The sequence below is a fragment of the Pocillopora damicornis genome, chromosome 9 (assembly GCF_964200805.1).
Source record: "Pocillopora damicornis chromosome 9, jaPocDami1.2, whole genome shotgun sequence".
Classification (NCBI taxonomy): Eukaryota; Metazoa; Cnidaria; class Anthozoa; order Scleractinia; family Pocilloporidae; genus Pocillopora; species Pocillopora damicornis.
In genome coordinates this window covers 16,524,349-16,596,437 of record NC_142678.1, presented here as the reverse complement: position 1 = coordinate 16,596,437, position 72,089 = coordinate 16,524,349, and the positions used below count along the sequence as shown (strand labels likewise).

The 72,089-nt window shown below is 35.8% G+C and overlaps 6 protein-coding genes across 6 annotated transcripts in view; 3 read left to right on the top strand and 3 right to left on the bottom strand.

Annotated features, from left to right (window-relative positions):
* LOC113672419 (uncharacterized) overlaps nt 1-684 on the bottom strand; it is a 3,066-nt gene extending 2,382 nt beyond the window's left edge. Inside the window, exons 1-2 of the mRNA XM_027188701.2 lie at nt 628-684; nt 272-485 (exon numbers count right to left, since the gene is read on the bottom strand). Coding sequence (XP_027044502.2) covers nt 272-485; nt 628-657 — 244 coding nt within the window. The 5' untranslated portion in view covers nt 658-684. The remainder of the gene's footprint in view (nt 1-271; nt 486-627) is intronic.
* A 9,274-nt stretch (nt 685-9,958) lies between these two features.
* On the top strand, nt 9,959-14,277 carry LOC149040400 (uncharacterized). Its single transcript, XM_089182400.1, has 4 exons — nt 9,959-10,098; nt 12,248-12,452; nt 13,452-13,555; nt 14,011-14,277. Exons 1-4 carry the CDS (start codon nt 10,075-10,077, stop codon nt 14,227-14,229), a joined length of 552 nt encoding a protein of 183 aa, XP_089038526.1. The 5' UTR covers nt 9,959-10,074; the 3' UTR covers nt 14,230-14,277.
* A 6,880-nt stretch (nt 14,278-21,157) lies between these two features.
* Nucleotides 21,158-25,438, top strand: LOC149040399 (uncharacterized). The gene is made up of 4 exons (XM_089181781.1): nt 21,158-21,253; nt 23,403-23,607; nt 24,613-24,716; nt 25,172-25,438. Exons 1-4 carry the CDS (start codon nt 21,230-21,232, stop codon nt 25,388-25,390), a joined length of 552 nt encoding a protein of 183 aa, XP_089037907.1. The 5' UTR covers nt 21,158-21,229; the 3' UTR covers nt 25,391-25,438.
* Nucleotides 25,439-37,122: 11,684 nt separating this feature from the next.
* On the top strand, nt 37,123-39,065 carry LOC149040398 (uncharacterized). The gene is made up of 3 exons (XM_089181562.1): nt 37,123-37,147; nt 37,876-37,988; nt 38,771-39,065. Exons 1-3 carry the CDS (start codon nt 37,123-37,125, stop codon nt 38,963-38,965), a joined length of 333 nt encoding a protein of 110 aa, XP_089037688.1. The 3' UTR covers nt 38,966-39,065.
* Nucleotides 39,066-42,494: 3,429 nt separating this feature from the next.
* Nucleotides 42,495-47,255, bottom strand: LOC113672416 (uncharacterized). The gene is made up of 4 exons (XM_027188697.2): nt 44,434-47,255; nt 43,686-43,884; nt 43,106-43,215; nt 42,495-42,741 (listed from the first exon to the last, which is right to left on the bottom strand). The coding sequence occupies exons 1-4, from the start codon at nt 44,476-44,478 to the stop codon at nt 42,544-42,546; spliced, it is 552 nt and encodes a 183-aa protein (XP_027044498.2). The 5' UTR covers nt 44,479-47,255; the 3' UTR covers nt 42,495-42,543.
* Nucleotides 47,256-66,661: 19,406 nt separating this feature from the next.
* LOC149040397 (uncharacterized) lies at nt 66,662-67,965 on the bottom strand. The gene is made up of 3 exons (XM_089181764.1): nt 67,817-67,965; nt 67,237-67,346; nt 66,662-66,878 (listed from the first exon to the last, which is right to left on the bottom strand). Exons 1-3 carry the CDS (start codon nt 67,905-67,907, stop codon nt 66,681-66,683), a joined length of 399 nt encoding a protein of 132 aa, XP_089037890.1. The 5' UTR covers nt 67,908-67,965; the 3' UTR covers nt 66,662-66,680.
* Nucleotides 67,966-72,089: the final 4,124 nt, after the last annotated feature.

Below are 72,089 nucleotides of genomic sequence, written 5' to 3'. Positions count from 1 at the left end.
ATGAGCACTTAAGATATTGTAAACTTATCTATGACTTTTGTTTGTACGAAACTTAAATTCAATCTGGCAAAATGCTTCTATCTAGTACTTTAATACATAACTAATACCTTTTTTTGTACAGATACAGTTACATCTACAGTTACATGTATATCTGAAGTTGTACTGATCAATACTATCGAAAATAGCTTCATTTTAAAATACGGACCAGATTTAACCAATTAGAAAATAATAATCATCTTTAAATGAATTAAGCTAAGTTACAGTTACTTACTCGTTGTGGGATGTTTGGTATACCAGCCATTACATTTTGCCTCGCACTTCTGCTTCCCGCTAGAAACCGTGCATTGGTTTGTATCAATTTTCATAAGGTTGCCTCCGTTGCATGGCTTTTTCAGTCTAAAATGAGAACGAAGCCACCAATGGGTTGGTCTCTGTTGATTTCTCCACGACATAGCATCCCTCATGAGAAAGAAGACAAGAATGACCTGTAAAGGAAGGGAAAAAATGGAAATAAAAGAATGCAAAATAAACATCCCCCCAATTTTTTTTTGGAAATAATAAGAAAAACTTCAAGGGCAGATCATACAAGATAACCTAACGAACATGTGGAAAAATGACCTCACGTACACTAACACGCAAAGTTCTTCTCAGGTCCATCTGTTGCAACACCTATGCAGAATTACCTACCTAACTGGTTAATGTAACCAAGCACGTACAGATCAATTCTTTTAAATCTGCAGAATTGCGATGACGATATCTCTATAAAAAGCAATATCGTTGTGTGGTGAGCAGATTCAGGAAAATTCACTACCCTCAAGCACTTTTGCCAAGTCATGACGTTTTGCCTGCCGTAGTTCCTAAACATTCACAAGACATGACAAATTTTTATATTTTTATAGATTAATTCACAAAAATGAATTCAACTTTCCTTACCAACTTGCCTCATGGCACATCTTATTGCCAAATCTATCTTTGCAGAATTGATATCATTTCGAGGAGATGATATTTCCCAATTGCTTTTGATCACTCTCGCTCTATTGTTAGAAAAGGAGTTTCAGAGAAAATGTGAGCGACCTCTGTACACTTAAAAAAATGCTACCCCTTGTAATATAAATAATTGTCGCACTTCGTAACTCAGCGACAACATCTGTCGCACTTTTTAGGAAAATTTGTATAGTTGGTCAGAGAGCAAACAGACCCAATAACAACCGTCATCCTCATTAACTATAGTAATAATATTATTATTATTGAGAATACAACTTTTTACTCTTCAGAGATTATGCGTTATTCACTGGCAATCAATTTGTTGGAATGCCTAACTGAGCTGCGCAAAATTAAGTCAGTTTGATTCTTTCCGTGAATTTACTCATGGGAAGGATAGACACCTTTCATAGTAAAAACGGAGTTCACATTTATATACCGGAGTTACGGTAACTAGTTTGTTTAATAGGAAAGTATAAAAGTGTACAAAGTGCCTTTATGCTTCCACGGATAATATCAAATATTAGCACTGTTTGCTTCTGGCTAATTTAAGGGGGGGGGGGGAGAACTGAGGGAAGGTTTAAGACAGTAAAAGTGTCGGTATGGAAGAGAACTGTTTGAGTGTGTATCTTTCACTTTCAAGATGACGTTTTCAGTGTGACTCGCAAAACAAGAAGGACAAAGATTTAACTACTTTTTACGCCCACAAATGCAATAATAGCTTTGCGGTTAATGAAAATTACTTTCCGTAACAATCTTGATTGATGATATTTTTGGAAAGCCAAATGTTTAAATGCTACTAGTCATGAAAATGATTTGAGCCGACTCCTTAATTCAAACATTGAAATCCTCCGAAGAAGTACATCGCTTTTTAAATCTAACTTTTTTCTTTAATCTCGTTCTCAAGGATGTACTTCAGTGCGCACGTGCTTTAAAGGTAGTAAATGGATAATCCATCAAACCTGTCACGACAAATTGTATGCTTGTTGGCCACATTTCATACTTATGTTTTCCTTAGTGGAACACATCACGAGACACCAAGTTGTTTAAAAATTGATGTATAAACGTTTATTAAGGAGTATTACGTGATTATGTGAAAGAATTCAGGATTTATTTATGGCCCTAACTCATCCGGTCACGAAAGTTAAGAAATTTCGCTCGATAGCCTGTATTCCCAAAAAATGTCTTAAAAAGAAATTTTGCCCATAAAATGATATTTGCTCATAGAAAAAAATATAAAAAAACTCAACGTAGAACATAACAGAGCATAATAAAATCTGATCGAGGGTGGCTTCCATTTCAACTGGATTTTTCATATCCACCGCACACTATGCGCACAAGAGGCCTTCTTTAGAGTTTGCAGATTTGGGTAATGAAAGTGTAAACACTCAAAACAAATCAAACTAATCCCAAATTAAGCAACACTCAAACTTCATCATTCAAAGTGTCCACTTAAATAATACCAAAGAATCTCTTATCACGTCTACTTGAATGACTAACCAAAAATACGATGACGCCTAATCTAATAACCCATTAACACCAAATCAAAAACATGCTTTAAAGATGTTTTGGTAAACACGGTTTTTCACTGTTTTCTTCAAAGAGCTCACTGAAACTTATATTTGTCGAATTTAAGTTAAGCACTTCGAGGATGCAAGCCAGTAATTGCTTGAACTCCATGTGAAGTTAAGTAGTTTTATGTTTCTGTTGTTACGGGAAAATTTAAATCGGTTAACTACAAAGAGACATTTTCCTCTTATTTTGTTATGCTATTCAAATATTGTGAATTAAGAGAAAAATAGAACCACGCATTCGATTGTACCTAAGGAAGTACTTTGCAAAGCTTTTTGTATTACATAGACGACCGTGTGGCGATTACATCACGATTGTGTGGCGATTACGAAGTTGAGAACGCTAGAGGTCATGTCAGTTCTCGAAATGAACTGAAATAAAGTTACTGTGGAACCAAACACTGTCTAATCCTTGACGTCCATAGCAAGTTCGCTTGAAGCAGGTCTCCGTGTACCAAGAAACCGTAACGAATTTCCGTCCCCACTGCAATTAATTGCAAGTGGTCGCTACTGAGCTATTTTTCCCTTTTATTGTTGCGTTCCCCGCAAAAGTCCGGTTAGTGCGAAAAACCTATCGTCACACTAACTTTTTTTCTATTTAATTAAACGTGGTTTAACTAAACATGTTTAGTCGATCTGAGTTGGGTATAAGTTACCTTCACTTTATTCTAAACTAGCAAAGACTGACTATGTCTAATGTTTGTGGTGAGGGAGGGCAGGTGCACGTCATAGCCTTAAGCTATACCTGAGGGTATTGCTGTCGACAAACGTTTCATCAACGTAAAATTTTTGTCTTCACTCGTTCAACTGACAATTATTGGATCTAAAGATTTACTTGACTTGATCTAGCGAAGATTCACTATAATGATTCAGATTACATTTAAGTTCAGTTTAAATTCTTTTTTCTCCATGATAATTTTCACATAGTTCTCTGCAACAAGGATGCACTTCACACTTACTTTTTTAAAACTTTTGGTGTATATATTGCACAAAGGTTTTGCTTTTATTTAACAAATAGAGAAGCCTTGATTGTGCTCTGTTCTGTTATAAAGCACGCAGGAGGCGGCTAGAGCACTAAAGAATTCTTGGGTGCTCTAGCTGCTTCCTAAGTGCTTTATAACAGAACAGAGCACAGTCAAGGCTTCTCTATTTGTTTTATAATAAAGAATCCATTCAATTCTCCAAGCATTACTTTCAATTTTCAAAACAAACTTTATTTCCAAAGCGAACAACAGTGTCGTCAGCACGCTCTATACTCTCATAAAGCACGCTACAATAAGCCAATCAGAATCCCTGTTAAAATGGTTCAAATAATCTGATTGGCTGTACAAGACTAAAGCTGTCAAAAGTGTCAAACCATCAAAGTTAAAAAACCATCAAAGTTCACATTCTGCGATGGTTTACAAACTGAAATAGTCCGGCAGGTCGAATTTAACACTTTTGCCTGAAGTTTTTATGTCTCTAATACAGAATCTTGAAGTGAAATATGCAGTGAAATTCAGCTGAATTATGGCTCATAAAAACACGCGAGTTTCTTCACATGACAAGGTAGAAAACAAACTGTTCCTTTGTGTTTTTGAATGAACGACAGACAAATTCACCGGAACATGAAGATCGCTCGGGATGACAAAACTCGGCTGCAGTGACTGATGTGACTTTCCACTCAATGCATCGGAAAGGATGTCAGAGCAAGCTCTTATTTTTTCACCCGAAGGGCGGCCGATGTAGTTTCTGAGGCTTGCTTTACTTTGATGACCGGAGATCGCCATGATGAGCGAGCCGCGATGGACTTCAGCATGATCATATTCGCTCAGACACCGTCATGATTGATCCTTTGAGGATTTTCGTATCTGCTCACGTTTTGATAACGTAAATCATGGCGCCTGGTATGTTTACAAACGTTTGTTTGGTTCTTCTGTTGCTACTTGCTGGCTCGCTTGTTCCGAAATTTCACTTTCCATTATCGGAAAAAAGCTAAAAAGAGGTCCCGGAAAAGGTCGAACATAGTAAAATTTGGCAGATGGCGTGACAGCTTTAGTTCAGCTCTATGCTCTAAGTGCACGCTCTCAGCCAATTTGGTTTGGGTCGATCCATAGATTACCTTATTTTCTTTAGGCGTCTTGTTCAGTCATGTTCATATTTTCATGTACTTTAATAATGACAACCTATTTCAAACAAATCATACTCTTACTCATTATATTTTATATTATATTTACCCTAATACTGGACCAATTAATAAATATGTAGTCTCTAAATCTTTTTTATTATTATTTATTTTATTTTTTCTTAGCTTTTATTATATATAGTCCTGAATTTTTAAGCTTGTCAAATTCTTATATCACGAGCATAGGGCCCAGAAGATTGGGAGACCACTTGATTAAATGATCTTATCTTATCTAAGGGCCTGCTTACATGGAGGCAGGGAACCCCATAAAATAAGAAATTATATGAACAGGTGGGTTACCCCACCGAGACGGGTCTCCCACCTCAATGTTAACAGGCCATTAGGGCTTGTTTACATGGAGATGGGGGACCTAAGGTAGGTGAGGTAACCTGCCTAGGTGGGGTAACCCGCCTGTCCATATAATTTCTTATTTTATCTTGATCACGTTTACATGATAGGTGGGGTGACCCGCTTAGGCGGGTTGCCCGGTCTGCCAGGCAGGGTAACCCTGTCAGCCGGAGTTACAATTTGCCACGTAAACGTCTCAAGGTGGGGTAACCTGCCTAGGCGGAGTTGCGTTCATGGCAAAAAGCTCAAAAGCGAAACACGTTTGTTTTAAAACTTTGTATATTTCTTAGCCGTCTCATGGCAGAAATCACCAGAAACCGCAACGGACACACAGGGAGTATAAAATGTTCACATTTCGGAATAGTTAGCGTTGTAAATCGACCATATTTCGTTTGCCAAACTATTCCTCGCATTACGAGAATTTGTATTACGTCAACGGTTCCTCGCGTAACCTAACACCGCGTGACACGATGCGTAACACAACGCATGACGCTTTCATGAATAAATACATGTGTCCGATAATTAATCTTTCGTCTTTCTCGAGACATGAGCTTGGGCTGCCCATATTAAAACTCCCTTCTTGCAAGCGCAACAAAAACCTTAAGAAATCTCACCTCAGCACCCCGGGGTTGTAAGATTTTATGTAAAAGCGTTTTATTTTTCGACCATGGTAAGGCGGGTTACCTCACCTACGTACACCTGTGGTCCCCCAGCTCCACGTCATCAGGCCCTAATACGTCCTTCATGTGCGAAAGTTTTGGCTTTTTTGTGATGTTTAAGAACTCACTCATAGATTTAGTCATGATATAGAATTAGAATAAAAGTGGGCTTAAGCTTAATCTTTTGATTTGTAAGTCGTGAGTAAGATATATTTTCTGCACCGATACAACCGTTGGGTTGCAGGGAGCATTGGGCTCTCTTGCGTGACATTTTGTGGAATGCTGGTCAAGTTACTCGTTCGAGTAAAAAGCGAATGCTTGATTCCACTTCCTCTACGGTGGCCGCAAGAACGCAAAATCTTTAGATGTTTTAAGTCATCTATAATATACTGGATATCATGGTTTGGTTATTTAAACAAAGTTTAGCCGTTGCTCGCCTTTGCTAGCCGTTGGTCATATTTGCGATAAGAAAGGATCATTTAAACTTTAAAGCTAGTCACTCTTTCTAGAAATTGTAAAACTTGACTTATGCTATGGCTCAAGAACAAGTATTTTAAGCAGACGTATTCAAAATTTCAGGAAGGGGTAAAAAATGATCTACCATACTGCTTAGTCTACTTTGAGTGTAGTTTACGCACTGAAATCAGTCGTCCGTGCACAAGTGGTTTCTATTTATAACGCGTTTGCTGCAACTTTAATGTGTCATTGTTATAACTCTCTTTAAAAGGCATGAAACAGCCGTGCCAGATTAGGTAAACCTACAACACTCGGTAAGACCGATACTGTGGTTAAGATTTGCTGACTGTCTTTCGTTTGCTTTCAGGAAAAAAGCTTAACACATATTATGTCATTTGTTTACAAAGCAATGAAGGAATAGGAAGCCAATATCCTTCCAACTTAAGTTCCATCAATCACCCACTGTGCGGCGTCCATTTGTCGCATTGTAGGTCAGGGGTTACATCCTGTTATCGTTAATGATACGCAGTTTTAACGTGAATTTTATAGGTATTCGTAATTATCATAGCTATATTAAATTAACCAACTTTGTGCCGCTCGCAACCGTACACCGGCGTTTGTCACTTTTGTGGTACAATTACAATCTTGAGCCATACACGAATGAAGAAGGAAAAATACTAGGATTTAAAATTGAACATTGTCTCTATTTCCACATGCAGGTCAAATCGTTATCGCTTGCTGTTTATTCCTTTATCTAATTACTTATTCAATATTTTTTTGCTTTCATGATTTGAATCAAGTATCCTTTATTGTACTTTATATCTTGTGGTGAAGAAAAGCGTAAAACCTTGTAGAAAAAACCTTTGCGCAAGAAACCGAGAACTAACAACAATTCGATCCTCGTGTGACTTAAATTCAGACAAAGTTCCCAGCTTTAACATCACTAATTATGATAAAATCGTAGGTGAGTAGAATTCAAGAGTGGATCTTCCATCAGGTGGCTTTTGGAGGGAAGAAATTAAAGAGCAAAGCCAAACGATGGGGACGCACTCCGACGCTAGCAGTTGGACCTCGTAATGAATCAAAGAGGGACGAAACTTCCCACCAGCTCAAACGAGACTGAAGAGTTTGCAACATCACACAAACAACATATTGGAAATCTAACGTAGCCTGTGTACAGCCGCCCCCTACCCTCCAAATGAAAATATGGAAGAGGTGCCCTTCCTACGGTTTACGATACAGGTTATCAAGTTAAGGATCAGTTGAACCGCTCTTCAAGGAAATTAAGGCAAAATCAAAACATTGAATATCATAGGATCGTGTAAAAAACAATCACTGACAAAACAGGGTTAGTTGTGGAAGATATATTGAACAATATAAACAATTCAAAGCACAAACAAAAACAAACAAAAGAAAAAACAAACACACTCCAAAACTATTAGCATTGCATCGTATTTGTCCTTTTTGCTCGAGTGCAGAATAGCGTGACGACTTATAAGAACGTGTAGGAGGTTTCACACTTCCTAGAAGTTTGTTTCACTCCCAGTTTGAGAACTCTTATCTTTACCGACTTAAGACTGGACATAATTTTCCAAAATTGTCAAATTACATAGCTACGTATTCGAGTACAATAATTGTGATAGTCAGATAAACTACAGTGATTAACTTTGGACACTCTTCTGAAACTGAAAATGTCCTTCATTGTTCTTCTCCTTACCCAGATATACATGTCGAGGCACGACGATGTTTAAATAACTCCAGTTTTGAGGTATGCGGTAAGCAAAATTAATTATTCCGCTTCTTGAGGTGAAAAATTGTTTACCTATTTTATAACTACCATCATCTTCAGCAATTTTTTCTCACAGCACTCCCAACTTGGATTAAACTCCTACGCATACGCCCTCAGCCGGGCTCACGACAAGTCATTTCGGCATAGATGCCTCCCATATGGGATGCTTTCTGTACGCAGGTTAAATATTCTGGTTTTTTTAGCTGTCTCTTTAGATAGAGGCTTGTAAAATTCATGATTTCATCCTTTAAGTATAGACTAGTGCATTTCCATACAGTCAAACGGATGTGAACTGTAATTAATTGCTCACGAATAATCTGAAAAGCTTTTATTAACTCAATTTCGATGCAGAATCGAACGAAATATTTTTGGATTCACTCGTCAAAGTTTATAATAACTTTATTTGCTTCAAGCTGACGAAGTAAGGGCACAAACTTAGTGACTATAGAATCCTAAAATTGAAGGCTATAGTAATTAAAAGTACAAGAAGTGACAACATTGATGTGGCGAAGTCCCCCTCCCCGTCCTCCTACACAATACAGAGGGGTATTTTGTTGTGGTTTTGCTTATTGGGCGACATACTTGATATTTCAGACTTTATGGAGGAGGTGAAGACTTAAAAAATGAGAAATATTTAATGTATACCATAGTTTTGATCATTTTTCTCACATTAGATTACATCACACCTCAATGATTAAACTCCTACGCACGCGCCTTTAGGTTCATTGGAATGATGGACAACAAGTCATTTCGGCATAAATTTCTATTCTGAAATGCTTCTCATACACAGGTTGGATTTTCCGGTTTTTCGGTTGTCATTAAAGAGGCTGGAAAATTCATGATTATATTCTCAAGGAATAAGATCAAACGGATGTGACCTGTTCTTGAATTATGACGGACATTTCTGCTGAACCATACAATCAATACAATTTCATTTTGTTGCGGTCTTACTTTAAGGCTTCATGATATGAATATTTCAGAGTTTTTGGAGGAGGGTAAGACTTGGAAATATAATTAAAAGGAAAGGCAAAAACATGAATTTCAGGGAACAATATTTGGTTTTGATGTACTTTTTCGCCTGTGCAAGCCTGCATGAATTAAAGCTCGTTTCACTAGTTTCACTGACTTCTTAGAGACATTTACGAGTTCGCCTATAGACTGATCTCTAACGCGTGGATGGAAATAATTTTCTGCACGCATAAACCAGTTTATTTTGAACTATCTTGTACATGAATACAATTTGTTTAAATTCCATAGCCACCTTGTCAGTAACATTCTGAAATTTCATTTTCTTTCTAATTTAGGTCAACCGGAAGGCAAAGCCATGCCTTTTTTAAAAAAATACAAACAGATTGTGCAAGACGTTACATCAGTTGTCTAACCTGTAAATAAATGAATGTGAAAATTCAATTGTGTTTGGTTTGTTTAAATATTTTTTTTTTGCCGAAACTCTTGATAAGAAAGTAAGAAAAGGCAGTGCAAGTAAAATTATTGAGAATATATGGGAAGTACTAAGCTCCTTATCGCCCACTTTCAGTTTGATTGATTTCAGGAAATCTCTCTTTGCTTGTTTATGTAATGTCTTGCAACGTTCTGTATTTTAAAGTTATCAACCAGAGCGACAAATTGGTTCAGATGGTTTGGATGTTTTAGACAATTTCATAAAGAATGTGCAAGAATTTGATATCTTTAAACCAAACCACTGTTAAGTTTTGCCAAGAGGCATGAAGAAAGAAGACAAGAGAAATTAATTTTTTCTGCGAACGCTGTTGGTTTTGTTTTACCTGTTTCCTGATAAAAACTGAGTATGTCAAGAAAAATTCAATTAATGTAATTGGGCATCAATTGTAAATATTGACTGTGTTAGCAAATCGTATAGTTATTTTCCGCTATTTTTGACTCAATTTTAAACGATAGGGTGCGTAGATTAGTGCAGGGGAATATAATTGAGTGAGATAAAATTTTTTTCATTTTTTCAACATGAGGGAGTGAAAAAATTACGATTGGAAAGTTATTATAAATAGAAGAAATAATGTTCAAACGTCCGCAGTCAGGCTTTGGTTTATACACTAATGATCTTTATCGAAATCGTCGAAGAGTACTACCATGGATGTCAAGCATATATTTCTGGTAAGCAAATGTAGTACTTATTTCTTATTACCATCAATTTGTTATTGGGAGTTATCTCCTTTTCCTTAACATGATTTCAAGGGAACAACTTAGATTTGAATTGATCACTTATATTATATACAGCTACCAGATCTTTTTAGTTATTTCTTTTCACTACATCAGATGCTACCGATAACTTAACAATTTTCGTTGGGTTCTGAAACTTCTACCCTATTCACAACAAAGTGAGTAAAACATGTCTTAGAGCTGTTTGATCAAACACTGTTTGAAGTTGTTTTTTCACTGAAATTGCTTGAACTCGGTTTGTCAAATTTAGCACAATGAAACTAGATTGCTCAGACCCTATGCAAAATTAAGTTCTAAAGTTCTCTATAGCAGATTTTATTGAATAGGGCATTAATGGCTTACCTTCTTAGATGATATGGTCAAACAACTTGAGAAGCTTTAGGTAATGCTCGTTGCACGTTACTTAGGGCCATGGGTTTATCAGTTTAATTACTGTCAAATGCAATACCCTCATTAAATAAACTCTTCTACTTCTACCACTACTGCTGTGCTACACAGTAGTGAACTACTAGTACTACAACCACAACTACTACTAGTACTACTTCTACTACTACTATTACTACTACAACTACAACTACTACTACTACTACTACTACTACTACTACTACTACTAATACTACTAATACTACTAATACTGCTAATACTACTAATACTACTAATACTACTACTACAACTATTATTTCTACTACTATCATTGAGGTAGGCTTCAATTTTTTTCGGAGCTCATTCGGTTTTGTTCTATTTTATATCAATTTGCTTTTCTCACATGAATGTTTCAAATGAAAGGGCGTGTGAAATTCTCTTAACACCTGTATGCTACACAGGGAATTCGCAGGTTATCTGATTCCGAGATTTCCGCTTCTGAGCTAATTAACGATGCCAAATCAGCTTCGACAGTTTTTAAGTTTTGCTGCGTTGTAGTCCACAAGACTAAAGTTATATTCATAACTCTAAATGATTAACAACTAAATTGGCAATCAATTAAAGGTAATCCCTTTCCTTAAGGTTTAAGCTTAATAAAACTCCTACTTGAAAATTGATTGACCAATCACATGAAGCGAACTACACAATGCACTGTAATAGGCGGGAATATTTCGGATGTGATAGAAGGAAACATGCACTTCCAGAATACTCTAGTAGTGTAACCTCACAAACTCCAACGCTATTCAAATTATGTTGGATGTGTCACAATTAACATTACAAGACATGGTCCGTTTACCGTATGCAATCGAGGACGCATTAATAATGAGGCCAGAATATCCGCTGCATACCTTACTATGAAATTAGATGAATCTGATATCTGTATCTGTATCTGGTTTTTTTTTCTGGGTTATCTTACTGTTGTTCTGGAATTGGGCGTGATTAAAATAGGTTTTGTTTGTTTGGAAGTTTACTACACTTGTACTGGGTGATTTGATAATTGTTATGCAATTTTCAATTTTACGGAGCCCTTGAAATTGTTTATGTTCCGTTCAATATCTGTCGTCAATGATTACGTGAACCCGATTAAGTGTTTCCTGTTCGCTCAGTGACAACATTCTCTGAACAGGTGGTCACGTTTGGACTCATAATACTCATTGTTGCCGTATCAATCCTTGAAAAAGTTGATAAACCGAACTATACGCTACTAGACTCAATTTCTTAAATCAGATAGATATTGGCAGAATAATGACAATAATAAAAATAATAATAATAATAATAATAATAATAAAAAACGGTGCGAGTCATCCTCAGACACACTCATCAAGATCATTCTCGCAACTTTCTGGTTTTTTTTTTCCATGTGGTCGCTGAAAAATAACAAGAAAATAAATCAGAGGATAGGAGATCAGGTTCAGTTAAGTACTATGAATACTGATCGAACAAGAGATTATATTCTAATCCTATCAAACTAATAATTTCATCAAAGTAAAACAAATGATGCTGTCATTTCTACTGGTAAATGAAACAACGGCTATAATACCCTTCTGAACCTTCTGCGAATTCCAATATTTTATAACTGACGGCACATAATCTTTACACAAAACCCGTACAAAAACAACCCAAAAGCTGAATTGCATGTCTCAAATTTCTCTATTGTCAGATATCACTTGCAATCATACTGGCAAGCAAGGAAGCGCAATCACGAGGACTGAGGAGGAGCCTTGGCTCGGTGTTTCGGAGATTAAAGCACTGCGACGGAGGCAATCTGATTAGGATTAACACCAACACCTGTGAACATGTTATAAATGGAAAGAGACAGTGTAAAGTACTCATCAATGGTAGAACTACTAATGACAGTTACACACGTGAGTATTACCCAAATAGAAATGGTATGGTGTTATTTAAAATGATACGTGTTTGTTCACTGAGCAGGATAGATAACTATCGACATGACGAAAAGGGAATACCACCACTAGTTTCCAATACACCCGGACTGATCTACCTTGATTGTTCTTTAGCACTTTAACTCACAAGATCTGTATGTTTATTAACCGTTTAACTACCATGATCTCATTAGTTATTCTCCTTACTATCTGCTATATAAATCTTGTGATGTTAGTTCGGAGCATTTGGTGTGGGATCAACTAATAATTCCTTAACTGATATTTTTATTTGTTCTTATCACTTGTCCGCTTAATATTGTATTGATAACGTAAGGAAAAATTGTGTTTTTGTTGCCTATGGGAGTTAAAGGATTAACCCTTTTAGCTGCTTTACATTTTCTTGTAAATTAGTTATGAGAATTTGGTTTTAGGCACAATAACTTCTACCTGAAAAGTTTGAGTATTCTCTTTACATGTTTGCGGGATAATTTATGGATATTATAGAGACACGACATGTTAATCATTTCCGGGAGTCAAAGGGTTAACTGTGGTGTCAGTGATGGAAACCTGCTTTAACAATCTAAACTAAAATTTCAATGTCATTTGTGTACTACATCATCATTGACGACCACTGTTTTGAAAACTGTGTCGTGATTACTCAGTCCATCTTGGCTGGCAGAAAAGAATAGTCCACGGAAATGCTCAATCCAAACGCTCTTGAAAATAAATGAATAACAGTAGTTTCAATGATTACATCATCATTGAAAATCGTACTGAATAAGAGTATTTCTCAAAAGAGAATTGTAAATACGCACCAGAGCAGAGCAGTTGGTGTAAAAAAAATTAGTAATAATAATAATAATAATAATAATAACAATAATAACGATAACGACTGTTGCAGGAAGACAGGTGACATGGTCAACTCAAATTATGCAGTCCCGTTTACACTAATGATTTGATTATCTCTTTTTTTCCTTGCAGAATTTGGGACCGTGAAATGTAGAGGCAAGAAGCTTATACAATTCTATGACTCCAGCATCACCTATTCTTTAAAAGTTGTAAATGAAACGAATGTGGTTTTTGAGGTGAGTTGGATAAATGTTAACCTAAAATGGAAAGGAAAACCAAGTTATGTAAATCATTGTGATATAGTGTTGACCTGTTCGACATTAAATGAATTAAGAAAACATTACATTCTGTTCGACTGCCCTTAAAGTTGATTTTTCAGAATCCTATCTGTTTTTCTGGACTTTCCTTCCTTTTTCGCATACTGTTCAGCTATATGTCAGCTAATAAAAAAACAGTAAACATAACAAAAAACTTAAAAAAAATAATGACAAAGACCACGAAAGGACACTGAGTAATATGAAGAAAGGGAAAAAACAACGCAACATAAAACGACAAAGTCTAGAAAAAAGGTTTGGCGCAACAAATAAGCTACAAAGACAATTTTTATCAACGAGCTTTCACGAAACTCTCGCTAAAAACATTTTTTTTTTACTTGCTGAATGAAGATAAAAATATTTTTTTTCCTTTCTAGGAGCATTCATTGTGTGACAGAACAACCAGTGATAATTTCCTATTTCAAGAGGAAAGGAATAAGACTGGTGTATTCACGTACGAACACAAATCACCCACTTCTGGTCAGACCAAGTACCTCGGAGTCAGTTCTGATTGTACTGATAGGAATTTATACATTAATTGTACAAACAAAACAGAAGGACGATGTTTCTTTAAAAAGTACCGTAATGGTCGTTGAAATTTGTTATCTCCAATTGAAAATTTACAATAAATCATAGTTAACATGTTTTGTCTTTTGCCTCTTGCTAATACAAAAAGATATCAGCATGGGAAGTCTGAATTGAAAATCTTGAGCAGCGATCAGCGACGCGAGCTGCGAGTTAACGTTCCCGGTGCTCCACGTTCCTTTTCTGTCAAGCCTCAAAGGAATTTTGGGCCCAAGATTCATGATAGACAATGTGGATATTGATCCAACAATCTTACATAAATTAGCCGTTTAATAGGAAATCAAAAATAATAATAATAATAATAATAATAATAAAAAACCAACAGGCTGTCTGCAATTAGTATCTGCTTTGGATAGATGAAAATATGCCGAGAAGAAAAAAATTGAAAATGAAGAGCAATATCTATGGGTTATTGTTATTAATATGTTAAAATGTATATCAAGTTAAAGCTTAATTGAAGTGATGACCATCTCGGGTGTCGGTGTAATGCATTTACAGCTGGTATCGTGAAGAGAATTTGAATTGTAAGTGTAAATGTCATATTATTATCATTGGAAAGGAGTTGTTAATGTGTTTGTTAAGATTATATATTGCGACGGAACCTCGGTCTTTCAACCAGAACATCACCGGCACTTTGACTCGGAAACAGAAATATTGTCGTTGGTGGTTGTCTGCGTAAGCTTCACGCACGTGTGAGCACCTGACCACAGACCATTTCCCTCAACGATTTACAGTCACGAAACATCAATAAGAGATTTACCATTAAGTATTGGTTTTGGGAAGTACGGGAAAGACTCGATTTGGAAACACTATATTAGTCCTTTAAGCGGGTTGAACAACTATTGAAACAGAGGAAGGGCAAATCAAGTTGAAAGAAATAAATGGAATAAAAGGCAATAAAGAAAATAAATATCCAAAAGGTAGAGTAAACGGGCCACAATTTTTCGTCTGGAAACAGATCCCAAACTAAATACTCGAGTTATGTTGGATGAGTAAGGTTATCTACCCACAGCACCACATCAACTTAGCCAATAAACCAAGGATCTAGAATCTAGACGATGTTAGTTCAAGTCGTAATCATTCCGAAACAGCGCACTACCCTCTTTAATTGCCTTTATTCAGGGCCATGTAATTGACGGCATATTGACACCTTAAGTGTTGAACAATTATTGCGAGGTTTGTAATACTACAGAAATATGTAGGGAAATTACTCCTAATTGAACTTGTACGTGTACAGTTTACGGTGTTGAGCATACTTAAAGATGTGACTTTCATATATTCTTAACCGTTTATACTTAAAGATGTTGACAAGTTGGGCACGTGAAAATATAGAAACTTAATTGTAACTTTATTACAGTTCAGAAATCATCAAGAAACAGCTGCAGAGAGCATTGGTTTTAGAATTTGTCTTATTTAAGTGTTTTAATTTCAGAACATGATCATGCTTGCGAAGTTTATGCATCTTTCTGGATGCGATAGAGTATTGGACTTGCTATATGGAAATAGATATTGAAAATTAAAAAAAAGGAGGATAGAGACGTTATTTAAAAACATCTTCTGAGTTAGGGATTTAAGAAAATATTAGATCTGATGGTAAGACTGATAGATGGTTAGTCTAATGTCTTCGACTTAAAAAAATAGTAGTATTTGACGGATTCGAATGTGGAGAGCAATACACACAAATTAAGGAATTAATTTAATTGCATTTTAAGTTAAGTTGAAACCATGTTAGATTGAAAACGTGACTATTTCAAGTGTCGCCATGGCTGACGATGTATGTATTACTGGCGTTCTGAGGTTATGTTGAATCGTTACGTGTGCATGTCATGTAACATTATAGATAACAAAGTATAACAGGAAAAATTTAATTAATATAATATTGGATATCACGGTAAAAACGAACGATAAAAGCCGACGTTTCGGAGTAGTCATGACTCCATTATCAAGGTAAAAGTTTAAAACATGCAAATAACAGTATTTAAGCGATGTGGCGCGAAAAATTAACATAATAGGTGCGAAGATTATACAAATACTTTCGCACGAATAGAGTCCGATTGCACGTTCAGGTTTGGCTTTAAAGTTCTTATATGAAGCATTTCGTACAATAAGCAGTCAAATTTGTTCCTGCACTTCTTAAGAACTTCGAAGCATTTCAGTAGGTCCTGAGGGATCGTCCCGTGTACGTTCTTGCAATGTTTGGCAATGGCTGAGGATTGTTGTTTATGTCCTTTTACACGATTGTGTAAATGTCCGCGTGTGTATCCTATATAACCTGCATCGCACAGGTCACATTGGTATTTATAAACAACACACTGTTCATTTACGATCGATGGCTTTGCTTCTTTCACATTCAGTTCTTGATCAATTTTTCGGCTGACAAATACGGGCTGGATGTTGGTGTTCACTTTTAGGCTCAGATCCTTGAGTTGTCCTTTCACAAAATTTGCTGAGGTTTGGTCTTTAAATGGTAGAACCACTCGAATTGTGTCATCCGTCTCTTTAGTTGGTAATAATGGTCGCTGCTGGTCACAAACCTTTGAGTCAACGAAATTTTTGGTGGCAGAGTCGATGAGGTGTTTGGGGTACTTTAAACGCGAGAATGCTGTCTTCAATCGGTCACATTCGTCTGAGAAGTGTGACCAAGAAGAAGATAAACGATGTGCTCGACGGATACACCTTATATAGGATACACACGCGGACATTTACACAATCGTGTAAAAGGACATAAACAACAATCCTCAGCCATTGCCAAACATTGCAAGAACGTACACGGGACGATCCCTCAGGACCTACTGAAATGCTTCGAAGTTCTTAAGAAGTGCAGGAACAAATTTGACTGCTTATTGTACGAAATGCTTCATATAAGAACTTTAAAGCCAAACCTGAACGTGCAATCGGACTCTATTCGTGCGAAAGTATTTGTATAATCTTCGCACCTATTATGTTAATTTTTCGCGCCACATCGCTTAAATACTGTTATTTGCATGTTTTAAACTTTTACCATGATAATGGAGTCATGACTACTCCGAAACGTCGGCTTTTATCGTTCGTTTTTACCGTTTTATCTTTTAAGAAATCTCTTTTAATATTGGATATCAATCTAAGAAATGACTTTGTTATCCAAACATTTTGCTATTTTCTCTTAAATCCAATTTGAAGCCGTAGGGTTTGTCAGAGTTTCTTTATCATTTTTTCACCATGAGTAGACAATTAGAAGTGAAAAAAACAAATGCAATTGGAAAGTTACTGTATATATAATAAACATACCATTAAAACGCCCCTGTTCAAGCTTTGGCTTATACATTAATGATCTCTGTCGATATCCTTTAATAGGAGTCACATGAATGCCAAACATACATTTCTGGTAAGCAATCTATTACAGGTGTCAATTCTTGACCATTAGCATGATATCAAGGGAACAGTTTAGATTTGAATTGATCGCTTATCTCTGATAGGAAGCTATTAAACTGCTAACAGACCTCCGAGGTCACTTCTTTTCACTTGACAAGAAGCTGCCGATCACTTTACTAATTTCGTTCAATTCTGAACCTTATACTGCATTCGCATTGAAGCTAAACTTGTATTTAGGCTGTTCTTTCAAACACGGTTTGTTTTCTTCATTGAAGTTGCTCAAACTGATGTTTAACAGCCTAAATTAATCCCAATATATTAATGGTTACTTGAACTCTGTAAAATTTAGTTTTACAGTTTCCTACTACTGATTTTTATCAAAGAGAGCATCCAGTCGCTTACATTTTCAAATGACGGTCAAAAAACTTGAGAAGCTTTAAGGAATGCTCGTTGCATGTTACCAAGGGCAATGAGTTCATCAGTTTAATCTCTGCCAAATGCTATACCCTCTTTGAACGAAATCTACTAATGCCACTAATACTACTACTATAATTACCATTACTATCACTACTGCACTACTACTACTACTGTTACTACTACTACTACTGCTACTATTGCTACTACTGCTACTACTACTACTACTACTACTACTACTACTACTACTTCTACTACTACTACTACTACTACTACTACTACTACTACTACTACTACTGCTGCTGCTGCTGCTGCTGCTGCTGCTGTTACTACTACTACTACTACTACTACTACTACTACCACTACTACTACTACTGCTACTATTACTACTACTACTACTACTACTACTACTCCTTTTACTATTTAATACTTGGAAATGGATTGATCAATCAGATGGGAATTATACAGTGCACTTTAAATAGTGGGAATATTCCGGTTGTGGTAGAATGAAAAATACATTTCTCGAATAAATAAAGAGGGGAAAGTTTCTAAAGGTCGCGTCGGTTGGAGGGTATAGCAGAGTAATTTGGTATTATCAACTAAGTTGATAGCGTAAATTCAGCTGGCCATGGTTAAGAGTTTTGAAGCTTAGCTTCTCGAATAGTCTAGAATTATGTGACATCACAAACTCCAATTTAACACCCGTTAACGCATAGAAAATCAGTATATCTTGGTTTTTGCGAAGTGGTTAATCCTGAAAGCGGGCAAAAATGAGCGTCAAGCATAATTTTCTGGTGAAAAATAAGATAAAGAATTTGTCGAGAGGACTTAAAAGCGAGTTTATAAATCACCTTATTAATCTAGAGAGTCACTTAGACGTCTGGTAAGGTAGTCCTTGCATTCATTCTTTATGAACACACCTAGATCAAAAAAAATTCTGCTTTTGATTCCCTACGTATTCGAGTACAATAATTGTGATAGTCAGATAAACTACAGTGATTAACTTTGGACACTCTTCTGAAACTAAAAATGTCCTTCATTGTTCTTCTCCTTACCCAAATATACATGTCGAGGCACGACGATGTTTTAATAACTACAGTTTTGAGGTATGCGGCTGTAAGCAAAATTAATTATTCCGCTACTTGAGGTGAAAAATTGTTTACCTACTTTATAACTACCATCATCTTCAGCAATTTTTTTCTCACAGCACTCCCAACTTGGATTAAACTCCTACGCATACGCCCTCAGCCGGGCTCACGACAAGTCATTTCGGCATAGATACCTCCCATATGGGATGCTTTCTGTACGCAGGTTAAATATTCTGGTTTTTTCAGCTGTCTCTTTAGATAGAGGCTTGTAAAATTCATGATTTCATCCTTTAAGTATAGACTAGTGCATTTCCACACAGTCAAACGGATGTGAACTGTAATTAATTGCTCACGGATAATCTGAAAAGCTTTTATTAACTCAATTTCGATGCAGAATCGAACGAAATATGTTTGGATTGACTCGTCAAAGTTTATAATAACTTTACTTGCTTCAAGCTGACGAAGTAAGGGCACAAACTTAGTGACTATAGAATCCTAAAATTGAAGGCTACGGTAATTAAAAGTACAAGAAGTGACAACATTGATGTGGCGAAGTCCCCCTCCCCGTCCTCCTACACAATACAGAGGGGTATTTTGTTGCGGTTTTGCTTATTGGGCGACATACTTGATATTTCAGACTTTATGGAGGAGGTAAAGGCTTAAAAAATGAGAAACATTTAATGTATACCATAGTTTTGATCATTTTTCTCACATTAGATTACATCACTCCTCAATGATTAAACTCCTACGCACGCGCCTTTAGGTTCATTGAAATGATGGACAACAAGTCATTTCGGCATAAATTTCTATTCTGAAATGCTTCTCATACACAGGTTGGATTTTCCGGTTTTTCGGTTGTCATTAAAGAGGCTGGAAAATTCATGATTATATTCTCAAGGAATAAGATCAAACGGATGTGACCTGTTCTTGAATTATGACGGATATTTCTGCTGAACTATACAATCAATACAGTTTCATTTTGTTGCGGTCTTACTTTAAGGCTTCATGATATGAATATTTCAGAGTTTTTGGAGGAGGGTAAGACTTGGAAATATAATTAAAAGGAAAGGCAAAAACATGAATTTCAGGGAACAACATTTAGTTTTGATGTACTTTTTCGCCTGTGCAAGCCTGCATGAATTAAAGCTCGTTTCACTAGTTTCACTGACTTCTTAGAGACATTTACGAGTTCGCCTATAGACTGATCTCTAACGCGTGGATGGAAATAATTTTCTGCACGCATAAACCAGTTTATTTTGTACTATCTTGTACATGAATACAATTTGTTTAAATTCCATAGCCATCTTGTCAGTAACATTCTGAAATTTCATTTTCTTTCTAATTTAGGTCAACCGGAAGGCAAAGCCATGCCTTTTTTTAAAAAATACAAACAGATTGTGCAAGACGTGACATAAGTTGTCTAACCTGTAAATAAATGAATGTGATAATTCAATTGTGTTTGATTTGTTTAAATATTTTTTTTTTGCCGAAACTCTTGATAAGAAAGTAAGAAAAGGCAGTGCAAGTAAAATTATTGAGAATATATGGGAAGTACTAAGCTCCTTATCGCCCACTTTCAGTTTGATTGATTTCAGGAAATCTCTCTTTGCTTGTTTATGTAATGTCTTACAACGTTCTGTATTTTAAAGTTATCAACCAGAGCGACAAATTGGTTCAGATGGTTTGGATGTTTTAGACAATTTCATAAAGAATGTGCAAGAATTTGATATCTTTAAACCAAACCACTGTTAAGTTTTGCCAAGAGGCATGAAGAAAGAAGAAAAGAGAAATTATTTTTTTCTGTGAACGCTGTTGGTTTTGTTTTACCTGTTTCCTAATAAAAACCGAGTATGTGAAGAAAAATTCAATTAATGTAATTGGGCATCAATTGTAAATATTGACTGTGTTAGCAAATCGTATAGTTATTTTCCGCTATTTTTGATTCAATTTTAAACGGTAGGGTGCGTAAATTAGTGCAAGGGAATATAATTGAGTGAGATAAATTTTTTTCATTTTTTCAACATGAGGATACAGTTGGGAGTGAAAAAATTACGATTGGAAAGTTATTATAAATAGAAGAAATAATGTTCAAACGTCCGCAGTCAGTCTTTGGTTCATACACTAATGATCTTTATCGAAATCGTCGAAGAGTACTACCATGGATGTCAAGCATATATTTCTGGTAAGCAAATGTAGTACTTATTTCTTATTACCATCGATTTGTTATTGGGAGTTATCTCCTTTTCCTTAACATGATTTCAAGGGAACAACTTAGATTTGAATTGATCACTTATATTATATACAGCTACCAGATCTTTTTAGTTATTTCTTTTCACTACATTAGATGTTACTGATAACTTAACAATTTTCGTTGGGTTCTGAAACTTCTACCCTATTCACAACAAAGTGAGTAAAACATGTCTTAGAGCTGTTTGATCAAACACGGTTTGAACTTGTTTTTTCACTGAAATTGCTTGAACTCGGTTTGTCAAATTTAGCACAATGAAACTAGATTGCTCAGACCCTATGCAAAATTAAGTTCTAAAGTTCTCTATGGCAGATTTTATTGAATAGGGCATTAATGGCTTACCTTCTTAGATGATATGGTCAAACAACTTGAGAAGCTTTAGGTAATGCTCGTTACACGTTACTGAGGGCCATGGGTTTATCAGTTTAATTACTGTCAAATGCAATACCCTCATTAAATAAACTCTTCTACTTCTACCACTACTGCTGGTACTACACAGTAGTAAACTACTAGTACTACAACCACAACTACTACTAGTACTACTTCTACTACTACTACTACTACTACTAGAACTACAACTACTACTACTACTACTACTACTACTACTACTACTACTGATACTACTAATACTACTAATAATACTAATACTACTAATACTACTAATACTACTAATACTACTACTACAACTATTATTTCTACTACTATCATTGAGGTAGGCTTCAATTTTTTTTGGAGCTCATTCGGTTTTGTTCTATTTTATATCAATTTGCTTTTCTCACATGAATGTTTCAAATGAAAGGGCGTGTGAAATTCTCTTAACACCTGTATGCTACACAGGGAATTCGCAGGTTATCTGATTCCGAGATTTCCGCTTCTGAGCTAATTAACGATGCCAAATCAGCTTCGACAGTTTTTAAGTTTTGCTGCGTTGTAGTCCACAAGACTAAAGTTATATTCATAACTCTAAACGATTAACAACTAAATTGGCAATCAATTAAAGGTAATCCCTTTCCTTAAGGTTTAAGCTTAATAAAACTCCTACTTGAAAATTGATTGACCAATCACATGAAGCGAACTACGCAGTGCACTGTAATAGGCGGGAATATTTCGGATGTGATAGAAGGAAACATGCACTTCCAGAATACTCTAGTAGTGTAACCTCACAAACTCCAACGCTATTCAAATTATGTTGGATGTGTCACAATTAATATTACAAGACATGGTCCGTTTACCGTATGCAATCGAGAACGCATTAATAATGAGGCCAGAATATCCGCTGCATACCTTACTATGAAATTAGATGAATCTGATATCTGTATCTGTATCTGGTTTTTTTTTCTGGGTTATCTTACTCTTGTTCTGGAATTGGGCGTGATTAAAATAGGTTTTGTTTGTATGGAAGTTTACTACACTTGTACTGGGTGATTTGATAATTGTTATGCAATTTTCAATTTTACGGAGCCCTTGAAATTGTTTATGTTCCGTTCAATATCTGTCGTCAATGATTACGTGAACCCGATTAAGTGTTTCCTGTTCGCTCAGTGACACCATTCTCTGAACAGGTGGTCACGTTTGGACTCATAATACTCATTGTTGCCGTATCAATCCTCGAAAAAGTTGATAAACCGAACTATACGCTACTAGACTCAATTTCTTAAATCAGATAGATATTGGCAAAATAATGACAATAATAATAATAATAATAATAATAATAAACGGTGCGAGTCATCCTCAGACACACTCATCAAGATCATTCTCGCAACTTTCTGGTTTTTTTTTCCATGTGGTCGCTGAAAAATAACAAGAAAATAAATCAGAGGATAGGAGGTCAGGTTCAGTTAAGTACTATGAATACTGATCGAACAAGAGATTATATTCTAATCCTATCAAACTAATAATTTCATCAAAGTAAAACAAATGATGCAGTCATTTCTACTGGTAAATGAAACAACGACTATAATACCCTTCTGAGCCTTCTGCGAATTCCAATATTTTATATCTGACGGCACATAATCTTTACACAAAACCCGTACAAAAACAACCCAAAAGCTGAATTGCATGTCTTAAATTTCTCTATTTTCAGATATCACTTGCAATCATGCTGGCAAGCAAGGAAGCGCAATCACGAGGACTGAGGAGGAGCCTTGGCTCGGTGTTTCGGAGATTAAATGACTGCGACGGAGGCAATCTGATTAGGATTAACACCAACACCTGTGAACATGTTATAAATGGAAAGAGACAGTGTAAAGTACTCATCAATGGTAGAACTACTAATGACAGTTACACACGTGAGTATTACCCAAATAGAAATGGTATGGTGTTATTTAAAATGATACGTGTTTGTTCACTGAGCAGGGTAGATAACTATCGACATGACGAAAAGGGAATATCACCACTAGTTTCCAATACACACGGACTGATCTACCTTGATTGTTCTTTAGCACTTTAACTCACAAGATCTGTATGTTTATTAACCGTTTAACTACCAAGATCTCATTAGTTATTCTCCTTACTGTCTGCTATATAAATCTTGTGATGTTAGTTCGGAGCATTTGGTAAGGGATCAACTAATAATCCCTTAATTGATATTTTTATTTGTTCTTATCACTTGTCCGCTTAATATTGTATTGATAATGTAAGGAAAAATTGTGGTTTTTTTGCCCATGGGAGTTAAAGGATTAACCCTTTTAGCTGCTTTACATTTTCTTGTAAATTAGGTATGAGAATTTGGTTTTGGGCACAATAACTTCTACCTGAAAAGTTTGAGTATTCTCTTTACATGTTTGCGGGATAATTTATGGATATTATAGAGACACGACATGTTAATCATTTCTGGGAGTCAAAGGGTTAACTGTGGTGTCAGTGATGGAAACCTGCTTTAACAATCTAAACTAAAATTTCAATGTCATTTGTGTACTACATCATCATTGACGACCACTGTTTTGAAAACTGTGTCGTGATTACTCAGTCCATCTTGGCTGGTAGAAAAGAATAGTCCACGGAAATGCTCGATCCAAACGCTCTTGAAAATAAATGAATAACAGTAGTTTCAATGATTACATCATCACTGAAAATCGTACTGAATAAGAGTATTTCTCAAAAGAGAAGTGTAAATACGCACCAGAGCAGAGCAGTTGGTGTAAAAAAAATTAGTAATAATAATAATAATAATAATAATAATAATAACAATAATAACGATAACGACTGTTGCAGGAAGACAGGTGACATGGTCAACTCAAATTATGCAGTCCCGTTTACACTAATGATTTGATTATCTCTTTTTTTCCTTGCAGAATTTGGGACCGTGAAATGTAGAGGCAGGAAGCTTATACAATTCTATGACTCCAGCATCACCTATTCTTTAAAAGTTGTAAATGAAACGAATGTGGTTTTTGAGGTGAGTTGGATAAATGTTAACCTAAAATGGATAGGAAAACCAAGTTATGTAAATCATTGTGATATAGTGTCGACCTGTTCGACATTAAATGAATTAAGAAAACATTACATTCTGTTCAACTGCCCTTAAAGTTGATTTTTCAGAATCCTATCTGTTTTTCTGGACTTTCCTTCCTTTTTCGCATACTGTTCAGCTAATATGTCAGCTAATAAAGAAACAGTAAACATAACAAAAAACGTAAAAAAAATAATGACAAAGACCATGAAAGGACACTGAGTAATAGGAAGAAAGGGAAAAAACAACGCAACATAAAACGACAAAGTCTAGAAAAAAGGTTTGGCGCAACAAATAAGCTACAAAGACAATTTTTATCAACGAGCTTTCACGAAACTCTAGCTAAAAACATTTTTTTTTATTTGCTGAATGAAGATAAAAATATTTTTTTTCCTTTCTAGGAGCATTCATTGTGTGACAGAACAACCAGTAATAATTTCCTATTTCTAGAGGAAAGGAATGAGACTGGTGTATTCACGTACAAACACAAATCACCCACTTCTGGTCAGGCCAAGTACCTCGGAGTCAGTTCTGATTGTACTGATAGGAATTTATACATTAATTGTACAAACAAAACAGAAGGACGATGTTTCTTTAAAAAGTACCGTAATGGTCGTTGAAATTTGTTATCTCCAATTGAAAATTTACAATAAATCATAGTTAACATGTTTTGTCTTTTGCCTCTTGCTATTACAAAAAGATATCAGCATGGGAAGTCTGAATTGAAAATCTTGAGCAGCGATCAGCGACGCGAGCTGCGAGTTAACGTTCCCGGTGCTCCACGTTCCTTTTCTGTCAAGCCTCAAAGGAATTTTGGGCCCAAGATTCATGATAGACAATGTGGATATTGATCCAACAATCTTACATAAATTAGCCGTTTAATAGGAAATCAAAAATAATAATAATAAAAAAACCAACAGGCTGTCTGCAATTAGTATCCGCTTTGGATAGATGAAAATATGCCGAGAAGAAAAAAATTGAAAATGAAGAGCAATATCTATGGGTTATTGTTATTAATATGTTAAAATGTATATCAAGTTAAAGTTTAATTGAAGTGATGACCATCTCGGTGTGTCGGTGTAATGCATTTACAGCTGGTATCGTGAAGAGAATTTGAATTGTAAGTGTAAATGTCATATTATTATCATTGGAAAGGAGTTGTTAATGTGTTTGTTAAGATTATATATTGCGACGGAACCTCGGTCTTTCAACCAGAACATCACCGGCACTTTGACTCGGAAACAGAAGTATTGTCGTTGGTGGTTGTCTGCGTAAGCTTCACGCACGTGTGAGCACCTGACCACAGACCATTTCCCTCAACGATTTACAGTCACGAAACATCAATAAGAGATTTACCATTAAGTATTGGTTTTGGGAAGTACGGGAAAAGACTCGATTTGGAAACACTATATTAGTCCTTTAAGCGGGTTGAACAACTATTGAAACAGAGGAAGGGCAAATCAAGTTGAAAGAAATAAATGGAATAAAAGGCAATAAAGAAAATAAATATCCAAAAGGTAGAGTAAACGGGCCACAATTTTTCGTCTGGAAACAGATCCCAAACTAAATACTCGAGTTATGTTGGATGAGTAAGGTTATCTACCCACAGCACCACATCAACTTAGCCAATAAACCAAGGATCTAGAATCTAGACGATGTTAGTTCAAGTCGTAATCATTCCGAAACAGCGCACTACCCTCTTTAATTGCCTTTATTCAGGGCCATGTAATTGACGGCATATTGACACCTTAAGTGTTGAACAATTATTGCGAGGTTTGTAATACTACAGAAATATGTAGGGAAATTACTCCTAATTGAACTTGTACGTGTACAGTTTACGGTGTTGAGCATACTTAAAGATGTGACTTTCATATATTCTTAACCGTTTATACTTAAAGATGTTGACAAGTTGGGCACGTGAAAATATAGAAACTTAATTGTAACTTTATTACAGTTCAGAAATCATCAAGAAACAGCTGCAGAGAGCATTGGTTTTAGAATTTGTCTTATTTAAGTGTTTTAATTTCAGAACATGATCATGCTTGCGAAGTTTATGCATCTTTCTGGATGCGATAGAGTATTGGACTTGCTATATGGAAATAGATATTGAAAATTTAAAAAAAGGAGGATAGAGACGTTATTTAAAAACATCTTCTGAGTTAGGGATTTAAGAAAATATTAGATCTGATAGTAAGACTGATAGATGGTTAGTCTAATGTCTTCGACTTAAAAAAATAGTAGTATTTGACGGATTCGAATGTGGAGAGCAATACACACAAATTAAGGAATTAATTTAATTGCATTTTAAGTTAAGTTGAAACCATGTTAGATTGAAAACGTGACTATTTCAAGTGTCGCCATGGCTGACGATGTATGTATTACTGGCGTTCTGAGGTTATGTTGAATCGTTACGTGTGCATGTCATGTAACATTATAGATAACAAAGTATAACAGGAAAAATTTAATTAATATAATATTGGATATCAATCTAAGAAATGACTTTGTTATCCAAACATTTTGCTATTTTCTCTTAAATCCAATTTGAAGCCGTAGGGTTTGTCAGAGTTTCTTTATCATTTTTTCACCATGAGTAGACAATTAGAAGTGAAAAAAACAAATGCAATTGGAAAGTTACTGTATATATAATAAACATACCATTAAAACGCCCCTGTTCAAGCTTTGGCTTTTACATTAATGATCTCTGTCGATATCCTTTAATAGGAGTCACATGAATGCCAAACATACATTTCTGGTAAGCAATCTATTACAGGTGTCAATTCTTGACCATTAGCATGATATCAAGGGAACAGTTTAGATTTGAATTGATCGCTTATCTCTGATAGGAAGCTATTAAACTGCTAACAGACCTCCGAGGTCACTTCTTTTCACTTGACAAGAAGCTGCCGATCACTTTACTAATTTCGTTCAATTCTGAACCTTATACTGCATTCGCATTGAAGCTAAACTTGTATTTAGGCTGTTCTTTCAAACACGGTTTGTTTTCTTCATTGAAGTTGCTCAAACTGATGTTTAACAGCCTAAATTAATCCCAATAAATTAATGGTTACTTGAACTCTGTAAAATTTAGTTTTACAGTTTCCTACTACTGATTTTTATCAAAGAGAGCATCCAGTCGCTTACATTTTCAAATGACGGTCAAAAAACTTGAGAAGCTTTAAGGAATGCTCGTTGCATGTTACCAAGGGCAATGAGTTCATCAGTTTAATCTCTGCCAAATGCTATACCCTCTTTGAACGAAATCTACTAATGCCACTAATACTACTACTATAATTACCATTACTATTACTACTGCACTACTACTACTACTGTCACTACTACTACTACTGCTACCATTGCTACTACTGCTATTACTACTACTACTACTACTACTACTACTACTACTACTACTACTACTCCTGCTGCTGCTGCTGCTACTGCTGCTGCTGCTGCTGCTACTGCTACTACTACTACTACTACTACTACTACTACTACTACTACTACCACTACTACTACTACTGCTGCTATTACTACTACTACTACTACTACTACTACTACTACTACTACTACTACTACTTCTACTCTTTAATACTTGGAAATGGATTGATCAATCAGATGGGAATTATGCAGTGCACTTTAAATAGTGGGAACATTCCGGTTGTGGTAGAATGAAAAATACATTTCTCGAATAAATAAAGAGGGGAAAGTTTCTAAAGGTCGCGTCGGTTGGAGGGTATAGCAGAGTAATTTGGTATTATCAACTAAGTTGATAGCGTAAATTCAGCTGGCCATGGTTAAGCTTAGCTTCTCGAATAGTCTAGAATTATGTGACATCACAAACTCCAATTTTACACCCGTTAACGCATAGAAAATCAGTATATCTTGGTTTTTGCGAAGTGGTTAATCCTGAAAGCGGACAAAAATGAGCGTCAAGCATAATTTTCTGGTGAGAAATAAGATAAAGAATTTGTCGAGAGGACTTGAAAGCGAGTTTATAAATCACCTTATTAATCTACAGAGTCACTTAGACGTCTGGTAAGGTAGTCCTTGCATTCATTCTTTATGAACACACCTAGATCAAAAAAATTCTGCTTTTGATTCCCATGAATCATATGTAATTATAAGGTAGCTACCGTTTTGATAGAGATCATGCAGAGATTTGTTAATCTTTCTTCTCTGTCTGTTTCTCCTTTCGGTGATCATGAAGACTAAATGTTTGGATAAATCAGCCAGAGGCTCAAGTTAAAAAGCTTTAGAGATGGTTTGCTGCATTGAGCTATCGTTTGTATATAGATTGTCTCCAGTTTCTCAGGACTTGCTTGTCTCATTCTTTGGAGCTAGTTCCTCTTTTACACATCACTACGGACATTGCTTTGGTTAATGTAAAAGACTTGCTTAATAAGTCTGTGTCTCTCTCGATTTACATTTCCATTGCCAAGGGAGTTTTTCCCTGTTTTCAATTTCGCCTAAAGTCCCGCTAGGATGATGTTGTATTCAAAGTTTTGAAATATCCGGGTACAAATGGATAATTCGAATGGATACTGGCAGGATAAATTGAGCTATTATGACGATAAACGCTCATCAGCTTCTTAAATATTATGTTGTGCTAGCGCAGATTATCTAGGAGAAAACTTTTTTAAATTTTAAATTGTAGTTCAAGGATATAATTTAAAACTGATCCTGCTAATACTATAGCATTTTTTGATAAAAACTGGTTACCGTATTTTGAAAATACGCTTTTGGTTGCTAAGATAATAATTAAGTAAAGCTCTAAAAAAAGCCGCACTATTCAAATTGTGTTAAGTGTGTCACAATTACATGGTCTATTTACTGTATGCAATTAAGGACCCATTCATGAGGAGGTCAGAACAACTTTTGCATACATTACAAGGAGGTTTGATGTATCTGAAATCTCTTTTTTTTTTTTTTGGTTTCCTTTCTGAGTTATCTATCGCGTGTTTTCTAATTTGTTGTAAAGAGGCTTTGTTTGCCTGGACGTTTACTACACTTGCACATTGTGATTTGATAATAAACGGGTTCAGTTGTTATGCAATTTTCGAGTTTCACGGAGTCTTGGAAATTGGTTATGTTCCGTTCAATATCTGCCGTCGATGATTTCGTGCTCTCGTCATGGTTATACTCTCTAGAAACTTAATAACTTGTTTGCCTGTTTGTAAGATTTTTTCACGCAAACTTCTTTTTCCTTCTCTTCACTTATCTTATCACTGCACGTCTATAGGTTTTTGCAGAATCTGCTAGTATTTAGCGATGGCGAGAACAAAAGGTTAAACTCCAAGATACCGTAGCTCGAATAAAAATACTTGTCTTTGAAATTATTCTTCTCTCTTCTCTCTTACATCTTCTCTTAGATTTTACATGAAAAAAAAATCACCTGGCTGGCTAAAATCGATCATGATCTTAAGAGTTCTCTGTTTGCTTAGTGGTGGCGTTCTCTGCGTAAGTACTGACGTTTGGTCACGTAAAAGTCAGTGCTTCCGTATAAATCCTTAAAAGAGTCGATCAACCAGGTTATTTGCGAATAAACTTAACTTACACTGATGAGACCAAGACTTGTAGTAATCCTCGGATTTGAGTTTAGTCATGACCGACTAGAGCCATGGTTTCGAGTTAGGGGAGTCTGCAGAACTATGTTACCGTTTGAAGGTACCGAGTTCTGAGGAAACTCTAACCGGCAAACGCATAAATCCAATTGGAAAGTGCGAAAAAAAAGGAAAAAAAAATTACTTGATGAATAGTCACAAATCACATATTTTTGGATTGAGTTTGGTCTCAAATACAAACATATATTGAAACATCATTTTCTTCTTCCAAACGTTTGGCACAAAAATTATTACACTTCTTATTCACCAAACTGTAACAGGGTCAGTCATCCCTAACTACATGTCTCCAATGTAATGTCTTAATTTCCAGATACTATTCGCAATTATGCTGGCATACGAGGAAGTGCAATCACGACGACCGGAGAGAGGTCTTGCCTCGGAGTTTTGGAGAAATCACTGCGACGGAGGCAATCTGATGAGGATTTACACAAACATCTGTGAAGTTACAAACGGAAAGAGATTGTGTAAAGTACTCGTTAATGGCAGAAGTACGTATGACTTGTACACAAGTAAGTGTTAAAATCAAAAGTGATGATGTAATGTTAATCGACACGATACTTTTTTTTTGTTTTAGCGGCGTTGGAAACTATCGACGAGATGAAAAGGGAACACCACCACGACTTGTTCCATGTTTGCCCAGACTTTCTCCGGGCCCTTGATTGGTCAATATATAGACTGGTGTTATCAAAGTGAACCCTTTAATTCCCAAAATCTGATTGTTAATTCTCCCCTTTAGCTGTTACACATTTACTTGTATCTGACTGGTTTTGAGAATCTGACGTGAGATCAAGATAACAACTTCTACTTGTTTATTCTCTTTACCTTTTTGCTGGATAAAGGGTTGAAATTACATTTTATGAACGGTATCCCATTACAAGTGACTTATGGATTGTGTGATATTTTCATTAGCTTCGATTCATGAGCTTCTCAGGAAAATATAAATAAAAATATTCAGCGAGGGGAGGTAAATAACTGTTTTAAAATATATACAAAAACAAAATACCAAAAACTTAAAATATACCGGAAAATGGTCAGAAATTAAAGTCCTGATAGGCAACTTTGTCTCATTGGCTACTTGGAGGAGAATTGTACTTGCTATTCACTTCCGAACCGGGCAATCAGCGCACGCGAAAACCATTATTAATGGTAATTAATGTATGGTATATACTAATTTGTTATAGTTGGCAATTATATCCTGCCAGTAAAAATTGTTGAAAAATGGCATTTTTCAGGTTTACCTCCGTCCTAAGAACACTGTGAGTGTTAGTGATTGGACCGGACTCTACTCATCTAAAACTTACATTTCTTTGTCATTTGTGCACTCCACCGTCATTTTCGACCAAAACTGCCGGCTAGCGGAAAAAATGGTCCACGCCCAATACTTCCATATACTCTTAAAGATTAATGAATGATAATCAAAATCACCAGGTTTAAAATTTACCATCTTTATTTCATCGGGCAGAATGCGTGGTCATCATTAATCATTCGTTCATATCATATTTACACATAAGCATGACATATCCACACTCCTATGCTAGCAGCATGTGGAAAATTTGTCACTATGGACGTAGTTAAACGGCCTAACTTGCCTGCCACGAGTCTCCTATAGCTCATTGGTGAGGCATCCGAAGTCCTAATCCGTAGGTCGTAGGTTCGATTCTTATTGAGAGCACTTAGAGTCCTTTCCCTCCTAATATACATTTATCATTTATTGATTATCATCACCGTGCAAATGGCAATTAGTTTTAATGATGATATCATTAATGAATATCTTACTGAATGAGGTATTTCTCTAAATAGCAGAGTAAAAAACATATGAGATGCGAGAATGGTACTCTCAGGAGAGAGAGCAAATTAATTATTGTGACCGTTGCGAGAAGAATGTTGACAAACTCATGGTTGGCTCCAACAGTGCAGTTGCGTCTATCCTAATAATTCAATTATCTGTTTGTTTCCCTCCAGGATTTAAGACCATGAGATATAAAGCCATGAAGTGCATTCAATTCAATGACTCCGGCACTGTATATTCTTTGAAAGTCGTACATGGAACGAGCGTGGTTTTTGAGGTGAGTTAGATGAAGGTCAACCCAAGATGGAGAGGAAAACCTACGTATGTATATCTTTGAGATATATTGGTTGACCTGTCGTGCATCTAATAAGAAAACACGGCATTCTGTTGTACTACCACTAAGTTAACAGTTTTTTAAGCCAATTACATGTATCTATTTTCCTTGTTTTTCCATTCTTTTTCGCGTACTTGTTCAGCTGCAGTGTGTTAATCAGTAAGAAAAAATGGGCATAACAAAATACATAAAAACAAAACGACAAAAACCACATCAACGTAGGACACTGAAGAACATAATGACAAACAAAAATCAACGCATCATGCAAAGAGACGGTCCTGGTTTGGTACAACAAATAAGCTGCAAAGAAAATTTTATTATTAGACCGTTTTTTATAGAAGAAGAAGCAATTAAGAGGTTAAACATTTGACAATAAAAATTGCGATAAATATATTTTTAAAAACCATAATAACACATTGAAAAAAGTTAAAAAAGCTGGTTGACGACGTTTCGACGTTAACTATCACTATCAAATCAGTATCGACGTTGACTATCACTGTCAAATTAAAAAAAAATTTTATCTGTTAATGCTTAAACAATGATTAATAGTTACTAATTAAAAACGATTTATAAAAATGAATTACTTAAAACAGAAAGTTTTGGTTTGAGCTTTTCGATGAAAAGCATCTCAAATACTAAACAATCAAAGCTACTTTGTCACTTCCTCAGAATCTTAAAAAGGCTTGTATTAAGATTACTTATACTGTGCTCTTTAGCGAGATGTTGACCAATTGACGAGTTCTTGTGTTAAGCAACGCTTTGAAAAAGTTAATAAAACTTTTGTCAAAGGAAAACCTGTTTTGTTCTCGTCGTCGATCTTACAGTAACTTTGTTTGTTTGTTTTGCTTGTTGATTGATGAAACAAATTATTTATTTCCACGAGCATTCATTGTGTGACAGAACAACCAGCAATGATTTCCTTTTTCAAGCGGAAAGGGATAATGAGACTGGTGTATTCACGTACAAACACATATCAGCTACCACTAATCAGGCCAAATACCTTGGAGTCAGCCCCAGTTGCATTGATAGGAACTTATACGTTAATTGTACAAAGAAAACAGAAAGACGGTGTTTATTTAAAAAGAAACGTTAGAGCTCTTTGAAATTTTTATATCTTCTTTTCTAAAGTTTACAATAATTCCAGAAAAATAGAAAATGTCTTGTCTTCAGTTAGCCTCCTCTAATGTGGATATTAATTCGACAGTCACATAAAGTCTTCCTCTAGTGGGTATGTGAAGAAACGAACGGGAATAAAAATTGAATATGGAGGTCGAGAGTAGTAAGGTCACCGCGAGTATATATGCATGTGAGCATGTGATGCTTTTATTGCTGGTGTCTTTGAAAAATGTCGAATTTTGAAATGTATATGTTATTTAATTTTTATTAAAAATGAGTTGTTAAAGACTTTTTCAAGTTTTTTATTGCGACATAATCTCCGTGTCTCAAACAGAATTTCGCCCTGTCACTTTGACTCGACGACGGGTGAATTACCCTTCATAATTATATTTGCGTAGGCAAATCGATATTTGTCTTCACGCACGCGTGAGCACCTGACCACAGACCGGTTCCGTCAAGGGTTTGATTGCTAACGGACTAGGTCACGAAAACCCAAAAACAGACACACCTGATTATTTATTGGTATATGGAAATGCGAAAAAAAACAAAGCTCGAATTGGAAACTCTTTGCGAGCGGGTTGACCAACTTGTGATACTGAGGAAAAGCAAATAAAATTGAAAGAAATACCGAAATAAAGGGAGAAACTAACAAATACTCATAGGGTTAGGTAAAAGTGTCAAAAATTTTTTTTTTTCCAGGCATTCCGATTCAGCGTGAGAGCTAATTAAATTACCACTAAACTTACTGCCGACACACGCCCACGGATATAATACAGACTGTGAGGGAAAATATAGCTATTGACGATTTACACATGTTAAGGGCTGAGAAATTCATTAGAAGCCTTTAATTTCATAAAAATTGGGAACTTATTCTTTTTTATACGTTGACAGTTTCTGGTTTTAAGCTCAACTAACGGTGTTGAGTGAGATTAAATTTATTTTAAGTAATAATTTAGAATTCACCGGCAAAAAGATGAAGAGAGCGGTAGTGAGTTAATTTGCGAACGTGATTTGATTTATAAAAAAGATAATCTTGCTGGCAGAGTTTAAACAGATTCCTGGGTGTAATTGAACAGTGGACAAGCCCGAACGGAAATTCAGTCTGTAGATATCCATAATTAGAAAAATACCATTTGACAATACCATAAAAATTAAAAAATATGACAGAGAGATTTTGAGAAACTGTACGAAGATTTATTTCGGCATTGAACTCTTTAAGGGAAAAAAAACAAGTAATAGATTCGAATATGGAGAGCAATACGAACAAGTTAGGAAATGATATTTATCAAAAGGTATTCTAAGGGAAGTAACAATGAAGCTAGGACCACTTGAAATGTCGGTATGACTGATGTTATATATGTGTTACCGGTGTGTTACAGAGATGTTGAATTTTTCATTGTATATGTAATGTAATTATAACTTAAAAAGAGCTGTGTTTGTTGAGAACTTTCATCGCTACGTGATCTCCTTCTTTGAACCATAACTTCATCGGGTCGAAGACAGAAATATTTTCCGCAATTATCTTTTGCGTAGGATAACCGGAATTGGTTGCAAACAAGAGTGAGCACGATAAGGATAACGGGAATTGGTTGCAAACAAGAGTGAGCACGAAAAGTTAATAAAAACTTTAATTCCGATAACTGTGGAGGAAAATAAGGGTCCGCTGCTGGATTCAGAATAGTTCATGGTTAAAGAATCGCCTTCTGGTAGAAATATTTAACAATTACCTTTGATGGATAAAAACGTGTGATGAAATAAACTTGGAATTTTGACAAAGCCGGAGTGATATGCATGAATTAACTGGAGTGGCGGTGTTATAGGTGTGTTCGTCTTCTATAAGAGAAGTTGAATTGTTGAGTGGACGCGCAATGTAATCGAAATGTAATATGGTCAAGGAGTTCGTTAAGATCTTATTTAGCGACGTAATCTCCGTCTTTAAAGCAGAAACTCGCCCATTTATAATGACTCGAAGACAGAAGTATGCTTTTCAGTACTTGAGTGTGTAAAATACTCGATATTGTTTTAAACGCATGTGTGGGCACCTTAACCAGCGATGTATGCGTTAACTGACTATCGTCACGAAACTTTGATAACAGATCAACCATCAAATGTTGATATTGTGAAATAAGGGGAAACGATTGTTTTGGAAATTTAGTCTGGTCTTTGAGTTGTTCCGAACAACTAGTGAAGTTAAGGAGGAAAAAAACCAAAATTGACAAAGGAAAAGGATGCAGTGATAAAGACTAGAGCAAATAAATCTCAAAGTGTCATAAATGCTTTTTCGTTTTCAGTGAAATAAATTCTCGCACACTGAGTAAAATAGCTGGTTTGACAAAATCTATTTTCACTATTACATTAACTTAATTAACCAAAATACCGAAATCAATGGCGTAAAATCAATGAAATGTCAATTCGTGATCTAGTTATAATCTATGTGAGACCTACAAAGTTAACACTTCCTATGAGGGCACACCTATGCCCTATGTAAGTCCATTAAGTCAAACTGTCATCAAATTAGATAGGAGATAGGAACGACTCTCGTGCACGCAAAGGCATTCTTCTCCTTCTTTTCTCACGTGCCATATTTAACTTTTCTAGCACAGAGGAAGGAAACAAAATATCAATGTGTTGACTTTCCTTCTGCACCCAGTAATTGCATCTGGAGTAAATATAAACGCAGTTACGGATCTGGTTAACCAACTTACGTCGTTCTTAAGTTATTTATTTTGCGGTCTTTGTTTATTACATCACAATTAAACCTAATATTCCTGTGAAAAAAAAAAAAGGAAAAAAAAATTGCTATAAAAAGGAGCTGCTTTTTGTGAGCTGTCATGGAAAACCACTCTTGTTTAAGCATTTTGGAGACAGAGAACGAAATGGATCCAAAACACACTTTTGTTTTTCTGGTAAGAACTTACGTCATATTCTTGCAAAACTGTTTCAAAGAGTATATATTGGTCATGTATACTTTTCGGATAAAAGAAAGTACTCTACAAAAGTATTTATTCACCCTCCTAAAAGGTTAAAATTCGCAATAATGATCAATGACGATAACTTCAGCATGACGACTGCAAGACAGTCTTTCAATCTCAACTGAGTTAATAATGAAAATTGGACACAGGAAAAATGTTCTTTGGCTTTTTGAATCTTTTTACGGTGACAATTAACTCAGATGATAAAACCAAATTATCTTATAAACTCCATCGACACAGCTACAAAACTTCTTTAGAAAATTACTCCTTTATTCTTTTAACCAAACTTATTAATCCATAGATTACAGCAGTATGCTTCCTGGCAGAGGGGACAGCCAGGACGTTTTTTCTCCAATCCGAGTTCAGAAAAAAAAACTCATGTATGGGGGGCAATCTAATGAAAATCCACAAAGACACAGCTTGCCAAGCTTTAAAAGGTCCATGTCAGGCGAAATGTGATGGTGCGAGTACAAGAGATGTCAGCACTAGTAAGTTATATATTTTTGTACATACGTTTATTATTATGACACAGGGCACAGCAAAGGCAGGTAGAAATTGTACTCTCTCTTCGCAGAATAACATAATGAGGCCCCATTAGGGAGGATCTGAGTATCTCGTATGCTATTAATTTTTGGCCAAAATATCCCGTATCCCGTAAATTATTGTTGTTCGTATCCCTAAAATGCCAGTTACCATGATGACGTCATTGAGCGTGATATGTTTCGGGGCTAATAACGAAAAATACATTTTCTTGGGGCGTTTCGTATTTTAAATAGAAATAACATGAAAATAAGACATCATGTTTATCGATGGTATACTCTTATGTAACGATTTGTAAAGAATTGCTAAAGGACTGGGTGGACTTCAAAGTAATGAGTAACCGAGAAAGTGGCGCAAAATGGGAAAAGCCGTGGGGGAGCGGGAAAGTTGTTCTCGGAAAAGAGCCGATATTGGCACCTATCGCCAATATTGACAATATTTGATGGCAAAATGTAAAAATCTCATTTGAAAGGTTTTTTTTCACCTTCTATATTAACTAATAAACTAATTTCATTCTTTTAAAACATGAGAACTTCGATCTTCGATATCCCAGAATCTTTTTTTAATATCCCGAATCCCTTTAATTTTCCGCCCAAATATCCCATATCCCTATAATTTTTTCGCCAAATATTCCGTATGCCGATAACCCCTAATAGGGCCTCCATAATGATTGATGCTTTTCCATAAGAGAAGAGATTACTCACATTTTATTTGCTAATTTTCCATTGATTTTCAGGATTTTCAATTGTGGATGTCAGAGGCTTGAGGTGCATCCAGTTTACTGATAAGCACTCTAATACCAAATACGCATTAAAGATCAAGCACGGCACAAATGATATTGTTTTTGAGGTGAGTTAAATGAAAGTTTATATTTGCGTGTTAATTTTGGTTGATTCGAGCGTTTTGCGCCATTTCGTCTGCTTCTTGTGTCTTGAGTCGAGCGTGAGGCGTGACACGGTGCTGGACTTCTCTTCATGAAAATCAAGAGAACTGTGTGCAGAGAGTCAAACGATTTTTGAGTGGATTAACTTTGAACTTCAGGAGTCGTAATGCCCAATATATTTAAAACATAATGGAAATTTTACGATTGGATAAAAGCTTGCCGTGAAAAAACACTCAAATCACACAACAGCAATCTAAAACTCACATCAGACCAAGCTTGACCCACCCACCCACTCATATGAGCCGATTATCTTTTTATGCCATATGTTATATGGCATAAAAAGTTGTGCTTTTTCATGGGTTAAAAATTCAAATAATTTTGCTGTTAGTGTCTGTATTATAACTATCTTTGTGCTGGTGTGCATAGTTGTTAATCAAAAGAAAAAGAAAAATGACAATGATATAGAGGCCTACTTTTACTTTTACTTTTACTTACAGTTCAGTCGATCGTCTCTTTCCGTTTGTACGAATGAGAAACACTATTGTGTCTTTCTTGGAACAACAAAAATAATAGAAAAAAAAAAACTATTCAGAACATGGGGAGAACTACAATTTGGTTTATTAGAGCCTGACAGCAATGAATCTTTTTTTTTCTCATGCTCTTTTAATTTACAACCGTTTTTTTTTGTTTTATGATTGTTTGCTTCTTTGTTCTGTGTTATGTTCATCTTGTATCGTTTAATTCTCAGGAACGGCAATGTGACAACTCAATTGGCAGTGAGTTCCTTTTTACAGAGAAGAAAGTTAGTGGAATGTTTAAGTACATGCATCAAAACACGATGTGCCTTGGAATATCTTCCAACTGTGATGATACTAATTTGCATTTGTTAATCACTGGAAGCAATGATAAGCGATGCTTATTCAAAAAGTTCCGACGTCTTTGAAACTGATATTTACTTAGTTATTGTTTGAATTAAGTATGCCTATGTAAATGTATGACAGATTCAAACCAAAGTTTATAATAAATTGATTAGATAAGGAAAAGTTCTGTAGCAGGTAATTATTTTCCCCTACTGTCCATAAAATTTTATCTTCCCACTGGTTCGGGATAATGATTCAAATTGGACTTGAATAAAAGGACGAATCCTCGGAAAGCAAATCGAACGAAAATAGCATTCCCGTGCCTTTTCCTGTCAATTTCGTTTACGGAAAAAGAAGAAAAAAATCGACGTAATTCGTCGAAAGTTTCAGGTTTTGACTTGACACTCGGACGCATCCACTACGCCTCAGGGAAAGTCGGTAATCGAGTCATGTGAGAGTGAAGAAATACATCGAGCGCGAAAAATCAAGACGACTTGAAGTTTCTTTATTAAATATCCTTATGAGAAATATGAAATAAAGGCAATCGGTTGTTAACGTATACTAAAGCGAGGCTTGGATTCCGAGTTGCTGCAAACTTTCTATTTGACCCTTGCTTTGAACGCGATAGCGACAAGATAATAAACTGTCTCACAAGGTAATCATATTAATTGATAAATAATAAATAATAAATAGTTATTTCTAGAGCGGTATATAAAACTCTATCTATGATAAGAAAAAAATCATGCTCTAAATGCTCTATATCGCTTTTACATAAAAACCAGGAAATAGTTACCAAACAAAATGGTAATTATTGTCTTAGAAATACCATACAGATACCAAACAATAAGTTTATTTTTGTCAATATGCCGGAAAAAAATTGGTCGGAAACAAAACTCTTGATGAGCAATTTTGTCTCATCGGCTGCTCGGAGGTGAATAGTACTAAATATTCACTTCCTAACTCAATCAGCGCTCGCAAAAGCACTTCCTACTTTAGTGGTATATACTCATTTATGATACTTATTTATTATGCACATACTAGATTTACACACAGTTTTCTTCATAAGTACATAGGCTTAAGGTGCTGTGTTTTACGAAGGAAATTTCACCATTAATATCAACTCGTTCTAGTCTTCAACAGATGCAAGTAAACAACAAACTTGTAAACGAATAAAACGCATATTTGACTCTTCAGACGACGACGACGATCCACTCTTGACACAGGAAGAGTCAGCTTCGTTGAGAAGCTAAGAACTTATATTTGTCGAGCTTTTCCTTCTTTTTATTCAGTATATTCTTAAACGAATATTTAAGATATACTAATTCGCTGTTATAAAATTGTCATGCTGTAAGCTTAGTTAATTCAATTCAGCATTTTATTTTACTATTTCAGGCCTTGATTTAACTTGTAAGGCACTTTTTTGTAAGTTATTTAAGAAGCTTTCAAAACTTCATGGATACTTGAATAAATCACCTTTAATTTCGAGAAAATCTCAGTTTGTAAAAACCAAATTTCTTCATGGAAAGTGTTTTTCTACGATGTATACGCACGAGTTTGTTTCCACAAAACGAACGAGGAAGGCTTTGCCTTTTTTATAATATATGAAAAAAAAATTGTCATGTATTGCGGTGACTTGACGAAGATCCGATCATGAAAATAAAAACTCATGCGTAATTATCTTACGTCAGAACTCTCCATGAAGAAATCTACATCTCTAAAGAGCACGTAATGAGGTCATTAAACTACCAATATATCTTGGTGCTATGTCATTATTAAGCATTATAAAATATCAGAGAAATGCGCGCGCCGTGATTGGTCATTTCCATAACGCACGCGCCTTACGTTACACGAGTGCACTGTTGAGATATAATGTACGCAGCCTACGTCATCGGTACAAGCGCGCAATTCAAGATACACTATATAAAAGAAATAAAAGAACTCGAGCAAAGTGCGGAGAAGCACGAGTCTTCGGCTGGTGCCTCTCGCACTTCTCGAGTGTTCTTAAAAATTCCTAAGTGCTTAGATAACTCAACAATGCTCGAGGAATCAGTTTTTTTACTTATTTACTTCCAGTGTAAGTTAGCGATTGGCGAACTAATAAGAAGCGAATTGAAGTTTTTTAAACAAAAAGAGCAAAAGTATAGGCAAGTGATTATGAGCTCTATAAAGTCAAGTGTTACCTAATTTTAGCAATATTTCTAAGATGGAGTAAGGAAGACTTGCAGACCAACACATTTTCACCGCATTGTCACCTTTTTATAATATAAATGTTATCATTATTTTGATTATTCATCTTATTATTATCATTTATTGCGGTGACTTGACGAAGATCCGATTGTGGAAATAAAACCTCGTGCGTAATTATCGCACGTCAACACTTTCCATGAAGAAATCTATTTCTCTGGAGAGCGCCTAATGAGGTCATTAAACTACCAATATATCCTGGTGCTATACCATTATTAAAAAGTATATATATAATATTTATATGTATATAATAGATATAAATATTATCGTTATTTTGATTATTTATCTTATTATTATTGTCATGTATTGCGGTGACTTGACCAAGATTCATGACACATTTAAACATTATACAATCATATGTTGAATTCGATCTCAATAAGAAAAGATTGGGACTCATTCTCAACCCAATTTGTTCTTTACTAGTCGTTTGAGTTTTCTTTTGTAATAGTTTTGCTCGAGTACAAATTAAGGTAAATTTTTACTTGATACGAATATCAATTCCAAGTACAAAACGTAGTCAAACCAGCCCAAAGACGAGGGAAAGGCGAAGAGAACAAATAAACAAAATCAAAGACCAATCAAAGCGGAGCAAATATACGCAAGTTTCCTCAGGTTGGTCATCGGATCGTTGATAGCATTATCGAAATGAGTGACGACTGAAATAACGAGAATTCTTTGTTATATCACTGAGGCTGGGATCGCAAAACTACCTTATTAACCTAAAATTATTAACTGTGACCACTGCAGCCTTGCGAATTAAACTTAGTGTAATCCAAAGGTTATTAAACCACGGATTCGTTACACACAAAGCTGTTGGGTTCAAATTCCGTTCGTGTGCAGCACACAGTACGCAGCATACTCTGAGTGCTCATACGTGTGTGGCAACGCAAAGAAAGTGGCAACGGAAACAAAAAATAGAGTGCCGAACTATTTGAGCAGAAATACAGAAAAAAAAATCTTGAGGAAGCGAGCACAAACTTGCATTAGCGTCCTTTGAATTGACCTCGAGAGTCACCGCAGGGACATGAAGAAACCGTGTCGATTAAAGTCTAATTCAAAAAATTTCTATTGGGTTGAACGAAAATTTATCGTCGTCATCCGGGGCCTAGCGCTTGGGCAAGAACCGCAAAAACTCAGAGCACAGAGTAACGTAATAAGTCACTCATAAATTCTGCGGTAACGAAGGCTTTCCTTTAGAACTCAAATTTAAACTGCTTCTCTAAATAAACAGTTTCCGTACGTATCTTAATATGTTATAATTGCCGATAGCGTCGGTTAAAATTTAAATGCTAAAAGACTCGTGTGATAACCAAACTAGGTAACCAATTCGAACAAGCCAAAAAATACAGGAAAATAGAGAACCTCATATTGCATTTTCATGAAATTCACTTTATTTTGTTGATACTTGTCTAACATATTACACCCATTTTCTGAAATAGCAACGCTTATCATTAATAGTTGTGTTGTGTAAGTATAACCTAGTGTCGCGACAATCTGAGGATACTCCAACGCACGTTGTGTCACTGTGCTTGTACCTGTACAATCGAGTCGTTCCCTCTACTCTAACCTCATCAAAAAGGAACTCGCTGCCGATGGAATTGTTACACTCCCGTTTCTGTTAAAAGGATCAAGATACGCTTATTAAAAATTGCAAACTACGGAAAAAGTAAGTAGTCACTTGATTATTATACCATTCTAACAGATTATAGCGTAGCGGCTTATGCTTATCTTACACGGTGTTTTTCAAAGCCTAAGAGTGAAGGTAACTTACCAAATTTGACTCAATAAGGTCAAACTAAGCCAATAAAAACGAGTTTGGGTAAATATGTCTACAATCAGAATGATGGGTCATTATCTGTAAGTGGTTATTGCGCTTGAATTTTGTCATACGAAGGGGTTCGTTTTAGTGTTACGACTCTCGAATTGAAAGCACCCTACGTATACACTGAAGTTTTATTTACGATAGATTCGTCACTTACCTCAAAGACGACATCATTTGTTCTCTTAGTTACTTTCAATGCATACTTCGTACTTTGGTCAACAGTGAACTCAATACATCTCTTTCCGTTGATTTTCCTGACTGAAAATTCTAGATGACCAAATCAAAAATAATATTTAAAAACATACTTATATATTTCTTCCGAAAAGGTTAATAAGGAATTTTCGCATATGGCGGTTCTTGGGAAAAACAGTTAACTGCAGTTTGAAGCGCTGGTGATGATAAGGTGATGATGATATGAGGTCTCATTTGCCTTACAACAGAGCATCTTAGTTGAAATCTGCACCAGAGACTCGATGTCCTCGTCTTACGCTTGCGCACTACATCTATTTTGCATCTTTCTAGAATTTAGCATTTTTTTTATGTGCAGGTTCCTTATTCAGAAGTCATCCTTCCTCGGTTATCAAAAACTTTCTGGAATCTTCTTTTATTGAGAAGCGCTTTCTAAACAAGGACAATGCAACTTGTGGGGCAATCAGAGTATGAAGGCCTTCTTGTCAGTTAAATAATTAACCTTAAGTACTGACTTCAGTTAGATTTCACTGACAATTATCACTCACTTGTGTTGTTAGCTGTTTTTCTTTCACCATCGCACTTTGCCCTGCAAGGCCTTCCTGAAGCTTGACAAGCCCTATCTACGTGAATTGTCATGAGATTGCCTCGAAAACATTTTGTTTCTAATCTAAATTTTGACTGAAGGTGCACCTTTCTCGGGTTTGATAAAGTTGCTATCTCAGCCAATGAGAACAACATTAGAACCTGTGTAAAAAATCAAATAAGCTCGAAGTCACCTTACCCCACTGAAAAGAGGACGATCATGTAAAAACGTTTAATCACTTTTAGGGTAGGAGGATTCTGAAAATGCCCGTTGCCAATTACAGTGATTGACTCTTTGACAACCCATAACTTGGGTCAACAGAGAAAAATCATGAAGTTTCAGGTTGCATGCTTAGGTCAGGAATTACTAGAATCCAGTTTAGAAAAACTCTTTTCTTATTCCAATTAGCATGTTTTCCAGCCAGTTTTGAATGAAACGAGCGACGCCTTAATTTACGACAGTTGTACGAACCGGCAAATTAAAATGTCAATCAAGTCTAAATTAGTAAATAAAGGGAATAAATCGATAAATGAAAGGAAAAGGCCTTGAGTAGCAGAGAGCACTTTGTTTTGTTCTGTTTCTTTTTTTGTTTGCTTGCCTGCTTGTTTCTTGATTTTGTTTCAGTTAGGAAGGCTTTTATGCCAGGCCTCTGAGATTTTTCAGAAAGGATCTTTTCCAGCAGCACCACATAAAAGTAAAATACTACCTACCAGGAGAGTGCATGAACGATCCCTCAGGCCACTGTAAGTTCTCATAATATTTTACGCAGGTCTTAACAGGCCAGCAACCGAATGTGCTCGCATCCTTGCTCGTATCCATATTTATAGGCAGTGCCCTTAATCTCATTTTCGACATGCAGAGTGTCGAGGAAGTGCTAGATTTGTTTTGGTGTAAGAAGGGGGCAGAGGTCTAATAGTATGTAACTTTGCTTTTAAAACCATGGCTTCCTATAGTTACACATCACTTTTCCGCTGTCCGGTGGTCTCTCAATACACATGGGAATTACGATAATTTCTAAAGGATGTGTTCATTTACTTTCTCTATCCCCTGAATGAACAATTCCAAGCACCCACGAAGAACTTCGAATTTAAATGTTGCTTCTGGAGTTTTAACCGTTGCGTGGGTTGAAAACCAACACCATTAAAAAAAAAAAAAGAAAAAAAAAAAAAAAGAAAGGAAGAAGGGGGCGTTTTTGGTCGCTGAAACACCCAGGCACGCACCAAAAGAATAGAGCTCTATGGTTAATTAAATAATTATGCAAGCGATAATCATGCCAGGAAACGTCTTTCTCCAGAGGTACAGTGATCATGGGCGTCATCGGAACGCACAATAACAGATATAGACAGCAAGTCACTTTAATCCACTGCCCAAATGGTGTCGCAGGAAATTTGTGGCATGTATTGGCACGTAATTAAACAAATCTCGTGGCAACTAATTATTTTCCAATGCAAACACTGCTGAGGTGATCATACCATTTTTCCATGTTCAATACATTGTTACGTTTCTCGATGACAAGTTCGAATTCATTTCTCGATTGGGTGTCGTCACGCATGGGAAGTCACCTTATTGTCTTTTTCCTTTATGGAGACTCTTATATCAGAATAAAGGGCGGGTCGCACATTGTGTGCTATACCTTAATAAACAAATTAATGACATGGAGACGAAAACTTGACATTGCGCTAATAGTACATCCAAAACAGGAAAAAAATCTTTAATTTGCGTAGTTGATTAAGATGCTTAATCCTAAAGTATACTTATAAATGTCAAATATTTCCTTTTAGTCCTTGTAAAGCTCAACAAACACAGTGAAATCAAGCAGAGATATAAATCGTGAGAGTTCAATGGCCGGGAAATTTCCTGATTTGCCTCCATTTCATTTTAAGTTAGCAAAGACGATTCGGGAATAACAGAGGTTCATAAATGCATAAGTGAGGGATGACTGTCAAAATTTAAGAGTATTTCTCTTACAGTCAGTAGAGTTTCACTTCTGTGAAAATAGTGGTAATTGAAGTTTCCTATGTCAACTTCCCAAAGATTTATTGCTACAAATGAAGTTTCCTGAATGGCAAGGTTCAGTTTAAACCATCACAAAATGGTATAGGTTTTTAGGGGGAATCAGAAAGAGAAAAAAACACATTTTATTTACATCACATCATTTTGCAGTGTACCCAGCCATTTTAGGGAAACCAGGCACATCCTGCGGAACTCAGAGTTAAACCCAATAGACAGACACCTTTTGTTTCTGGTGAAGTCATCGTTTTCGACAACTTTATTAAAAAAGTTAAATTCCAAAGCGCAATTAAAAATACCATGTAGAGCTAAAGAGCTAAATCAAGCTTCCAAGTTGTCCTCAATCAAAGTTATACATTCCGTTTTTCTGAATATGCACAATAGTAAAGTTGCATCGTAATAAGTTAAAACACTTCCTGTTGTTCAAAAAGGTATGGAAATTCAAGCTTCGAAGAATTTAGCGCTTTGCGGTTTGCGTTGGAAGACGGCTGGCGAAAAATCGGCGACATAATTCATTTTATCACGTACAGCAAAAGTTCCTGCTTAACTGGTCAAATAAGTTAAGAAAAATTTCGCCCAATACCTCAGTAGAAACAGGAGGTTTTATTTTAGCTCTCGAAGGTGTATTAAAGTGATAACCCTTCCAATATTGCCAACACAAATCTGCATGTGAAAAACTTTGAGGTTATTGACCCCATTGGAAAGTGTTATCCCTACAACCTGAAAGAAAAAAGTAACTTCATTTAGTCGTTTTCGATCACTATATAAAAATGCATTCTATTATTATTATTGATGCTTATGCACATATTTCTGAAAAACTTCCGCTTTAAAATATTCTCTGTTATCTTACCTCGAATTGCTTCGACTGCGGAGAACATTAACTTATTTATTTTGCTCATATGCGGATCCTAGATAAATAAAAATTTGTATCACTTTCTGTCATCAAAAGGCAAAAATTACCAAGCTTTTCAGTGATAGCTTAATATTGCCTTTTTTTCTTACACATGAAAACTAAATTCCAATACTTGATTGAAGACAAATAAATGGAGAGGACACCCATGACTAACATTGACTTGAAAAGTTAGGTTTACAAACAAGCAAAACAATATGGATGTGTATATAAAAAGGATATTACAACATTTGTATAACATTTGTAAACTACAGTAGAGTTAACAACTTTTGATAAAAGATTTATTGAGTTTTTTTTTTTTTTCATGAAGGTTGAAGCAGTAGGAAAGGAAATAGGAAAGCTGACAAAGTTTAGAATTTACGATTTACCCAAGCTTTGAAGTACTTGACCTTTGCGGAACCCTACAGTAAATCTTACTTAACCAACTACCTTTCCACTGAAATTGGCTTTCGTTTACTTCAACGCCAGACCACGAATACCATAGTGATATAGTCTATCAAAAGGAATGTATGAAAGATCTATAAAACCTTCAACTGCATACTCTTTGATCCAGAGAAAAAGACATGTTGCCATAGAAGTCAATAAGTAGCAGAGTGAAAGCAAAGAATTTGAAAATCGTTCACATATCTTAAGATATTATGGTAAAAGATCCCCAGGAGAGGTCAAAAAGCAGCTTTGAAATTTTCTATCACGCGAGCAATACGTCTGGAACAATGCCATACTTTATGGAAAAATTACAAGCGTGCTCAAATAGGTAGATTTACCCGCCTCCCTAAAGAGTGCTTTACGCTGGATATAGGGATTCCATCATTGCCCACAACTTGACCTCACTAAGGCTGGCTTGCAATAGCAATAATTTTTTTCCTCCATTACCAAGTTTTTAAAAATCGATCGATTAAAAGTTTCAGATAAATGCGGCATTTGTGGGAGATGAATGCCTTTGCCAAGTTTGGCCCGATGCCAGAAAATCATGGACAAAATTTGTTTGCAATAACTGTGTGATCCATCGTTTCCTTCTTATCTGTTTTAAAAGTTTTGTTTCGCTTAGACTTTTTCGGTGCCCCCTTAAAAGAGGAAGACGAAGAAGAATAAAAAAAAATTACTTGAAAACAGAAGAGTTCGTGCTTGATTAGTCAAATAACTAAGTCTTAGGGATAAAATGGAAGTTTAGAAACATTTTGTCCACTACCTGAATAGGAGATATGATTGCTTTGAATAATGCCGTACCTTAAATGGCAGTCATGATATCGCTGATATATGAGATTACAACGAGATGACCCGGCTCGCAACCTGATGGAATGAAAGAAAACTCACGCAGAACTTTGCAAGGTATACGAGCCGAGTAAGAGAGGGAAGTTTCGGGAATTTCTCAACTCATCTTTGCAGAACACATCTTGTGTTCTGATAGGATAAGACGAGTGGTTGTATGTCGTTAGGGTTTTTCTGTTCAAAACAATGTTTATGGAATTCTTTCCTCTCCTGAATCTGACCACAATAAGCCACATGATGTCTTTATTTACCCATTTTTACTTCTCTTGGTTTTGTTATGGAACTTTTACGTGTTAGTGATAGTTTTCATTTTTTTTTCAAATTCTTCTGTAAATTGCAATGTCTGCAAGCCCATGTTACAAATAATAAATCGGTTTTTTTCATTCATTCCGTCGGATGAACTATAAAGCTTATTGAATTCTATATTCAGTATACGAGATCTGGTATGACACATTTTACCTAATGGTTATTTTGTATTCTTCCAGGTGATAACGAAAGGCCATACGTTTTTGCGTGAGTCCTTTTTTTGGATATTCATAATTCTCTCATTTCCTTGCGTTGATAATTACGAAGAAAAAAACTTGATAATACATGATACGCCAAATGTTCGTTCACTTTGCGTTGTAACCATTACAAGTTTTCACTTTATTGTTTCAGAAAACCTTTTTACTTTATAAAATTTAAAACTCAAAGAATCCGGAAAGATTAAAAAGGTTGTGATATCCAGTAGCATTATCCTCTTCCCTCACATTTGAAAAAAAAGAGTCAGCTCATGACAGCTTTATTAAATCTATTGGATTAGATTTTGAGCCGGTAAAGATTATCTCTGCGGTTGCAGTGACAGACCTACCAATATTGCAAATGCAGATCAAAAAATATTTGATATTAATGACCCCAGTGACATCTGTTATCCCTTCAGCCTGAAATAAACGATGACTACTTTCAGCTGCCTTTTTAGTTATTTTGTTAATCTTTATTAGTGCTGTTTCTTCATATATCTATTTCTGTCCACCTCCGGCTATAGAGTATTTTATTTTGTTTCAATTTGAATTGTTTAAACTACATAGAACGTTAACATATTTTGCTCTGAATTTTTATTCTCTGTCATTTATTTATTATCATTTTTGTCTATTAGAACTGCTGATATGCAGATCCTAGTCTTTACGGGTAGAAATTTAATTCCAGTCATACAAGTAGTGAAGATATATAGATGGAGAGGAAAAGTAATGAACACTATTTGACGAGTTGAAAGTTAGGTTCCCAACAAGGAAAACAGATGGATAAATACAGACGAAATATTTATATTTTCAATAATATAATTAATAATTGTTGATAATCGATTAATCAGTAGTTCTTTTTTGAAGGTTAAACATATTTCAGTTAAGGAGTTAACAATCTCTGATGTAAAAGAGTGATGAGACTTTGGACCTTGAAAGAAAACGGAAAAATTCCAGTTATTTCTTCCTCATGGCCAAAAACGAAAGAAGTTCAATTGCCTTATGTTTTAGCCTTTAGTTTGATTGTTTCTTGTGTAAATATTTTCAAATTTTCCTAGAAGTATAGATCTTTGATCGAGAAAATATGCTATCCATTTTGCTACAAATAAAGATCGTGGCATTTCAGCAATTTATATTTCTTAAAACTGTGACATGTTAGTGTCATATCATGAGACTTGTTTATAATCCTAATCACACGCTGTTTTATCGTGGCATTCCTTCAAAATTTGTTTATTAGCTTGATGCCTATACTAAATTACAAAGATTAAGGTATGAATTAAGGTTTTGAGAGGTAGAAACTAAATATAAATATTACACAAACAGATTTGGATATTTGACTTGCTAAAATAATTACGTAAGACTTCCAAGTTCAAGTTTTATCCAAAACTACTTGAAGGCCGACTGCTTCATTGAATTGTGCAAGTTAAAATTGATTTTAGTCACAATTAAAGCACTCATCAAGAAATTTAAATAGGTCTGTCGAATAAATATCGTCTCTAAATAAGATTAAATCAAGCTTTGAAGTGCTACTCAAGTGATTCATCTTTATCACAAAAATGGGACCCAGAATTGACCCTTGTAGAACCCCACAGTTTATCATTCGAGATCTGCGATTGAGTTTGTCCAGCAGCAAACTGTCTTGTTTCTGAAAATAGCTTTACACCCACTTTAACGAAAGACCACAAATACCTTAATTATAAAATCTATCAGAAAGAATTTCGTGATTCAATGTATCGGAGACTTTAAAAAGATCTGTAAAAACTCCAGTCGCATACACTTTGCGATCAAGAGCAGAAGAAATTTTGTCATTCAAGTCCAAAAGTAATAGAGTTAAGGCAAACAACAAGAAAATCGTTAGATGGCTTTATCCCCAGCTTTGAAAATGTTAATCACGCAAGCGATATGTCTGGAATAATGCCATGTGCACAAGCGGGACAGATCTGATATTTAAAGACAGCTTTACTTTAGACATAGGAATTCCTTCATTGCTACCATCGTTCCCTGACCAAGACTGTCTTGAAAAATCAATAATTTATTTTTCCGTGTGCCAAGTTTTAAAAATCAATAGATTGGATGTTCTAGATGAAATGCTATTATGGGACATGTTAAATTGTATTCCTTGGCCAAGGTTGGCCCGATGATAGTTATCAATAGCTATTGGTCGATATTGTGTTACCTGCCTTAAAATTTGTGTTTAAAGAAATAAAAAATGCGCAAAAAGGCAAGTAAATCATGAAGGACAGCAATAAGGCATGACGAAAACAAAAGAGCACAGTGCAAATTAAAATATCCAGCCGTCCTGCAACGAGGCAGCTTAGAAACGGGGTCCTTGTAGAATACTGCGCTTGAATCAAAATGATCGAAGTGTTTCGAACGGGGAGAGAGCTAAATACTCGTTATTTCCATCTCGAAGCTTAGGTTGAAATTAGTTTGGAATACCTCCACGAAATTCATAGTATTACCCTCGGTGCACGAAGATTACTGTACTCTGGTCTAAAGAGAAATGTTTTCTCTGCTTCTCTTGTTGTTGTTGTTGTTTTGCGCTATGTTTCTATTTGCGTTTTAAAGTCCTTTATTGCTTGACAGCCCAACTGAATGTCTTTCTTAAGTTTCGTTTTTGTTTTCTGAATCCTTTCGAAGAATAGAAAACTTTCTGTTGGGCTGATCCGAGTGTAAACGTCAATAAAGTCGATTGATTGATCGGGTAGGAATATGGCGTGTATTTATATGACCATACTCTGGGACCCTGCTCAAAATATTTCCTTAACTGGTATTGCCTCAAACAGAGCCCCCAGCCCTCAAAATATTACAATTGCAATGTTGTGGAAAATATATCTCACTGCTACATCCTGAGCATAGCTGAATTTTGTCACCACTGTAGCGAATCAACATCTTTTCTATTATCAGAGAAAGTGTAGAAATTTGAGCCCCGAAGAATTCACGCTATGCTGCAGCTTGAGGCACTAAAGAACAGGGCATAGGAAATTCATCAAAACTAGAGTAAGTCACCTCATTCAAAAACAGACCCTTAGTAAAATTTCATATTCCTTCTATTTTCGATCTCCTCGAGTAATATGTGTGTCAAAGTGAGGCAAGTTTGTTGCATTTATGTTTGCTCTCTCTTCCAACTCCCATATTTATATTGCTATACATTTAGGATGAACTCAGTACCATGTATACGTGATCTTTATCTTCAGTTTCGGAACAGGATCCCGCACCTATTAAGGCTTTCGTAACATTTCCTTTTGTATAAGATTTTTTCGAACGACGCGGCACGTGCTCTCAAAAGCTAGAAAGCAGTATGCTGTGACAATGATGAGGCAACTTTTTCAGTTTTTGCTCAGGAGGTAAAGTTTCTCATCTCAAGTTATGCGTAACCTGAGAAGAAAATTTGCTATCAGTAAAAAAAAAAGATTATTATGCCACTGCAGTAATTTATTCGTTTAGCTAATTTGGATTTCTTCGGTGATACAGCATGTTTTTTTCGCCTCAGTGAAACGCTCTAAGACAGACAGCCTTTATGAATAGTCATTTTCCAGAAGGACCATAAAAGGTGAAAGAGGATACTAGAGCAATACTTTTCTCAACCCACGATGTAAGTCAAAATATGATGTAAAAAGACCCTTCCTATTTAGAGATTATTTAGATATTCAATTGCAAGGCGGCTTTTAAAAGTATCTCATGTGGTGAAGCATGGGATCCCAGTTTGTCCTCTTAGAATGAAATTTCAAAAAGATTGAATCGGAAATTTTTTCATTTTTGTAAACAGATGTCAATTATTTGGGAAAAACTAATGAAAGAAAAATCTGAATTACTGCAAACTACAACATTTAGTCAAAACATGTCGTATTGCAGTTATTTGCTGATTCATGTATGCGTAAGTTGGAACAAGACCAAACTCAAGATCTCGTGGTCTTGCGTAATACAACGTAAATGTGGTAAATACTCGATGGCAGACAATCTTCATAAATAGTTTCCGTCATTTTCCAAAAGGACCATAATAGGGGAAAGAGGATACTAAAGCAGAACTTTTCTCAACCCACGATGCAAGTCAAAATAAGGTGTGAAAAGACTCTTGCCATTTAGGGAATTTCCGAATGATTCTTCGAGTATAGGCCTTAAGAGATTTAGTAATTACTCGGTCCAAATCCCTCAGTTTGGAAATGAATGCCAAACACTTTGTTCTCGTACAGCCTGTTGTAAGTTAACTATAGTAAGTAAGACGAGTTTTAAACTAACTCGGAAGTCTTTTATTGTTGCTTAAAATTTTTCGCACCTTTTCCATGAAATGTTGGAAAGTTCAGACTTTCACAAGCTCAATCAGATCGTTCAAAAACTAAAAAAAAAAGTAAACAAAAGAAAACTTTTTTATGATAAACAAAAAAGAGACTGACTTTATTATGGCTGATTTTAATGGTATTCCTGGTCTGATTTTATTCGCTTTTAAGAGTGCTAAACGATACATAGCCAATATATAGCATATGTTATTTATACATCCATTCTTAGAAATATTTCAGAGGAAGTGGGGGAAGTCTTTTCGGTGGAATATCTAGTGATAGATTATAGTGATAAACCTCTTAATTTTCAATCGATTCACCCTATTTTGCATATCTTTTTCATTAGAGATCATGACCTCAGTAGAAACGAATCACAACTTTTACGAATTAAAATCCAAGGACAAGTACAAATTAAGCAAACCGTAGTTTCATTTCAATTGATACATTTTTCATGCCGTGGCTGTACATTCCTATATTTCTGCTACACTTAGGCTAAACATGTCCTCGATCGTTCACATGGATTTTCTTATACATTGTTTTTGGTCTTTTGAGGTCACAGTTATTTTTTTTATATCTTTCTATCAGTCTGTTTTTTTTAATCTGTATTGCCAATTGACAGGTCATGTCTACAGTCAGAATTCACCAAACTTTAGTTGCACAATAAGGTTCATTTAATTTGATTTTATATCATTCCATTTTTTATCAACACGCTTAAATATCATGAGAGAAATTTTGAACTGCATGATCGAGATATTTCAAATACTTGTCATCTTAACACAATCTTCAATTGGCACTGATTGATTTGAACTAAAGCTAAACGCCTTTTTCGCCCACTCACTCAATGACTAGACAAATAGGTGTAGTTATACATGTTACCGTATCCTTCGGTTTTCTTCGCCTCTTTAGAGATATAGTCGAATTTATGGGGCATATTTTACATTTTGAGCGCGTACATTCTTATTGACGAGATGAATAATGACCTCCACGAGCTGTATTCAATTATAAGGCGGCTTTTAAAAATGTCTAATGCGGTTAAGCATGGGTTCCTAGTTTGTCTTCTTAGAATGAAATTTAGGAAATTTTTTCACTTTTGTAAACAGATATCAATTACTTGGGAAAAACTAATGAAAGAAAAAAAAATCTGAATTACTGCAAACTGCAACATTTAGTCAAAACATGTCACATTGCAGTTCAATTTGCCGATTCGTGTAAGCGTAAGTTGGTACAAGACCAACCTCGAGATCTCGTAGTCTTACGTAAGACAACGTAAATGTGGTGGCGAAAATCTTGTTGGGATCGGCACTAATAAGTACGACTTCTAGTCCGGAAAGCATCAATGTGACACGCCGCTAGATATTATAGCTTGACCACACGATACTCCGATACGAGTAAGCGCGTGTAATTTCGCTAATTCAAAGGTTACGGAAAAAATAGAAAACTGCAGAGTCTCAAGGCTGAAGACATTAATCAGAGAATTATTGAAAAAAAAGGAAAAAGAGGAAAAAAGACAATGCTCTTGATATATGGACACCATTGGTCACCGATAAAGGAGGTAAATAGTTTGAGGAGAAATTCCAATGGCTTTGGGACGTAGAAAATTCGTAATGTTTTTATAATCGTTGAATAACTTCACTTGTCCTTACATGTCAGTACAACGAAAGAATTACCCATCAATGTTCTAATTGTTTGAATGTTTATTTTTTGTTTGTTTGTAAAGGATTTACGATCTCAGCAAGCGGAAAAAAGAAGTGCATTCATTTTTTTAACGTACAAGCCGGCTCTACGTATTCAACCAAGGTCAAGAACAATAGCATATTGATTTTTTGAGATGTGCACATTTCGAAACAATACAGCCGAAAACACGAACAATTCAGCTCAACAAGATTATATTCGAATATTTCTTTTTAATTCCCTCGGAATATAACAGAATCCATTTTAAGACCCCTCAAGATTTCTCCTCTGTGAAAATTTTCACTTGACAGACACAGTGCCTGATTTTCAACCAACAATAAAAATATTGTCATTAACTGTTATCTCTCAAAAGTAACAAAACTCTTGACGAACAAACTGATAGAAACGATGAGAAAGAGAAACAGAGGAAAAGAACAAGAGGAAGAAGCATTCAAACTGACGAAGAAATCAAAACGCGATGGAAAATCACATTTGCGCACAAGCAGTCATGTTGATGACTAAGCGAAACAACGTTAAGCCATATCTAAGAGAAGCTCAACATAATTATAATTGTTCTCCACGGGTTAGTGTTACGGTATAATCTAACCGACAGAAAAACACTACAATCCTACAAACTGTACTTCTTTATTTAACAGCAAGTAATGTTCTTAACCAGGAGCGACTCCTAAAAGAAGTACAATACTTATTGTTAATAAACTTAAGCTCACCACAGTCTATATCCTAGCACACCACTGACACCATCTCACTGCTGTCTCCAAAGTTCCTTGAAATGAGCAATCTTCTGCAGTAACTCACTCCCTCGGTATATGGCTTTCGAAACAGTCGTCGCTCCGAAAACAACAACAACTACTACTGCTTCTACTATGACATAGGTGAGTCTTAACATATAATCACAAAGTGTTCTGCTGGGTACATTCCAAAAGCTCATGTAAGAACTATTTTAGTAGTATTTCGTAATAAATAAACGTGACTTGATAAAATGTTCTAGAAAGTTCTATGGTATGCAAGTCAACATGAATAAATAGTCTGGAGATTTTTGGAAGCTTGTATTTACAACAATAGAGACCTTTAGATCCGAGAACCAGGACCAGGACCAGGACCAGTTTTGGCCGCGCGCGCAATGGCACTACAGACTTGTCCTCGAACTGGTACGCGTCAAAATGGCAACATTTAGATTGTAAACAACCAGTGCCGGTGCGAGCTTTTTAGTTTTCAAGCTGCTTTCTCCCTGATTTGACCATGTTATATATTGACGATGTATTTGAAGAGGTGGAGGTTATACAGATTATCATGGACACAAAAAAGGACAATTTGTAATTTTACAATATCTTTCATTTCTTTTTCATTAAATTGTTCCCCGCAATGGCCATAAAGCTTTCAAGAAATATTTTAATAAAGTATTGATACTGCTTTAGTACTCTCAATTTATCTTTTAAAACAAAAACGCAGTTCGCAACATATCAACTTGGCCTCATTTGTTTACATAACAAAGCGACAAAAAATCAGCTCTTCTCTCTTCATTTGTTTCAAATTGGATATCAACACTATAGTTTACACAACTGAAAATATTTTTTTAATGTCTTTTGAAAGATAAAAGCATTGTCAACAATAAGTAAACTTAACCTAAAAAACTGGTTTCGGGAGGGTGACTTTTTAACAAAAACTCGTCGTCGACCACTTAGGGAGGACGAGTTTTTCAGGTTGCCTGACCGTGACAGACCTAGTGTGATGCTCAGTATGCGCGCGCGTAACAAAACTGATCCTGATCCTGGTCTTGGTTCTCCGATCTAGAGGTCTCTATTAACTCATATCACTAGATGTTAATCAAATCAGATTAAATTGACTCCGAATTACTTTTTCCAAAATAACTCTTCCCTCACATATTTATTTTTATTTTCTCCTGTAGAAATCATCCCGTTGTGGTATTGTAAATGATGTTAATTATAAGTTCCTTTCTGAAGAGAGAATTTTGGAAGAAAACTAGTATTACTATGAATGCGATGGAAGGAACGAAACTATTTATAGTGGTAATAGGACCGAGTGGAGTCAAATTTTGTCTGTAATCATACAAGTGATTAACAAAATCGGATGAGTGCGAAGCCCTTTAACTGTCTTATAACATTGTGCAATTACAAGCATGACGCGTGCAGTCCTATCAGTGTTAAGATCGGGCTGGTGATAATCAATCACATTCTAAAGTTTTGTTCTAGTTTTGATTAACCTTGGTCTAAGTGGGAACCGTGATGAGACGCTATTCTTAGCAAAGCAAGCAAGACAGGCGTACACATGACAAACCAACACTTCTTTAAAAAAAAATCGAATAGTGTACGATTACAAAGAACCACACCAGTTATTCGCATTATAGAGCTAATTGAATTACTAATATTGCAACTTTTTGCAATGAGTTAGGCTAAGCGTAACATAGGAAATACAAGGCTCTACTTTGCTTTGAACCCTTGTCGCTTACATGAATCCTTTTCAGTTAAGGAGGGTGAAACGAAGTAATCATGAAATAACAGATATACGTTGATAAGTTGCCATGTGAAAATGTGGTTTTGAGACCGAAAAAAACTGTCATGTAAAAAATCCATTATCTTGAATGATGTTACTTGTCCCAGGAAGTGTATTTGAGATGCAAACTCAAGCAGACGCTTCATTATCTTATTTATAACACGTTTCACCTCCCCCTCCCTCAACACCCTGCTCCTCATGTGATATACATTTCGCTTCTGAAAGTATAGGATTAATGGATTTTGTAGATATCACCAGGCTCTTTGCAGTGCAATACTCAGTTTTATAAACATGGGTAACTTGACAACGTATTGAGTTAATTTTCTACCATGTTTACGCCACAGTTTTAAATTAGCAACGTATTTGTGAGTACATATTTTTTCAGCGTAGGAGAGGCCACTTAATGTGTTTAAAGCTACATTTTTTTGTATTTGCATCACTAATAGTCATCAAGGACAAAGTGCCATCAATGTTTGTGCCTAAGCACCTTGAATTGTGTGTATATGTAAAATAGCCAGAATCACTGTCACGAGCTTCAGTAAAAATAAAGGCATCAGCAGTTTTGTTATTGCAGCCATTCTGCTGTTCCTGTGAATGTAATAAAAACGTAAAATTAATTAGGGAAGATCTTTTCCAGTTTAAGGCCAATGATAAAAAATGCAAAGCAGTTTAAGTCCATTTCTCTAGGAAAGGAGCGATAAGAGGTAACTACTGTTTCACTGAGTGTATGAGGATATGAATTGAAGTACTGTTGTTCATTGTTAAGTAAAGGCATGAAAGAGTGTACAACTCCTTCGTTACATCTTTTATCGACCACGATGATTATATCTCTGATATTGTTTTGCGATCTGCTCACCTCAAAAATGATGCTGTTTATGGAGTCAACCTTCATTGCATATTTAACATGGCTGGGTGAAGTGACTTCAATGCACTTTGTAATGTTTGGGGTTGACTTATAAACTCTAACAATGGTAAATCCTACAAAAAAAAATAATTACCCTTGTGAGCTATCGTTTTTCAAAAGGTATCTCCTTGCACTCATGACTTTAGTTAGATACAACTAGTGTCTAGGTCTGTCAAATCGACGTCTTATTCATGATATCGCCTACGTTATAGCTAAGTGATACTCCTTTCTCTTTGAGGCCTTCTTTCCTTTGTATCATTTCACATTCTATGTCAAGTTCAATGTTAGGATCAGGCATTCTAAGTCTCTTTCGCTTTGATCTGATGGACACGAAAAGCAGGCCAATGAAAGCTGATTACATACCACCCTTAGACGATGATTTGGAAATCGTCATTTTAATGGTATGAGGTACTTTAGCCATCAGCATTTATTCCCATCATTTTTCATTTTTCATTAAGTCACTTTTTAAAGAAAGCACTTCTCATCAAAATGTGTGCTTGTGTCATCACATATTCATAACCATCAGTTTTACAAATCCCATCCTAGTCTATTTCAAGTCGAAAGATAAAAACACCGACGAGTGTAACGAATTCATGTACACTTTTATGATAAAATAAAATTTTCATAAAAGTTTACTCACTCGCTGCTGGATCTGTGGTCGTTGTACCATTAACTCTAACCTGACATTTCCTCTCACTTGTTGAACACCTCTGAATCTTCATCAGACATGCTTTAGTTGTAAGAGCGTCGCATATCGCTGATTTAAGGGTTTTATTTTTACGTTCGTTTGACTCGCTGAAGTCCACGAGAACTACCAGGCACACAACGACAATCTAATGAAAAAGAAAAATAAAAACACTATGGTGTTTCATCAACACAAAAGAGAAACTTTTTATTCTATTAGTTTTCTTTTTTTTTTTTTTTGCATGCTTTCTTCTATCTTGTTATTTTGTCGTGTTTTGAACTTTTTTTCCGTTTTTCTTTTATTTTATTTTTTTAATTATTCAAGAAAGATAAGGTATCTGGAAGGTCTGATGTACTAAGGAAATATTCTTCAAATTCGTTAACAACCCTCGTTCAGCGTGTCGAGAATTGAAAAGAAAAATCTAAATGATTTCAGATGAATTTAACCAGACATTCAAGATAGCGAGACATATTGTCATAATTTCATAAGAACTTTACCATTATCAAAACAATTTCAATACATTAACCTTTAAGTGACACAGAATGAGCATGTAACTGAAACACATACAGAGTACATATATCCTATTAGACGTTTTGGTGTATTATCGCTGGTACCACACGCCAAAACTAGCTATACTCAGCGATACAACATACCAAAACGTCTAATAAGTTACTTATCATCCAACTGCTTTCTTTTGTGCTAAGTCTTTCTGCTCATTTCTCATAGGGGCGGGAAAAGCAAATAAGTTAGAGAAGAGTAGCGCGCGCAGCTGAATCATTATGGTTAAAAAGGTATTTTTTTACAGTACAAAGTAAACAACTGTCCAAGTAACCGTATAATATCGCAGGATATTTGTGGCGATTCATTTGAAGAACCTATCTGGCTGAAACATTTAAACCATAGAATCTATCAAACTAAATCAAATATGTTTGATATGTGAAATTACCCTAACCTGAAAAGGAACATTCGATGTACAAGCAAGGACTGACAATGACTATATACTTACTGGAAACATCTTTTTCAACTCCATGATCTCTGGTTTCTTTTCTTTCAATTTCAGTCAGCTTTGAACAAGTGTATATGTGAGTTCGTCTACCATATGCCATCTGCCACCTCTTTTATACCTGCATTCTCTTAAAATGATCAGACAACTAACTGCCATGGAATGTATTTGGTTACGAAACTTCACCACTTCCGAAAAACAATTTGCAACAAAAACAAATGCATCAGGATTTGAAAAAGCCTTCTTTGTTGCGAACGGATATCCTTTATTTTCATCGCACGTTTATTGTCTAATAATTATTTTTCAAATCTAAAATCATACAATTTTTCGAATATGAAAGTAATTTCCTTGACTTAATCCACCGAAAGATAAAAAAAAAAGGAAATTAATAACTCTGAATGGAAGGGGTATCTTTCTGAGAATCTACCAGGGATTGTGCTCTCTTCCTTTAGGAAGTCTTCCAGACGGAATTGACTCTTCCTCTCTTGGAGGTCTATCGATGAAGATGAAAAATAACTATTCCTCAGTCGTCTATAATGTGCGAGGAGGTACGGTGAATCCTTCACCACATCAGGAGAAAAACGTTTTGGCTAAATCAAATACTCCACCAGATATAATAGATAAGTTGAACTCCCGTTGACTGAAAACTACAAGGAATTTTTGGTTTGATGGGAGTTCTCTGAGTTATCAGAGCAAAGGACAGGAAGCTTTTACTACTATTCAGTCAGAGTACAACATAATAAAATTATATCATCGTAGAGCAAAGACTATAGAGAGGAAGAAGAAGTCAAGCGACCAGATGGTCAATTGGTTTGTGTAAATAAAGGAATGGGAACAGAAATTAAGAAAAATAATTTACGACTGCGTTAATTTTTGGACTAAACAAAAGATTTTTGTGTGACCCATCATGTATTGAAGAACAAGGCTGATGAATTCGTTGGTAAAGAAGTGTTAAAAGGTCAATTCATGAATGAGAATTACTGTACTATCATACATGGAGTAATTTTTTCTTCTTAGTGTATAAAACGAAGGCAATAATCACTCTCACCTAATTTTCGTGTATACTTCAAGTACAGTAAGAGACAAAAAAAACTTTAAATTGGCTCTTACCTATTAGGACAGGACAGGAAAGTAAACAACGTGGAGCGTACAGGAAAAGCGAAGCCGTCAAACACGTGGCGTGTGGGGCATTGAGCCCAAACAAAATTGAAACTGGGAGTGGACGTAAAAAAGTTTAAGTACGATCAATTGTTACTGAAAGAGATTTAAAGTAATTGTTCATGCAAATTTCCTAAAGCAAGGGAAAGAAATCAAAAGACGAATAAATTAAAGTGGAAAATTGATAAACAGGAAACCAGCATGCTAAAAATCTCTAGTTTAATTGCCGCGCAGAAAAGACTCCATAAGCACCCAAATTAACTTCAAGATTTCTTCACATGCCCTTTCACTACCTAGCTTGTAGTTGTGGGCATCAACGATTAAAAAAAATTGTCACTTAGTTATGATTATAATTCCAGAAATTGTAATATTTTTCAATTAAAATCAAAGTGTTAGTTTGAATCAATGTATGCTTACGCGATAACTTTGGTCAAATTAACTAGTGCCTATTTGGAGTAAAGACGCTCGCATAGTTTTTAAACTGTTAACAGTCTGTTTGCATTTGAAATTTCTAATCTATTAATTACAAGTTCTAAACTTCAACTCGCCGATGTAATGATCGTTTCATTAAAGAAGTAACAAAACATTCATGGTAACAGGTTATTTGTCGGTTTGCATCATCATCATCATCATCATTCGCGTTCAAGTTTAAGTAAACTTGAAAAAGTGTTTTTCTATTATGTTTTCCATCTTCGTTTTAGGGAAGCTGGACTAGCGTGACCTAAGCGACATTCCCGATGCATGACTCCCGCTTAGCTCTTGCCTCCTCCCCACGATTAAAGGAAACGGAGGAAAAAAACCGCCAAACAGTCTATTTTGAGATTCTTTAAGCGTTTTAACAATTACGGGCGGTTCATCCTATACTATTAGCAAAATCTTTCCACAAGAGTAGTCCGGAAGGAAACATCAATGTACCCAAGTGTAAAGAATTATCTGGCACGCGAAAAGAAAAAAACAGAGTTATTTGATAACCCTACAATGAAAAGAATTTGTTTCTGTCTGAGAAAGAATTGTGTAGGCGGTAATTCTTCGCTTGAGCAGACCTTGATCGTTAGTTTACTGATAAGGCGTTATGGTACTGCAAAATTTGGCTGAATGTTGCTTTTTTTAACGATCTCACTGAATCTATCTCCTTTCTTATCATCGAAGGTACGAGAGAGATAAATGGGTATGTTTCTAAAGAAACTGTGGTGCTGCGTCGTAGGGGGTAAAGCAAGATGATTTGGAGCTCTAACGAAGGGCTAACGCCGATTTTACGAAATATTATCCAATCTGTTGAAAAAACCAACTCTATGAGAGAGACAATTCGACATAGAAGATGTCTGACTTGTTCAGAGTTATCATATCCGTCTTCTTCATCCAAGATTCTTAAAGACTTCTCTGCACACTAATTTCCACAGGTGACGCAACTAAGAACCCATCACTGGGATCTGAATTACTAACTTCGGACAGAGTTACTCAAAGGTGCAGTGACGCAAAAACGAGCCACGTTTCGAAGAATACCTTTCCCAATCGTGTTTCGTATTCTCTATATTGGATGTTACATACGTAAATAAACGAGGTAAAGATGTTCGCCGTAAATGATAACTTTGGTGCTAAAATACTTGCAAAAAGACGCTACCTGCATTACTCAATCCGCTAATAGGAGGTTTCATCTCCCTATTGATATATATCAATCTTTGGCGCTAAATACTTAAGAGGCTACTTGCATTACTCAATCCGCTAATAAGAGGTTTCATCTCCCTCTTGATATATATCAATCTAAATTTCAAGTAATCTGTTCTGGATTGTCTCAGGATTAGTTTGTTTTGTAGTTCGGTATCAACTCACATAGCTAAAAAAAAGGAATAAGGAAGGTCCAGGAATGGACACAAACTCTAAATGGCAACTCATAAAAATACTTTCACCGCACAAATCAAATTGATCCTTTAATTTCACTCATAACGGAGGGAGTAATTTTGAGAACGTCATGATTGGAAAGGATGTCTTATGAATGGCAACTATTTGTATATTCGAGTAAAAACGCAGAAATTATACTTGATTGTGGTCTGGCAACTTCTGCTTCTTTATCAAATAAATCGACACTGTGGATTCACTCCCGCCATGTTCATCTACATGTTGTTCGTGTCCTTGGAGACTTAAGTTTTGCAATCATGTCATTTGCAACCCGTTAAATCTTATCCATGTGTTATCATCCTCGCGGCCCAATTTGCCTCGTTCTTTCCATTCGTGTGTTTTCGAATTCTGGACCATAGCAACATTTTCTTTCAAACTCTCAATCTCAATTTTCCTTCGTTCATTTGACGCTCATGTAAGATGTGGGGTGTCACTGTTATGAATTAAAGCATTTGTGTTTCGACCCCCATTTGTTGGTAGATCTATTCTTGCGGGAAAAAAAAAGGAATATAATAACTGTAAAAAACATAGAAACTGACAAACAAGCGAGCATTTACTGAAAACTGTAAAGCCATGGGACAAAAAGTAAGAGATACGTAATTTCTGGAGGATAAGAGAAACTGAATTGAGACTGCATGTGAATACACAAAGGGACTTTGAACCCCAGCATTAGTAGTTTGGAGATGCATGTATGATAGAACTTGCAAGCTTTAGAAAAAGGGGACACCAATTCTTTAAATGGCTCACGGTTCAGTTACGTTGGCTAGTGAAATGAACCGGCGTGGGAGTGATGGCTAGTTGAAAATTCCACCCACAAAGATGTAAGTCGCTTGTATGTGGAGGTATGAACTCGGTAAGACACGGCATACGTGCCGGCACGTCTAATACTTCTTTTGGAATTCAGCTCAGTTTCGCTCGAATAATAAAGCCTGTGATGGAGCTTGAAAGCGATAAAACAGCCTTTGATTCACACGTAGACTGGCCGTTTAAGTCTAATTGGAAAATAAAATTTACCTTACATCTTAAACCTTCACTTCCTAGGGAACGGAATCGCAACTCGAACGGGAACTCAAAACTTAATCAAAGTGCTTTGTGAGCAAACTCGTGAATTGACAGATGACTTACATGATTTTCGGATTATATTTAATGTTATCTGGTTAGGGAATTTTGTGGTTGATTGTCATATTTAGAGTACGAGCAGTAGTTAAGTGTTCGCTAATGTAGCAAAGAAACAAAGTAACGTTGGGATGAGAAGGCATCACAATTGAAATGATCATGCGATTACATTTGGCAAGGGTGGATGATGTCATGTGTTTTAAACATATATCATTTTTAATTCTGGTTCAAAAGAAAAGGTTGGAAGTAAATGTGGGTAAAAAGTGAAATTTACCGTCTATCATGAAAGACTCTTACTTCAAAACAAACGATGCCAGTATATTCGCCAGGCTACATTCTGAACCATTTACGCCGAAGATCTTCAGTGTGAATCTTTGCCTTTTTCCATATAATCCTTAAAAAATCTTGGCGTAAATTTAACAAACCTTCGCCGTGACCTTTAAGTGGAATGCATCTTGCTATATTCGGCGGAACGGGTGGTTCATTTACGCCAGCAGAAACATTATGAATACAAAACTGTCGAACGTCAATACATCCAAGAAGAACCAAGAATAAAAGCTATAGCCAAAGAAAAAAGCCATTTCTCAAGGGAGTCGACTTACTTCCAGTTCAAACACGACTACGGCACTCGCACGATGTACACTAATTTGAGCCCACGATAGTCCGGGCTTTAATTTTTTTTCCATTGGTAAGCGGCTCAACAAAGAAAAAAGTTCACAGGAATCGACAAAGCGCTTTTTTTCCCCCACACACCTCTTATACTCATAAATGCTACGCATTCACTCGTAAAAATGAATAGATCTGGGCGTTTTTCATTTTTCCATCAGCTTTTAACACATCAGCGAAGCTTTCCCCAGGAACAAAGTAGCTAGAAAGGCATACGAGCGCACGAAAATTCATCACTATTGAATGAAGACAAGCGTAATCTTTGCTCATTAAAGCTCAGTTATGCTTGAGACGTTCATTTTGTCAAGCTGTCTGAAACGTTTAAAATCCCGGCTGTACCTGAACATTTCTACAACTTCCTCCTCATCTTAGATGATAATCAACAAATCGTTATTTTTAGTCGAATAAGTGTATCAATACAAGTCATGAAAATGATACATTACAACCGGCCCTTAGGCAGAGATACTTCCCAGCATATATTTCTTTATAGCGTGGGTAAACCGGCAACAGGTCACTTTTTAATTTTTGTGATAATGCATCATGCATATATTTAACTAAACAACTGAGTAAAAACGTATCTTTTGTTGAAAGAATCTCTGTTACTTTCATTCTTCTTGTGCATCCTATTGGCTAGCACATGCTGGGCTATGGGGTTTCCGTAATGGGCAAAGTCTCTGAAAACCAGAGCCACTTGTACATGGTATAAATAAGGTGTATGGGTGAATTATTTTCAAGGAGAATCCCGAGAAAGATCACACAAGCTGGTGAACACACAATGGTGTGCCGAAAAATCTTGCTTGTAAGTAGCTAAAAGAGTATTATGATCTTATGCAATATCTTCAGCCTGCTCCTACCAAACGATTTAATGATTTCTTCCATTTTCTTGACTTTACATAACTCAGATGCTTAGTTTGAATGAGGAATAATTTGTTTATAGCAACAATCACTTCCCCGCTTTAGAAGTGATCCTTTACAAAGACGTTTGGCTCTTTCTTTTCTTCTCTTGTTATAACATTGATGAATTTCTTCATCTTGTTTTAATGGTCATTTGTGGTCTACCTGTTCATTTCACTTCTCACGTGATTATGATTTGGTATATTTTATTCGACCCAATATTAGTCTCAAAAGCTCTTAAATCGGCCTGGCTTTAGTTAACTGATCATGAATAATAAATAAAATATTTGTCGGCGAATAGGATTTTTATGTTTTGGCCCTCTGGGTTTATTTCTTGTTAAAGTCACGTAATAATGCGTGACACGGGTTACAGGGTGGTGGAGAAGGAAGTCAATGCATCGCATCCACTCAAGGCAAACTGCTTGCTCAGTAACCTCGCTAACGTGGTCGTGCATTAACTTGGTTTTTTCCACCGAGTAAGGACGTTTATTTCCGACGCAAAACTTCCTCAGCCACCCTGTCGACAAGGTGGTCAATCAACTCAAAAGACTTCTATCGTAATTGCCCTGCCCGACTTCAAGTAGCAATTGTTTTTATTCTGGCATGTTTGTAAAGACGTTTTATCTCTCATTCTTACGATGTTTGAAAATTGCTAAGATTTTTTTCAGGACCAGTTTAATATTACAACTTCTGGATGTCTAATAAAGATTCAGACTTGTGCATCCGGTGGTAAGAAATGTGACGTTCGATTAAATGAGAAATGGAAGACAGATCCAACAACGAGTCGCTGAAACACCCAGGCACGCACCAAAAGAATAGAGCTCTATGGTTAATTAAATAATTCTGCAGGCGATAATCATGCCAAGAAACGTCTTTCTCCAGAGGTACAGTAATCATGGGCGTCATCGGAACGCACAATAACAGATATAGACAGCAAGTCACTTTAATCCACTGCCCAAATGGTGTCGCAGGAAATTTGTGGCATGTATTGGCACGTAATTAAACAAATCTCGTGGCAACTAATTATTTTCCAATGCAAACACTGCTGAGGTGATCATACCATTTTTCCATGTTCAATACATTGTTACGTTTCTCGATGACAAGTTCGAATTCATTTCTATTGGGTTGAACGAAAATTTATCGTCGTCATCCGGGGCCTAGCGCTTGGGCAAGAACCGCAAAAACTCAGAGCACAGAGTAACGTAATAAGTCACTCATAAATTCTGCGGTAACGAAGGCTTTCCTTTAGAACTCAAATTTAAACTGCTTCTCTAAATAAACAGTTTCCGTACGTATCTTAATATGTTATAATTGCCGATAGCGTCGGTTAAAATTTAAATGCTAAAAGACTCGTGTGATAACCAAACTAGGTAACCAATTCGAACAAGCCAAAAAATACAGGAAAATAGAGAACCTCATATTGCATTTTCATGAAATTCACTTTATTTTGTTGATACTTGTCTAACATATTACACCCATTTTCTGAAATAGCAACGCTTATCATTAATAGTTGTGTTGTGTAAGTATAACCTAGTGTCGCGACAATCTGAGGATACTCCAACGCACGTTGTGTCACTGTGCTTGTACCTGTACAATCGAGTCGTTCCCTCTACTCTAACCTCATCAAAAAGGAACTCGCTGCCGATGGAATTGTTACACTCCCGTTTCTGTTAATAGGATCAAGATACGCTTATTAAAAATTGCAAACTACGGAAAAAGTAAGTAGTCACTTGATTATTATACCATTCTAACAGATTATAGCGTAGCGGCTTATGCTTATCTTACACGGTGTTTTTCAAAGCCTAAGAGTGAAGGTGACTTACCAAATTTGACTCAATAAGGTCAAACTAAGCCAATAAAAACGAGTTTGGGTAAATATGTCTACAATCAGAATGATGGGTCATTATCTGTAAGTGGTTATTGCGCTTGAATTTTGTCATACGAAGGGGTTCGTTTTAGTGTTACGACTCTCGAATTGAAAGCACCCTACACTGAAGTTTTATTTACGATAGATTTGTCACTTACCTCAAAGACGACATCATTTGTTCTCTTAGTTACTTTCAATGCATACTTCGTACTTTGGTCAACAGTGAACTCAATACATCTCTTTCCGTTGATTTTCCTGACTGAAAATTCTAGATGACCAAATCAAAAATAATATTTAAAAACATACTTATATATTTCTTCCGAAAAGGTTAATAAGGAATTTTCGCATATGGCGGTTCTTGGGAAAAACAGTTAACTGCAGTTTGAAGCGCTGGTGATGATAAGGTGATGATGATATGAGGTCTCATTTGCCTTACAACAGAGCATCTTAGTTGAAATCTGCACCAGAGACTCGATGTCCTCGTCTTACGCTTGCGCACTACATCTATTTTGCATCTTTCTAGAATTTAGCATTTTTTTTATGTGCAGGTTCCTTATTCAGAAGTCATCCTTCCTCGGTTATCAAAAACTTTCTGGAATCTTCTTTTATTGAGAAGCGCTTTCTAAACAAGGACAATGCAACTTGTGGGGCAATCAGAGTATGAAGGCCTTCTTGTCAGTTAAATAATTAACCTTAAGTACTGACTTCAGTTAGATTTCACTGACAATTATCACTCACTTGTGTTGTTAGCTGTTTTTCTTTCACCATCGCACTTTGCCCTGCAAGGCCTTCCTGAAGCTTGACAAGCCCTATCTACGTGAATTGTCATGAGATTGCCTCGAAAACATTTTGTTTCTAATCTAAATTTTGACTGAAGGTGCACCTTTCTCGGGTTTGATAAAGTTGCTGTCTCAGCCAATGAGAACAACATTAGAACCTGTGTAAAAAATCAAATAAGCTCGAAGTCACCTTACCCCACTGAAAAGAGGACGATCATGTAAAAACGTTTAATCACTTTTAGGGTAGGAGGATTCTGAAAATGCCCGTTGCCAATTACAGTGATTGACTCTTTGACAACCCATAACTTGGGTCAACAGAGAAAAATCATGAAGTTTCAGGTTGCATGCTTAGGTCAGGAATTACTAGAATCCAGTTTAGAAAAACTCTTTTCGTATTCCAATTAGCATGTTTTCCAGCCAGTTTTGAATGAAACGAGCGACGCCTTAATTTACGACAGTTGTACGAACCGGCAAATTAAAATGTCAATCAAGTCTAAATTAGTAAATAAAGGGAATAAATCGATAAATGAAAGGAAAAGGCCTTGAGTAGCAGAGAGCACTTTGTTTTGTTCTGTTTCTTTGTTTGTTTGCTTGCCTGCTTGTTTCTTGATTTTGTTTCAGTTAGGAAGGCTTTTATGCCAGGCTTCTGAGATTTTTCAGAAAGGATCTTTTCCAGCAGCACCACATAAAAGTAAAATACTACCTACCAGGAGAGTGCATGAACGATCCCTCAGGCCACTGTAAGTTCTCATAATATTTTACGCAGGTCTTAACAGGCCAGCAACCGAATGTGCTCGCATCCTTGCTCGTATCCATATTTATAGGCAGTGCCCTTAATCTCATTTTCGACATGCAGAGTGTCGAGGAAGTGCTAGATTTGTTTTGGTGTAAGAAGGGGGCAGAGGTCTAATAGTATGTAACTTTGCTTTTAAAACCATGGCTTCCTATAGTTACACATCACTTTTCCGCTGTCCGGTGGTCTCTCAATACACATTATTACGATAATTTCTAAAGGATGTGTTCATTTACTTTCTCTATCCCCTGAATAAACAATTCCAAGCACCCACGAAGAACTTCGAATTTAAATGTTGCTTCTGGAGTTTTTACCGTTGCGTGGGTTGAAAACCAACACCATTAAAAAAAAAAAAAGAAAAAAAAAAAAAAAAGAAAGGAAGAAGGGGGCGTTTTTGGTCGCTGAAACACCCAGGCACGCACCAAAAGAATAGAGCTCTATGGTTAATTAAATAATTATGCAAGCGATAATCATGCCAGGAAACGTCTTTCTCCAGAGGTACAGTGATCATGGGCGTCATCGGAACGCACAATAACAGATATAGACAGCAAGTCACTTTAATCCACTGCCCAAATGGTGTCGCAGGAAATTTGTGGCATGTATTGGCACGTAATTAAACAAATCTCGTGGCAACTAATTATTTTCCAATGCAAACACTGCTGAGGTGATCATACCATTTTTCCATGTTCAATACATTGTTACGTTTCTCGATGACAAGTTCGAATTCATTTCTCGATTGGGTGTCGTCACGCATGGGAAGTCACCTTATTGTCTTTTTCCTTTATGGAGACTCTTATATCAGAATAAAGGGCGGGTCGCACATTGTGTGCTATACCTTAATAAACAAATTAATGACATGGAGACGAAAACTTGACATTGCGCTAATAGTACATCCAAAACAGGAAAAAAATCTTTAATTTGCGTAGTTGATTAAGATGCTTAATCCTAAAGTATACTTATAAATGTCAAATATTTCCTTTTAGTCCTTGTAAAGCTCAACAAACACAGTGAAATCAAGCAGAGATATAAATCGTGAGAGTTCAATGGCCGGGAAATTTCCTGATTTGCCTCCATTTCATTTTAAGTTAGCAAAGACGATTCGGGAATAACAGAGGTTCATAAATGCATAAGTGAGGGATGACTGTCAAAATTTAAGAGTATTTCTCTTACAGTCAGTAGAGTTTCACTTCTGTGAAAATAGTGGTAATTGAAGTTTCCTATGTCAACTTCCCAAAGATTTATTGCTACAAAGGAAGTTTCCTGAATGGCAAGGTTCAGTTTAAACCATCACAAAATGGTATAGGTTTTTAGGGGGAATCAGAAAGAGAAAAAAACACATTTTATTTACATCACATCATTTTGCAGTGTACCCAGCCATTTTAGGGAAACCAGGCACATCCTGCGGAACTCAGAGTTAAACCCAATAGACAGACACCTTTTGTTTCTGGTGAAGTCATCGTTTTCGACAACTTTATTAAAAAAGTTAAATTCCAAAGCGCAATTAAAAATACCATGTAGAGCTAAAGAGCTAAATCAAGCTTCCAAGTTGTCCTCAATCAAAGTTATACATTCCGTTTTTCTGAATATGCACAATAGTAAAGTTGCATCGTAATAAGTTAAAACACTTCCTGTTGTTCAAAAAGGTATGGAAATTCAAGCTTCGAAGAATTTAGCGCTTTGCGGTTTGCGTTGGAAGACGGCTGGCGAAAAATCGGCGACATAATTCATTTTATCACGTACAGCAAAAGTTCCTGCTTAACTGGTCAAATAAGTTAAGAAAAATTTCGCCCAATACCTCAGTAGAAACAAGAGGTTTTATTTTAGCTCTCGAAGGTGTATTAAAGTGATAACCCTTCCAATATTGCCAACACAAATCTGCATGTGAAAAACTTTGAGGTTATTGACCCCATTGGAAAGTGTTATCCCTACAACCTGAAAGAAAAAAGTAACTTCATTTAGTCGTTTTCGATCACTATATAAAAATGCATTCTATTATTATTATTGATGCTTATGCACATATTTCTGAAAAACTTCCGCTTTAAAATATTCTCTGTTATCTTACCTCGAATTGCTTCGACTGCGGAGAACATTAACTTATTTATTTTGCTCATATGCGGATCCTAGATAAATAAAAATTTGTATCACTTTCTGTCATCAAAAGGCAAAAATTACCAAGCTTTTCAGTGATAGCTTAATATTGCCTTTTTTTCTTACACATGAAAACTAAATTCCAATACTTGATTGAAGACAAATAAATGGAGAGGACACCCATGACTAACATTGACTTGAAAAGTTAGGTTTACAAACAAGCAAAACAATATGGATGTGTATATAAAAAGGATATTACAACATTTGTATAACATTTGTAAACTACAGTAGAGTTAACAACTTTTGATAAAAGATTTATTGAGTTTTTTTTTTTTTTCATGAAGGTTGAAGCAGTAGGAAAGGAAATAGGAAAGCTGACAAAGTTTAGAATTTACGATTTACCCAAGCTTTGAAGTACTTGACCTTTGCGGAACCCTACAGTAAATCTTACTTAACCAACTACCTTTCCACTGAAATTGGCTTTCGTTTACTTCAACGCCAGACCACGAATACCATAGTGATATAGTCTATCAAAAGGAATGTATGAAAGATCTATAAAACCTTCAACTGCATACTCTTTGATCCAGAGAAAAAGACATGTTGCCATAGAAGTCAATAAGTAGCAGAGTGAAAGCAAAGAATTTGAAAATCGTTCACATATCTTAAGATATTATGGTAAAAGATCCCCAGGAGAGGTCAAAAAGCAGCTTTGAAATTTTCTATCACGCGAGCAATACGTCTGGAACAATGCCATACTTTATGGAAAAATTACAAGCGTGCTCAAATAGGTAGATTTACCCGCCTCCCTAAAGAGTGCTTTACGCTGGATATAGGGATTCCATCATTGCCCACAACTTGACCTCACTAAGGCTGGCTTGCAATAGCAATAATTTTTTTCCTCCATTACCAAGTTTTTAAAAATCGATCGATTAAAAGTTTCAGATAAATGCGGCATTTGTGGGAGATGAATGCCTTTGCCAAGTTTGGCCCGATGCCAGAAAATCATGGACAAAATTTGTTTGCAATAACTGTGTGATCCATCGTTTCCTTCTTATCTGTTTTAAAAGTTTTGTTTCGCTTAGACTTTTTCGGTGCCCCCTTAAAAGAGGAAGACGAAGAAGAATAAAAAAAAATTACTTGAAAACAGAAGAGTTCGTGCTTGATTAGTCAAATAACTAAGTCTTAGGGATAAAATGGAAGTTTAGAAACATTTTGTCCACTACCTGAATAGGAGATATGATTGCTTTGAATAATGCCGTACCTTAAATGGCAGTCATGATATCGCTGATATATGAGATTACAACGAGATGACCCGGCTCGCAACCTGATGGAATGAAAGAAAACTCACGCA

What these genes read in the sequence shown, in the direction of transcription:
- LOC149040400 (XM_089182400.1), top strand. Translation starts at nt 10,075, where the DNA reads ATGGATGTCAAGCATATATTTCTG. An exon ending in TACTAATGACAGTTACACAC is followed by an intron (nt 12,453 to 13,451) that starts GTGAGTATTACC and finishes TTTTCCTTGCAG; the next exon opens with AATTTGGGACCGTGAAATGT. An exon ending in AAACGAATGTGGTTTTTGAG is followed by an intron (nt 13,556 to 14,010) that starts GTGAGTTGGATA and finishes TTTCCTTTCTAG; the next exon opens with GAGCATTCATTGTGTGACAG.
- LOC149040399 (XM_089181781.1), top strand. Translation starts at nt 21,230, where the DNA reads ATGGATGTCAAGCATATATTTCTG. An exon ending in TACTAATGACAGTTACACAC is followed by an intron (nt 23,608 to 24,612) that starts GTGAGTATTACC and finishes TTTTCCTTGCAG; the next exon opens with AATTTGGGACCGTGAAATGT. An exon ending in AAACGAATGTGGTTTTTGAG is followed by an intron (nt 24,717 to 25,171) that starts GTGAGTTGGATA and finishes TTTCCTTTCTAG; the next exon opens with GAGCATTCATTGTGTGACAG.
- LOC149040398 (XM_089181562.1), top strand. Translation starts at nt 37,123, where the DNA reads ATGACACAGGGCACAGCAAAGGCAG. An exon ending in ACAGGGCACAGCAAAGGCAG is followed by an intron (nt 37,148 to 37,875) that starts GTAGAAATTGTA and finishes ATTGATTTTCAG; the next exon opens with GATTTTCAATTGTGGATGTC. An exon ending in CAAATGATATTGTTTTTGAG is followed by an intron (nt 37,989 to 38,770) that starts GTGAGTTAAATG and finishes TTTAATTCTCAG; the next exon opens with GAACGGCAATGTGACAACTC.
- LOC113672416 (XM_027188697.2), bottom strand. Translation starts at nt 44,478, where the DNA reads ATGAGAACTTACAGTGGCCTGAGGGATCGTTCATGCACTCTCCTG. An exon ending in ATCGTTCATGCACTCTCCTG is followed by an intron (nt 43,885 to 44,433) that starts GTAGGTAGTATT and finishes TTTTTTACACAG; the next exon opens with GTTCTAATGTTGTTCTCATT. An exon ending in AAAAACAGCTAACAACACAA is followed by an intron (nt 43,216 to 43,685) that starts GTGAGTGATAAT and finishes TTGGTCATCTAG; the next exon opens with AATTTTCAGTCAGGAAAATC.
- LOC149040397 (XM_089181764.1), bottom strand. Translation starts at nt 67,907, where the DNA reads ATGACAATTCACGTAGATAGGGCTTGTCAAGCTTCAGGAAGGCCTTGC. An exon ending in AAAAACAGCTAACAACACAA is followed by an intron (nt 67,347 to 67,816) that starts GTGAGTGATAAT and finishes TTGGTCATCTAG; the next exon opens with AATTTTCAGTCAGGAAAATC. An exon ending in CAAATGATGTCGTCTTTGAG is followed by an intron (nt 66,879 to 67,236) that starts GTAAGTGACAAA and finishes TCCTATTAACAG; the next exon opens with AAACGGGAGTGTAACAATTC.